Source organism: Castor canadensis, chromosome X (genome assembly GCF_047511655.1).
Source record: "Castor canadensis chromosome X, mCasCan1.hap1v2, whole genome shotgun sequence".
In the NCBI taxonomy this organism is placed as follows: Eukaryota; Metazoa; Chordata; class Mammalia; order Rodentia; family Castoridae; genus Castor; species Castor canadensis.
In genome coordinates this window covers 137,585,626-137,657,714 of record NC_133405.1, presented here as the reverse complement: position 1 = coordinate 137,657,714, position 72,089 = coordinate 137,585,626, and the positions used below count along the sequence as shown (strand labels likewise).

Genomic DNA, 72,089 nt, shown 5'->3' with positions numbered 1-72,089 from the left:
AAAGAAATTCTCAATTCAACTACAGTAAAACATTATTCTTGACTTCTAGTAGCTTTTCCCCTACATCTTAAACTTTCTATTAAACAGAAATTTTTATTCCATCTACCTTCTGTAGAAAGATGGAAGTTGTATAAAATATGGTCTATCTACTATATCTTGGAATTAGGAGTCTTTGGGGGCATTAAAATCCCAGGGAAGTCCAAATTACTGGACTTGTTTCACAGCTTCACTGAGCCCTGAAAGTTCAATTTAACATTTGAACATCACTAATTTGAACATTTTTCATGCAATTTAAGGCTTTCACTGTATAGCATAGGAATGCACTCAGGATTTGGACTTCAAGTGATAGTTAAGAAAAAACATTAAGAATAGAAGAAATAAGAGTGGCTAGGAAAATAATATGAAATATTACATAACATCTTATATTTAAGAGTAGCAGATCCTAAATATGGAGTGGAAATTTATGTAAGTAGATGGGCAGGTTTAGATAATTATTTCAGAGTTCATATTTGCATATTTATCTAATATGAATATGGAAGAGAGAGACACAGAGCATTTGTTTTCCCAACCACTTTTCTCCCCAATTATTTCTTCAAAAAACTAGATTAACGTTATAGCAACATGAAAATCCATCAAAAGGACTTAGACTTGATCCCTCAAAAACACTTAGTACTACAGTAAGTATCCTGTTTCTTTTTCCTTTTCATTTGGGACAGAAACAAACTTATAGATATATAGAACAATGTAAGCTTTCTCAAAGACACTAAAACATAAAAGGCATTCATTTCATGAATTTATCATCACCTAAATCATGAAGCAAGTAAATCTCAAGATCATTTAGATTTCCTATGCATTCTGCAAAGAGGTTTCCTAACCATATTGCAGACCTTTGGACTTGTAATAAGAGGGTGCAAGAAAAAGATGCATCCATAAAGGATTTAACTTAAGGGTTTCCTGTTGTTTCTATCAAAAAATTACCCTGACTGAATCATTACACAGTGTATATATGTATCAGAACATCATATTGTGGCCCATAAATTTGCACAATTGTTATATGTTAATTACAATTAAGTAAAGCCAAAGGGAGGGATTGAAAATACATTTAACTTCATCTTGGCATCATTAAATAGAATTAAGGTTTTGTTTAGAAAATGATATTTGTGCATGGATTTCACAGATCACTGGCTTATCAAAAATATGAAATGAAGTATCAAGTTGAATTTCATTTTGTTCAGACTTTCTCATTCACCATCATATAATTTGTGATAGAACAATAGATAATCTCTCACACATAATAATTTAAAATCCTTTTTGGAGAATAATAATCATTTTTTTAAACATCCACATTACAGAGCACTTTCACTGTGCAGTCTTTTTTGGTTAGATCCTGCACATTTAATAGAAGAGTTAATGAGAAAATTTTTTTAAATGATGAGTCAAATTATGAGATTTTTCTTGCCTTGGTAAATGCGTTTGCCTATATCAGTAAATGTGTGGAGATATTGAAAGTCCTCTTGTTTTCAGCTAATCTTCGGAGAACAGTTCAATCCAAACACTCCTTGAATAATCAGATGGCTATTTAGCACACAAGAACATCCCATTCTTAAGCCATTTAGCCTCCCAATCAGTTTAGCAGAGTTTATGTTGCATTTCCTTCTCCAAATATTCCAGAAGTCAATGGGATTTGAGAAAAACCAAGGAAATTGATGAGAAGAAAACTATTTCAAGGAGGAGAATCCATAGGGATAATTTTTTTGTTTTTTGTTCTACCACCCTACATTTCCAGGTGGTAATCTAATGATGACTCAAGATGATTCCAAATCTCTTTTCATAAATGTTGGATTTAGTTAAGAGGGAAAGGACCCATTAAATTGGTAAAGTTAGGCTTGTTTTCTTAGTTTATGTTCCCTTGAAAATCTCAACATATGCAACAATGTTCTGCACACAATGGAAACACTGGTGTGTTTATGTGTATATAGGTGTATATATGTACAAAATTAACATAAAATATTTCATATGTAAATATAAATATATTTGTATATGTTGATATAGATAGATTATTATTGATATATCATTATTTTTTCTTTTGTTTTTTTCTGTTCTTTACCTGTTTTTCTCTATTCTCTCTTTCTAACAATTAATGTTAAGATATGAGAGTTAAAAGACTTAAAACAACATGATATTTAAATGTAATCACTTTTGAAGATTTTAAGATTGCTTCAGGATTTATTGCTTTTTAATGTAATTTTGAAGAATAACTACAGATATTGTTGTTTGGTACCAATAGTTAAATTACATCAAGTCATTGTATCATTGGAAATGGAAACATTCTTACAAATTCATTTCATTCTGCAGAATTATGGATAGGAATCTGATTTTCCACCTTATAGTCTGCCTGATTTCTTCAGTATAAATGTAGAAACTATATTAAAACTTCTATCTCTGTTTTCCTCTCAAAACTCAAAGCACAAAATATTCACAGGATACTTGTCTTAAAATGCCAACAACATGTATTCATAATCAGTCCACATTACAAATATTCCTCAGTTTATGATGAGGTAATGTCCCAGTAAGCTAACATAAGTTGAAAATATCATAATTCAAAAATGCATTTGCTAATCTTAGCCGAGTCCACATCATGACTTATCAACATAACAAACTGTAGGGTTTTGGTTGTTTCCCCTCATGGTTATGTGACTGACTAAGAACTCTGTCCAGAATGGACAGAATATCATGTAACATGTCTCTAGTCTGGAAAATGATCAAAATTCCAACTACAGTTTCCACTGACTCTACTATCACTTTCACATCATCATAAAATCAAACAAACTAAGTCAAACCATCATAAACTGGGGACTATCTGTATTTGTGTGTGTGTGTGTGGTGTGTTCCTTCTAACAGGAATGTTTTGGATTTTTTAGATTATACAGCTCATCTTCAAGTATAGAAAAGTTCTCATCCCATACCAGATTTGTGTTTGGCAGGTTTTAAAGTAACCATTATCTCAGTGAAATGCATCTAATTAAACTCATATTTTATGGCTGATTAGATTAACAGTTTTCCTTCATTCTTTGTAGCTTATCTAAGAGGATGAGTACAACAAACCTGTTCAAATAATGTCCTGACTGGAAGCTCTAAAGGTCAGCTTGAGATTTGCTTTATTTTACTTTGTTTGTAAATCACTTGTGACAAACTGGGCCCTGGGCTTCTCTGGAAAGCATGCAGTAAGAAATTCTGAACTGGAAGCTATGGATTGGCCCAAATTACATCCTGTTATGAGAAGCCAAGGTGGTAGGTGTTTCAAAGAAGTATATGCGCATTTAAATATACTATAATATTACACAATGCTGGCACTTTTCAAAATGACCAAGGACTGACTCATATCATGTAGCAAAAGCCTTAGAAGAATTTTCACTGTGAAAAGCCCTGAAGATGCTAAGATCATATGCACAGAATGTTCTTCCTAAGTGTCCTGTATATGGTTATAGCATTCCAGATTGTATGAGAACCAAGTATCCTTATAATACAACATTGCTTATTGAAACATGTATAAAGAAAAACAAAATGTGGAAAAATCCTTTAAGTCATATGTAGCTAATCTGTATCCAGATGTAAGGAATACAGGTGCATCTCTGAGTTTTAAAATATTTATGCCCCAAAAGTGGAAAAAGTGAGTGTACTTATACTATAAAGATAACTGTGCATTCAAGGAATTTACATCATATTCTTAGCTACTTTTTCTTCCCTAAGTGCTAAAAAAAGCTTAGTTGAATTTTTAGAATGTAGTTTTTTCTTCACTGTTGTCGTTTTTGTTTAGCAGTGGTACTTTAAACTATTTTGAGGTCTTTAGTATACATATGGGGACTATGAAGGAAAAACAACAATATTATTTTGCCTATTTATCTGAGATACTCAAGTTCAGTAGTGAAAGGGATATTTAGCTGTAATAACATTTTACTAGGAAACATTATTACTTTATGATTGCATCAGGTGTTCATTTCTATGTCAGTAAGGAAATGTACATTCTTGCTGTGCTCTCAATTTCATTTAAATCTTATGATTTTTGTGTTTTGAACAAACACATACTTAATTTCTGGCACTTATGCTCCCCACTGGCAACTGCTGCCTGGCTACAGAGATTATTAATCTATCCAGAGATGCATCATGATTAAGTGAACTCTTAAGAATGGCTGAATGACTTATGGTACAACATTTCCCTACAACTGTTAAAACTTTTATAGACATGAATAAATAATGTTGCAAAGTGGATAATTTTTAAAATCAAAACAAGTAGTTTTTATTGCTTTAAATGTATGCACAAAACACAGCCTTTTGGAGAAACGTTTGGATTTTGCTATTTCTTCTTTTACATTATTGTGTATACCTCTGTTTAGGTTGTATTTCCATCTTTGGTTGCTTGTTTGTCTGTTTTGTGGTGTTTAGGGACTGAAAACATGGCTTCAAGCATGCTATGCAAGCATTGTACCACTGAATTCACATTCCCAGTCTAACACGAAGATTTTGACTCATTAGCAAACTCATTGGTGTAGACATGTGCTTGGAATGTGCATGAATTCTAAGAGCTTTTTGCATGTTTCACCCAATGTGTGATGGTAAGAATTGGCAGAATTATTTGATTCTAATTTTTTGATTCCTTGAGAGTCACTAACAAACATGAGTTGGTTGTACATTGATACTTATTTTTTGAAACATAGAACCAAACTGATGGAAAACAAAGGTAACAGAGGTTGATTCTGAAAGACTGTGCAGTGGGAGCTTCTTATACTAATTATAAGAATATTAATTGTTTTTATATTTTTGTGGCACTGAGGTTTGAATTCAGGCTCTCACTGAGGCTTGCTAGGCAGGAGCTCTTACCACTTGAGTCACTCCACCAGCCCATAAGCATATTAATTAATAACATGCTAATTACAAAGTTAGTAGGAAAATAAGCCAATTATGGAATTCTAGTAATATGCTATGATTACATATCCCTGAAATTTCTCCCCTGCATCCCCCAGGCTCACTAGGCTAGATTGATGCTAGCAATGCTTCTGTTAAGAACCACCATCACATTTATTCTTATGAACAAATGGGGAGACCCTTCATAGTGAAGTCAGCCTACTGCCTTTAATGTATTGTTTATAGTCACGTCAAATGCATGGTTTACAAGTCCACTGATACATGTACAATGTCACATTGGTCCTGCAATCTGGAATACAAAAGGTTGTCCTAACAGTTCCAGGTGAAATCATATTTTAAATAAATGTTTTATCCCTTTGCAGAGCTTTTATGTAAAACTTGGGGTTTGACTGAAATCTTGCCTGGGATCTTTTGTGTACTTTTCTTCCTGAGCCTTTCTTTCATCTCCAGGGACTTCCATGTAGCTATCTAAGGCTAACACTAACCATCAGTTATGCATAAGAGTGAGGAGATTTTAGGCTCTTGGGTCTTAACCGTTCAATCTCACTTATTTCCTTTTCTTTTTTTTTTCATGAGATTCTCTCCCTCTGACAGCAAGCCAAGAATTCTACTATTCAGTCTTGGGGATATCTGAGAACTTTGTGGCACACACAGCTCCGTAGCCCTACTGTCTCAGAATCACAGCTCTAAGGGAATTGCTGTTCTACTTGAAAACCAATATTGGAACTTTGCATTCGTAAGGATTCATCTTGCTGTCTGCCAAGAATGGAGCCTATCTGCTAATGTTCCTTCAGGTACCTGTTATCCAAATATCCTTTGATCATCTTTAAGCTGATGACCTTAGAGGGAGAACATATTCTCACTTTAATACATGACAAGAGAGCCAAGTCTAAGAACCTCGAGAATTCAAAGTTAAAAAGTATATTTGGGGTGTCTCAATAAAAGATATCTACTTAGTCCTACACGAACAATTGTGAATGAAGAAAGGGATTGAAACTCCTTTGAAATGCCTATGAACAAACAATTTCATTTAAAAGAATCCTTTTAAGTTCATTGGGACCCAAATATAGAGTGCCCCATTAAACGCACACACACACACACACACACACACACACACTTTAGCAATGTGACATAAACATGTATTATCAAATTAAATAAAATTAAGGTAATCATTTGATAACTATAACCTCTTTGGAGATGTTCAAAATATGTGCTCAGGAATAGCTTTTGTGTTTTTAACATTGGAAAAGTGATGTTGAAGTAATTGCATGCTCTGACATAATTTGATTAACAGAGATTTCTACAAGTCATCCACTGATAGACACAAACTTCTGTTGAGTAGTCACATGACTACATGGCCAGGAGGGCAGGACCAATGTCTTAGAGTTCCAGGAACTGGTCAGATGCCCCAGAACCTGTAATTATCAGATCCAAGAGGAGGATCAAACCCCTTGGTTTTGGATCATAAACTTTCTCCTGCATCCTCCAGCCTCCCAAGACTGTATTCTTTTTCTGGTCCTGTGTGTGAATCATTCAACCTCTCAACCCTTCTTCACCTCTTTGTTCAATGCTGTTGACATCCCTTTCAGCATGGAAATGTGATTTAAGTAGTGTTAATGCACAGAATAATTCTCAAACTTTGCAGTATATCACAGGTGAGCTGGGGATTTTTAGGAAAATTCCCCTTCCAAAGCAGCATGTCAGAAACAATGTTGGCATGTCACTGAGTAGAATCACCAAGGATTATATGCAAACAGGGACCTGTTACTTGACTCATCTTTATCTATCTTCTCACCCATGTTTCCATCCATACTGGGTTCATTCTTTATATAATAAGTCTCCATGATCAATGCATTGGTTGGAATTTTTGGAAGAATATTCAAGGGTTGAATCATTTTGTGTATTGAAATGTAGTTGAGCAAGCATCCCTTGGAAAAGACTAGAAAAATCCTTAGTGACAAGTATTGCAAGACCTTGTCTTTGGGTTCTGAACTGGGTTCAAATTTTGACTGTGTCTTTCTGCAAGGCAATCAACTATCAAATATTTTCCTTTATAGACTAATGTAAATACTTTGCCTAGTGTGTGACAATGAAGAGTAAATGTTTTTCATGGTATGTGCTCAGTGAAACAAAGTTCGTTGAAGAATCTTTATCTGTATTCTAGGTCCTACAGACTACTTGACCTTGGCAAACAAGAACATTATGACTGTGGAGATAGGGACTAAAGTTATCTTGGGCTATATTTAACTCTTTTTAATACCTTTTACTATCAACCTCTGTATCTGGACTACCATTCTCCTGACTTCAACATATAACTTTTGGAATGCATCTCTAAGCTTGAGAGACTTCTAGCTTCCACCAACCCCAAAGCCAACTATGTATCCTATGGAAGGGATTTCCCCACCTTGTAGTAGCTACCTACCTGATGCTTCTGCCAATGTAGTTGGCAAATGTATTGATTTTTGATTTTCCTTTATCTGATGACTATAAAACTTCATGTCACTCATTCCACAGTAGAACATGTCACTCAGGGTAACACGAGTCAGCAGTCCCAGTCATATTTGGCACAGAACAAACTAATTTCTTATTTCTTTAAAGCAGTATTGTTATTTTACTGTCACCATCACTATACAAATCTCCATCAGAGGGTGAAGTATATCATGGAACAACTACTGCCCTTAACAGTCTATATTTGCCAAAATAGCCACCCAGCTCTGCATTCACAAACCCATGCTTAAATATATGTGTGTACACATATCAAAAGCTGATAATCATTGATATATTTATATCTCTATTTGTACTCACATATAGCTATGTGTAAACAGTATGAATCCACATGGAAGGCTCTTGTATGAAAAAAGTTGATATTAATGATGCACCTTGACAATTATTATTATCCAGCCTTTTTATTTTAGCTCATATAGTTCTAGGTGAAAGACATGTTTTCTCTTGATTTCTTTTATACAAATGCATGGCTTCTGTGCCTCGGTAAAAATGTCAACCAAATTTGTTTGTTTGTTTTTGTGATAAATTTTTGCACAGCTGTAAAGGAACTATAGAAAATAAAAGATAACCTACTGCATGGAACAAAATTCATAAAAACCTCTAAAGCTCTTCCCTAGTATTTCTCCAAGTGCCATAAACTGCATGTTTCTGTAGAGTGCTATGCTAAGTTTATTTCTTTGATGATTTGATAGTACAAGCCACCTTCCAGTTTCATCCTGCAGATGTAGGATAGTTTAACTATTCAAATAGGTCATAAAACTTGCCAGTTATAAAGCACTTAGCGACACAGCTCCATGAAAAGAATAGCATGGTAAAGCAAAAAAAAGTCTGTCTGAAGGAGTTTAATATTTAAAGCACCACATGCAATGTTCATTTTCCAAGATCTGCCTTACAGAATTCATGACTTAACTTAGAGAACAATATCAACCTGCAGCACTTCAAAGTTTACCAAATTTAGGAGACTTCTGCTATTATATTTTAACTGATAATAGAATTAGCAACATAGCTGGCTATTTACTATTTTGTGTGGCAGTTAAACAAAGCCAATTATCAACACTGTGTGCTCAGTAAATGTGTTTGAACATACATTAGCCACTTATTCAACAGTGATGTATTAGACAGTTAATTCTGCAATTTAATAGTAAACAACAGAAGTAGCAGTTACAATTTGGAACAAGAATCTACCAGGGGAATTCTCACCCTCTGCACATCAGCATAGGTTCTGGATGATGCTTTCTTATGGGGCTATCTTGCACACTGCAGGATGCTTTGCAGCATCCCCGGGGTCTATCTGATGTATGCCAGTAATTTTTCTACTCTTTGATTCATAGTAGGACAACAAACAATATCTCAATATGTTGACAAATAACCACTGGGATACAAAATTTACCTTTTTTTTCTGTGTATCAAATGCTTATATTATTTATTTGAAAATTAAACTAGAATAGTGTTATAGCTATTTCTAATCATTATTTTTTGTTATTATCCAATGCATATTTCTTATTGTTCATCCATTTATTCAAAAATTGGCCTTTTTAAGAATCGCCATACTTTTCAATTCACTGATATTTATTTAAATAAGTGTTTTGAAGCATCCCAAGTGATTCCAATTTGTCACCAGTTTTGAAAATCAGTGGTTTTTTCCTTGCAGCTCAAAGTAGGGTCGACAAACCAAAATTAAAAAGTGGGCACCAACTTGGAGGTGGTAAGAGATGTAAACTCCAAGACTACAGAACACATCTACAGAATCAGAATCTACATTTTAACTCCAGGAAATTCCTATGCACATCAAGTTTCAGTTACACTACTGTTGTTCACACTACTTCCTCTTCTTAGAGCAGTCTCCCCACAACTCTCAGGTCCTGCTGAATGGGCAATCCAAGCAAGCTGATGATTGTCTCATGTTACCCTCACAGAAGGTAGATTGAGAAAGATACCTGACACAGTAGGTGGAGGGGCAGGAGAAGAAGCCTAACTAACTTTAGTAGAACCTAAAGTCAATCAGATTTTCTTGAGGGAGTTTGTTAATGAAAAGGACTCAAAGAGATTCTGTTGGTTCTTGTTGAAAGACAGCAACAAGTGGATACTGAAGGCAAAGATGAGTGACCTAGATGGCATAGGATAATAGAATTCCTCCTTCTCAGGTAATGGATAGCCCTGATCCCTCTTTCTCCCTTTCTTGGCTCTTAGCTCTGGTTTGCAGATTTTCCTATATTTTTCCCTTTTGTATTAGTATCATGGCACATTTTTGTCTTCAGAAAATCAGAATTTATTTGACTCAGGGTCTCCCTCTGTGGTTCAGACCGGCCTCAAATTCACTATCCTCCTCCTCCCAAGTGCTGAGATTACAGGCATGCATCACCATTCTCAGCTCAAATACAATTTTATAATCAACACTTCAGCAGTAACTGCAGTGGCTCAATCTAAATCTGTTTTGATTTTTCTTAATGTAGTCTCAATAAAAAAGCAGTGACAAAAATTATACTTTTTCCTTTAAAAATTTGGTTTTAAACAAAGCTTCCATAAAAAGTGATTTAATTAGATAAAAGTGTCAACTCTCCCTGCAATTTGAATACATCCTGAGTTTATAATTGAAGTCAGCAGGGAAAAAATGCTCAGCTAACTGAAATTTTATGTAGCAATACCCAGCATAAACGCCATCACATTCATTAATGAAAACTTCATGTGCTTGTTTGGCAACAGTTCCCATTGAGTCTGTTTTGATTTGATGTGACTTAAAGTTAAGTGCTGTCAACTGTTTGAAATCATGTTTTCAAAGCTGTTTGTACACAGCTTTGGAAACTTAAAGAATAGTTTCTTCTTCCATAACAAAAGACAGGAATATCTACTGTCCACTATAGAAGGCCCTGATTACTTAAGATCAGGATCTTTCTTCCTTAACATAACCCACTGCATGTTTATGTGCAAAACTCAGTCAATTTGCTTCATCCCTGTGGGACCTGGGGCAAGCAGAACTGAATAAAGTATGGTAAAGCTTTAGCCGATGGCTGTGCATAAACATCCTTTGTCTCTGACCCAGAAGTCTCATCCAGAATCCAGGAAGCAGTGGCAGGAATTTGTTAACTTGCAAAGAAGATAAATTCTCAAGCTCTTCACAGTTCTTCTTGTGTGTAGATATTAGCATTCCTGGGTCTATGATGCTGGCATGGCACTTATGAGAAATATTTCTTATAATTGAAATTCAGCACAGTGTCTTGTCATTATAGGGTTAAGGTTTGTCTTGCACAGATTTTCAAATCCACTCCATTCATGTTTTACGCTAGCTGAATTTTCAGCTCTAATGATCAGTGACTTTGGGGGGGTGTTAGCCCATGACACTGGGTGATTCATAAAGAACAGAAATTCATTGTCTCACAATTCCAGAGACTAAAAAGTCCAAGGTCAAGTCACCTGCAGGTTTGGTTGTCTGGTGAGGGTTGTATTCTCCAGAATAGAGGAATTCTGTGCTTTCACTTGGCAAAAGGCAGAAGGGCATGCTAGCTGAATGCTATGTGGAACATGTTTTATAAGGGCCTCAATCCCATTCATAAAAGAGGAGGATTCAATGACTAATTTCCTCTTTTTTCTCCTTTGTATTGCTTGGGATTAAACTCAGGGTTTCATGCATGCAAAGCACTCACTCTACAATGGAGTTACATCTCAAACCCCAATAACCTCTTAAAGTCCACTTCTTAAATCTAGCACAAGGGTAACACATGAACTTTGGAGGGAACATGTTAAGTTTGGATATTATATGTTCCTCAAAAAATGTTCATTAAAGGTATGAACACTGATGTGACACAATTAGGAGATCTTGTAATCATTAGAAGGTGGTGCCAAGTGGGAGGAAGTTACATCACTAGGAACATGCCTTTGAATTTCTCCCTTTCATTTGCTTATTGGCCATAATGAGCAGTTTACTCTGTCATGTTCTGTGCCATTGCCATCTGGAACTCCACCAGAGGCCTAAAAACAATGAGTCTACCTAATCATAGACTGGAAAACTCAAAACTGTGAGCCAAAATTAGTTTATTCTCTGTATAAGTTTATTCTCTCAGATATTTTCTTATAGTGACAGAAAATTGACTAATAAAAGACACGTTAAAACCATAGAAATTTCTATCCAAGAAATTATACTTGTGCACATTTGTATATGTATGTATATGTGCATATACACTTACATAAACATTTTGAAGTTTAGTATTTTGTCAAGGCAGTAGATTTCTTTTCTTTTGAATACTAATTAAAACAGTGGTTCTTAAGCTTGAATGTGCATTATCCTGGGGCAAGTGCACTTTTAAACACTTTCATTGTCTCCCTAGATTGACTACATCAAAATCTCTTATTAAATCCCCTAAAGCAATTTTAAATGTGTTGCCAAATTTGGGGGGGCATTGACCTAAACCTGCAAAGTTTAACATGTCCTGCTTTCTTGTAATGTTTAGCAGCTTGCCAGACTTTATGATGCCTGCAAATCACTTGGACACTTGCTAAAATTTGGATTCTCATTTGGTAGGTCTGAAGAAAAGCCTGGCATTCTGTATTTGCAACAAGTTTCCAGTTTAAGCCATTGCTTCTGACACAAGGTTTAAACTTTGAGTAACAATGTCATGGTTGTTATTCCTGCCAAAGAAACCTAAGCTGTAAAAGACCAAATTTAAGCAGTCATCACATGTTTCAGCTATTGCAATGCAGAACATGCTCCTAAAATGATTCTGCTCTGATCATGCTAGTGAGTTAAAGACCAAGTTCTAAGAAAAAAAGAGAAATATTACTGTCAGGAAACTGGCAAATTCTGCCTTTCCATCAAATTTGCTGATTTTTGCCACCTAACTCACCATCTGCTATGGAATAAATCCCACACAAGTAGAACTTTTTAACCAACTGAATACCTTCCCCTCAGCCAAGTCTTAACATTTCTGTAGCTGAATGGGACCATTAGTCCAAGAAATTGTTCCTTCTGTGGCAGGACCAGGTTATCACCAGCTCATATTCTGTTGGTATGCCATCCTGGAGAGAAAAATATTTCAAAGGAATTGTTTCATGATGCTCTTCCCATGTGCATCATTATAAATTGCCATGCTGTAGTTTAAAGGCAGAATAATGGAAACAGAGGAGGAAGTATGAGAATTAGAAATATTGTCCCAGTGGGCTTCCAAATGCAATGTAATTTTGAGCAGAGATGGAAATATATTGTGACTCAGATCACACACATATGAGTGTGCTTGCACACATACACACGTGCACACACACACACACACACACACAGCACACTGACATTCACACCCATTTCCCTTTCTGGCTTGAGGTGAAAATTAGGATGCTATTATCGGTTTGTGAAGACAACTCTAACTGAGAAATCATGCACCTCACCAGGAGCTCATTGCATCTACAGCCTCATTCCTATTTCACAAGCAGGCAGGATGTGTGCAATATAAAACAAAGGATGACTTGGCACCTCTCTGAAAGTTCTGACGGCAGGAGAAGAAATATTATCTCTCAGAAACAAATAATAAAATAAGTTAAAATACTGGAAATAGAGAAACAATCCTAGTTGTAGCCTTAGGTATGGGTATGCCAAAACACAAGGAATAAATGGTACAATAAGCAAATTAACACAAAAGCATTTTTTTACATGTTTTTTCACTGAGGGATGGGATTCAAGCTTAGAATTTAGTAATGACAGAAAATGTGTGGGTTCAAATGCAAATAGATGAGCTGTAAGATGATTATGTCAGACTGTACATTCACAAAGCCTAAAAATTGTATAAATCTGTGAACCTGAGATGGTAGCCACAGTGCCATCAATCAGGACTTAAAGAATTAGGAAAATGGAAAAGTCTGTTATAGAAATTTCACAAGAAAGGCTGGGAGTAGTGTCCAATAGTTTCACAATCCCCTTCAATGTCACACCCCCAATGACCTAAGGACTTCCCACTTAGCCCTAACTCTTCAAGATTCCACCATGTTCCAATAGTGTCACACTGGCAAGAAAGTCTTTACCATACTGTCTTTTGGGGGAACATTCAAGAACCAAACTAAGTAGAAAAACCTGAAGTTTCTTTTTTAATTATCAGGTGAATTTACCTATGTATCTGTACTACTTGATTAGACCAAGAATCGGTTCCTAAAAATCAAACAGTTAAATGCCATGAACAAATGTGCAAAAGAGATCTAAAATTGAACAACAAAGAAAAGTAAAATGACAGTCTCCTATACTCCTACCAAGTGAAAAATGCTATCCTTACTGATATATTCCTTCTTGCCCAGAGCTATGTTTTGTGTTGAGAATTTGTCTCCAATCTCATAGACAAAACTGAGATTTAGGAATGACTGTTCTCAGCCTCCTGGAGAGTTCAAGTTACCTTGATCACACAGCTAGAAAATGTCCAACTCTGTCCCTTGCTGCTACCTGCAAGGTTTATACCCTGACATCTTCCTTCCTCTACAGTTTGAGCTCTATGAAGCCACCTGGATAACTTTTCCTCTAGAAATCACTCCTTGCTTCCAGTCATCAACTATCAGTGGCCTTGTTTTGTCTCCATTGTCCATCCCCATTACCCATCTGCAGCTCTGCAGATGAATTCAGATGTGTGTGTTTCTCACTGGGAAACTACTACTTCCCTTGTTCCCTTAGTTGCCCTATTTGATTTCACAAGACAAAAATTGCTCTAAGACCATTCATTCATGCATCCTTTGGTCTAGTCAGAGACTTGGTCATAATAAGAGTGAGATGACCAGGCTCAACACCTCTTTATTGTCCAGCAACATGGTGCAGCTCAGAATAGTTATCCAGAAGGAAGATGCAATGCCTGTGGCAGGTTGGATTGGAAGGAACCTTTAAACAGTTTAGATGCTATCAAATGGACATTTCATAGGCCCATAAGCCACAGACCTTAGTGCACTATCCTCTGCTTGATGTACTCGTAAAATATCTTTCTATTGCTATCAAGTAGCTTTCTGCTTCATTTGTCTTTTTATCAGAATATAATATTAGATTTACTCAGAAAGTAATGTATAATTTGGTTAGCTTCTAGACAAAACATCCATGCCCAGCTTCCCCTGAACTAAGATATTGAGGCTGGTTAGAATAGAAGAATCCCCGAGTCTCTGAAAACAGAGCAAATAATCCACTATCAAGCTTGGTCCTCCATCAGATACCTTGACCTGACTATCCAATGATGCAGTCCTATTTGAGTATTATCATCAAAAGACTTTCTTCTATAGGTGTGAGAAACAACATTTAATGTCATTTGACTATTCTGGTTGATACAAATTACTTTAATATAGCTCAGTTACCAAATACAAAAAAAGGAAAGAATAAAGGTAAAATTACTTACAAATGACAAGGATGTTATTTCATGGAATGATTTTCTTTTCACGCTTGCTAAGTGAAATGTGAGTAATGAGGAGAGCATTTTCATTTTCAATGAAAGGCAACTTACTTCTATGGAAGGTAAGTTGGTTTCTTGGTGCCATCTTGAAGGAGAATATGATGTAGGTGAAATCAATATTGGAGAAAAAAAATGAAGCAGGAGGCATATCTCCTTAGTACTGGTGGACCAGAGCAACAGTAAGAAGACAGACAAGGAGAACTAATACTGTGTACACATGTATGTAAACGGAAAAATGATACCTGTTGAAACTATTCCAGGAACAGGGGTGGTACATAAAGGAGAATAATGGAGGGGTGGATTCAAGTATGATATATTTGATACATTGTAAGAACTTTTGTAAATGCCACAATGTACCCCCACCCAGCATAACAATTTAAAATATTTTTAAAAGAAAGCCGGATCCTCATTCCCAATTGAGATAGTATGAAAATGCTTTGGAAAAATTATCATATTTCTTCCTCATCTCTGCTTAGAATACAAGGTTCTCAGAGAAAACTGACTTGTAGAGGTTCCTGATGTCATGTTGTTTGGGAGGAGAGGAAAGATATTGTCTGAAGGATGTGGCTTGAGAGTTGGGAGTGGGGGTTGTAGCTCATATGAACCTTTATGTGGCATGCATCACATCTGGAACTTTATGTTTACATAAACATGGAGATATGGGGACAATGGGAAGGCTTAGGGATCCACAAGGATTAGGGTATAGAAGGGAAAACTGAATATACAAATTTGGAAACCACAGACACACAGCTGAACTTTTTGGCTCCAGGAGAGAATTTGGGTTCACATGCTCCCAGGAACATAGATTGGAAAGACCCAACCCAGTCCAGGAAACACACTACATCAGTCCCTTCATGGCATAGAAGAGTGAGTATTCCTGACATCCATATAGATCTAAGACTCCCTTCTTCCCAGCACCCTGAAGTCATGGTAGCTTTCCTACACATGTGGAGGTTTCTAGGGGAGAAGGAAAAAGTAATGGAAAAATGAAATACTGAATATTTATCCAGGACACCAAAGCATTTAAGACACTAAACAGAAAAAAAACCTTTCATACTCTGAAATTATGGTTAAATATTTCTGATTATCCCCTGCCCTTAATAATGTGAGAAATATTAGATATGCAGTACTTTTAAACACATAAAGAAGGCAGGCTTTCTTAGCACATCTGATTATAAAAAGAACATTTTCAACTGGAGACTACCAAAATGGGATACAAGTTTCCTGTCTTACTTTCTGACATTTGATGCAAAATGTGAATCCTACATTGCTTTTGCAATAAAGTCTATAAAATCACAGAGACATTGAGGTCATTTTCCATGAAAGGTTAGAGAATTTAAGTTTTAGTTCTGCACTGTTCCCTGGGGAAGAACAGTGACTCTCAAGATGTGTACAGGAATCATTTTTCCTAGACCATGTGAGTGACAAGACTTGCATTAGCTGTGTGTTCTGGTTTATTCTTTTGTCTGTAAGCTAGCTCTGGGCAATGAAACTCCAATACACTCTTTATAACAGAAACACCACAGCTCTAAGTATTAGAAAGCACCCTTAGAGTTGTATTATTAAAAAACATATTTTTGCTGGAGAGTTTTACCAAAATGAAATGTCTTATTCCTATTGGTCTTAGGAGAGATCTGGCTGACTTTAAGCATTAGCATTACAGAACTTTGGAAATGGAGCCATTTATCCACACATATCGTTGGAGTTTGTGTTCAGATTTCTTTCCCAGGGTGTCCTTTAAAAATGAATACCTGGGATAAAAAAATAATCTCTTGCAGATGTAGGCTTCTCCCAATATTTAGCTTCAACACGTGATGACTTGGGAGATGCTTTTCATTTTCCTAATGGTTTAATTGCTAGAGGAATCTGTAACAGTCTCTACATCATAATTATAACCAAAAGACCTTTATTCTTCTAGGTACAAGCTGGGAAAAGAGTCTACTTTAACCACATCCCAGCTAGAGGAGTAAACACAAGGGCCATTTGCAACTTTAAGTTTTAATAATTTTACATGAACACAGAACTGATGTAAATGCCTTAATAATATTATTCATTCATTAAAACCCAATTCTTTGGAGGAACTCCAGGTCAAGGTCACAAATTCAATTTGCAAAATTGCTTGGTGGCACCCAGAGAACATTTTTACTAAGTTAACTTGCAGAACTGGCACTTGGAAATTACTGAAGAATAAGTAAGGCATTTGTTCTTAATAGAACATGCTTTCATGTGTAGAATAAGATTGTTTCAATCATATTCACACATAAAATTGTTAAAACACAAGGTAGTCTAGCAACCCAATAAACACCACATGCAAAACAACCTACCTACATAATATCTGGGGATTTCTTGAAAGATTGGGTCCAAAGGTTATGTGACAGGTATTTTTGGATTGCAATGGAATAGAGAGTCATTCATAAAGTTTTGAGTATTGAAGTTATATGTTGTCAGTCCATAGTGAAATAAATAATTGAATAAATAAATATGTGGGGAAGAAGAGCCATAATTCTGATAATTTATGTAAGATACATCATAAGCATAGGCTTAAGTAGTAGCTTCCTTCCATTGTGTACAGAATAGAAAGAGTATGTGTGGGTGGTAATTTCTCAGTGGAGAAACCTGACAAATGCCACTTTCCAGGTGATCAATGTCAACTTCAACAGTGATGAGTCATGTTGATACTTTTTAAGTGATGTGATGAAAATGGCATTTCTCTTGTTTTCCTCCCCCAAACCTGTAATTCTTGTATAATTGTAAGAAAAACATCTGAAAAACCTAAGTTAACAGAGATTATATATCATACTTCTCCAGTACTTCTTAAAACTGCCAAGATCTGAAAAATAAGAAGAGATGGAAAACCTCTCACAACCAAAATCTGAGGTAGTGTCTCAGATGGGGCTTTAGGTAAAAATAAGAAAATCTAGATCAACTATAGACTTTAGTTAAAAATAATGTATGTACATATATGGGCTTGCTATTAGTGACATATGTTCTAAACTGCTGTAAGATATTGATAATGGGAAAAAAATTGTGTGTGAGTTATATGAAAAACCTCTGTTTCCTCTGCATATGAAACTATTCTAAAATAAAATGTTTGTTAAAAAGATAAAATTTGATAGAAGGTCAAGGTGGCAGATAGCCGTCGGACCCTGGAACCCAGAGCTTCATGATTCCAGAAGAATACTTCAGATTATGGTAGCAAGGATGGTTTAACCTGGCTTTTTTGCCAATTAAGATACCACCGATATATTGGGTGCACACTTCAATTATTTAAAATTTTATTTTTGTATAATATTCAATGTGTGGATGTGTGTGTGAGTTGAAAGACAATTATAAAATGAATGCATGTGATCTGCTACAAGATCTGTCAATGGGAACATTACCACTATGCTCACCTGGACCATCATTTTACTGCTGTGTTCCACATTGTTCTAGAAATCACTATACACTCTAAATTCTGTGTATGTCATTTACTTGATTTTTGTTAATCGTTTTATCAGATATATCGGTAAAAACCAAACAATTTGTTAGTTTCCATGCTTTTGAGCTTTTATCCGATTATGTGTGTTCTTCTATGACTTTCCTTCTGTATTTGGCAATCTTAAAATCATCTATCTTGTTCAAGTAGTGATAGCTCATTTATTTTCATTTTCTTGCTTATAAAATATCCCATCATGTACAAATATATTTTTCATCCTATTCTTATCAATAGTCATTTGGATTCTTCCATATTTTTCAGTTATAACAAATCTTGACTTAAATATTCTTTTCCACGTCTTCCACTACATGTGTGCTAGCATTTATAAAGGTGTGTTCCTGCTAGGAGTGCAATTATTAAGCCGTAAGTGTGAGACTATTTAGCTTTTCAGTTCAGAAACAAACTGTTGTTCAAAGTTGTGTCAATCTACTCCCAAACTGATCAAAAAGCACAGAAGAGTTCCTATAGAAACACCCCATTATTCAGGATTTTACCCATCTAGTGGGGTATGATTCTGAAGTATTTATATCCTTGAACTACATTTTCTTAATTATTCTAACTACCTTTTAACATATTAATGAAAATAATTTCCTGCTCTCTGAAATGTTATGATTTGCCTATTTTATCTTTTATCTTTCTCTTTTTTTTACTTTAACAAGTACTTTATATGTCTTAGATATTTAACTATCATAAATTGTTAGGATTACAGTTCGGGGGTCTTGCTCCACACTTTTTGATTTCTTTGATGAGCAGAAGTTCTTAATTTTAATGTGGTTAGATTTATGTATCTTTTTACTTATAGTTTGTGCTTTCATGCCTTTAAAAAGTATTTTCCCTGCTCAGGGAAAGATTATGGCATATTTTCTTACAAAGTCTGTTAAAGTTTTGTCTCTCACTTTTATGTCATTATTCTATAGATAATGAATTTTTAAAAAAAGATTTTAAAGGCAAAGGCCAGGGTTCATTTTTTTCTACTGATCTCAAATTGTTCAACATATTAATTGATGAGGCAATGATTCAGTTGAGTATCTGCAAAGCTGCCTTTGTAATATATTAAGCTTTTACACATGAATCAGTGTGTTTCTGGAACAATATGTTCATTCTTTTGCAATGGATAATTTGTCCATCTGTGAACTAACACTTTTAATTATCCATAAAAGTATTTAATGTTTCCTTAATGTATTTCTCTATATAATTCTGCATAGCTTTTAAATTTTTCACTTATTACTAGCGTCTCAGCCCATTTTCTGTTCCTCTAACTTATCTGACATTGGGTAATTTATGAAGAAAACAAATTTATTTCCTAAAGTTCTGTAGGCTTGAAAGTCTGCCACTTCTTTGTCAAACCATTAATTTACCCATGAGTTCAAGTCCATACATGAGGTCATAGCCTGCATGACTTAGTCATCCCCAAAAAGTCCTTCTCCAAACACCATTAATATATGACTTTGGAGTTTAATTTTCCAACTCATGCATTCTGCAGAACATTACACCACAGTGCTTAGGTTCTATTAATTTTATAATGAACAGTAATCTTAAAAATTCTGTTTCATTCTCATAAATTTAAATTCGACATAATTTTATATGGATCTTGAGATGAGCCAATTTGCTAAATTCTTATTATTTGTTCAATGATTAGTCTATAGATTATTTTGAATTTTCCACATCACAATTATCTTATCTGAAAACTGTGATATTTGCTTTTTTTGCAATCATTTTTATTTATGCATGAATTTACTTTTGTGACATAAATTATGGCATTCAGTTCAGAGTAGAATAGAAAGGTATCTTGTGCTTTCTATGAACTGTAGTTTTGTTCTTTACTAGATAAAGATATGCATGATAAGTGTGTTGAATTGAATATTTAATAAATTCATCATAAAGGGACTTAGATTTTTTTCTTTGAAACGTCAAATATTTAGCATCTTATGTATAATGATGTAAGTGTGCAGCATTAAGAGCACATTAAAGTTCTTAGGAAGACTGAAAAAGAAATTAACCTGATAGAAGAAAACGTAGGAAAAGAATTGACAATAAATTCTTATGGAATATGGTGTATTTCATAATATATCAGGACATATTATTAATGGTTAAGTACTGAATTATGTAGAATATGGTTTCTCCTTAATAGTTCAAAATACTGAAATTGATTGACTGTCAATAGTAGGATTAATATATACCATGCAGGGCTGGAGGCGTGGCTCAAGTAGTAGAGTGCCTGCCTAGAAAGCACAAACCCCTGAGTTCAAATCTCAGTATCATAAATACAGAAATATAAAAAAGATATACTCTGTATTACTGTTTCTAATACCTTGAATTCTATTGGCATTTCAGTTGGTAGAATCATGAATTGTCAAATAAATTTTCTAAAATACAATGTTACTGCAATGTTCATACAAATTACATCATTTTTCCAGGAGTCACTTGCTCCACAGTAGCCTCAAGATGTTGCTTCAGAGGAACTCAATGAAGAGTACAGAGATCAGATGTTATCCCTATACTGAAGCAGGTGGCTTTCTGTGCTTAGGATAAAATAGACTGGAAATTCAAACCAGGGAACAGACACAGTTTCTGGATGAACTGCTAGGTATTTTCTAGTTTACCTTGGGACCACTAGTTTGTATTTACTCTCTAGTAGTCCCAGTCCTGCTACCATATGCTTTAGTGACCAATGAGATATTTATACAGTCATTTCTATGGGAAAATCCCCTAGGTGACTTTCAAAAGAGAACACACACAAATCCAAATCAGATGGCCCAGCATCACTTCCCAGCACTCCCTCTGCTTGATATTGATCTCTTAACACTTAAGATGAAGGACATGGATAACTTTTGTTCTTCAGGGTGGAAATATGATATCTAAACAGGTTTGTGGTCATCAAACCCTGCAATACTCCAACTAAATGATCAGCATGTCTGTCATCAGGATATACACTCAAAATATCTATTTACCGTATATTTTAATATGTCAGTGTTTTGTTCAACTCAAAAATAGCCAAGTCTTCTCTAGAAGGATATAAGAACTTTGAATAATGACCTGTTTGTGCAATGTATCTTTACATTAATTGCTGGTGGGAACTCTCTGTTCATTTATAACAGTAAATTACTCATTTCCAAGAATTGTGTTCTTACTTTCTAAATCATGTCATCTTATTATGAGGAATGACATTTGTATTAGACAGGGGTAATATACCCAGTGTTCTCATGCCCTTTAAGATCCTGAAAGATGTTACCATAGTGTACAATTCAGGAATAAATGTTTGTGACCATTCCCCTGGGAAAGAGAAATGTCTATTTATTTTGTGTGAAAAGGAGGTTACAATGCATAGTCTGTGATATCTCTTCTTTTTGACAATTTCAGGCTTTTGTTTTATAATAAAATAGCATATTCAAGAAAAAAAGAATTGAAAAATCATTGTGAATTTTATGGGATTCTGAATTTAAAATCTACAAAATAATGGTGGTGCTATAGCTCCTTCAACTTGTCATTTATATTACACTAATTCCTTGGTATCCACAGCAGATTTGTTCCAGGACATTCCTGCCCCCATGTTCAAGTCCTTATATAAAATGATGCAATATTTACATAAAACCTACATACATCCTCCCACATGTCATCCCTCATTGTCTTAAAATACCTAATGCAATGTATTATTTCTCCTAATACTTTTGGTCTTCAGTTAATTCACTGCGTGACTATGTGGAATCTGAATATACAGAGGCCTGACTGTATATATTTTTAAAGGAAAATGCCCATTGTCAGTGAGAATGGACTCTTGCTTCTCTTCATTACTTATTTATAAAATATTAAGTCTGGCTAACACACCTTTTACTTTAATATTTTAACTTTTAATTTCCCAGTCAATTCTTAGAGGTTTGAGATTTCCTTTATCCAAAACACTTATTAATGGACATCATATATATATATATGTATATATATATATATGCGTTCATACTAAAGATTAAAATGTTATCAACTTACCCAATAAAGCTTTTTTTTAACATAGCCTAATCTTCCAGGATTGAAGAGTTCTGGACCATACATCATTAGAATTCTTCTATAAAGGACCATGGCTTTGAAAGTCAAGTGGTCCCTCTGGTGACTACCAAACCCTTCCATTGTAGCATAGAAACCATAGACAACACTTAAAAGTAGCTGTGGCCATAATTCAATAAAACTTGATACATAGCTACTGAAATTAGAATTTAATATTAAAAAGAATGACAAGGAGTGAGCCCAAGCTGCTGATCCTTGTCAAGGTCAGATCCAATACTAGTGCATTCAGCAGCTCTAGTTTATTAGGGCTTTGAAAAAAATCAGAGAAATGCATCGCATTTCCTGCTTCACATTCATCCTGTTTCACATTTGTTGTCTTGTGCATTTAGATAGTCAAGATAGTTTTGTTTTTGTTTGGGGTAGGTGCCATGGGAGTTATTTATACACATCTCAAGAACTGGTCTGGGAAAGTCAAATCCCATATGAAATAACATGGGCAGGCACACGGTATTGGATCTGAAGCTCTAATCTGGCCCTTAAGAACAGCAAAGGGACAGTTTAGGGAGCCATTAGGGTGATAATTTTTACCACAAAACTAAGAAATAGCTTAGGTTGGCTTAATGAGATGCTTATTCTGCCTTTCAAAACCCTATGTAAGCTGTCAAGAGAGTATTGTTCTTGCATACTTTCAAGCGATTAAAAATGATGATATTTGACTACAAGATGTTGAATCTCACCAGCTCCAAATGATAAAGTTCCCCACTTAACATTTATTCTGCCGCACTCAGATGTCTTCCTTCTTCTCCTAGCATTACCATGGAAATCTCAATTCTCAGCAATAACTGCCTAATCTCTACATTCAATGATCTCTGTTCTCTAAATATAGAATGGAATAATGCTTGGGATGGATTATAGAAATTATCCCTCCCAGTTTTGATAGGAAGGGCTGGTATGACATTTTAAAAATAACTGCCTCTGAGTCATCAAATTCATCATTTAATGATTGTACATAAGCCTCATTAATCTACTTAACAAACATGTATTGATTACCCATTGTGTATGTTAGACATTGGTCCTACAGAAACTAACAGTTCTCCTATTTCCTGTTGTTAAATAATTTGTATTGAAAATATGTCCTTTTTTATATGGGCTTCATAAAATAAAGTACTTGGTAAGTTCCTAAGTACAGTATTACTGTTATACTTTTAAAAATCATTAATGGTCTAAGTCTGCCGTGTTCAGAAACCACAATGAACACTTTGATTTAAATATCAAAATTTTGAAAATCTCCAAATTATATGTTCAACATTGCTTTAGTAAAATGCATTTTAAAGTTGTATTTTAACATACATATCCAAATTATGAAATATGTTAACTACACACACTTTCAATTAACCTACCACTTAAAGTGTGAATATAAAATGAAATAAATGAAGGTGATTATTTCAGTATTCATTTTTAATGTAACTCTAACTCTGCCATTTAGACCTAGGTAACAGACAATTAAAAACCAAAACATCATGACTACCACATGCATTTAAACTTTAAAATTAACTCACAGAATATAGCTGCAAATGATGATTGCATCATCTATAAATGACTATAATCCACCCTCATAAATATTGATGAGCCTGACAAGTATAAAATCATCACTGCTAGAATTTTGCTATATACAATTTGCATTTTAAAAATTGATAGTTTCCTCTGGAACATGGGAAATTTCCATTATTAAAGTGCCACAAAACAGGTCACATGAAATAACCTAACAAATAAGAAAGATTGAACTTGTGAACAGAATTCTCTGAGACACATTTAGCTTGGTCTGTCTCTCAAATATGGATGAAAATCTGTCTTTCAACAGAGCTTTCAGACACAGTTTGAAGACAGCTGCTTCCTGGGAGCACATACTCAGCCATCCAAAAGAACTCTCGGTTATATTAAAATAGAAATCTACTTATCACATGTAGAAGAATTGATCCCAACAAAATGTGTAGTGAGGGATGATTTGGCCACAAGTTCCAGAAGTTTGGGAAGCACCTGGACTTTAACATACATGGCACTTACCTCAAACCTGTTTTCATAGGCAGCAAAGCTATGTGAAGAGGGTGACATTCTTTTTGCTTGACTTTAAAGGTACATAGTGGAAGGCTATAAGGGTTTTGTTTGGCTGGTTTTATGCTCTGACATGGTTAATTTTTGTTTGTTGCACATGGACTAGAACATTTTATGAAGATCACATTTTTATGGATTTATTACAGAGCTGCAGAGCTCTCATTCAGGTGTCACTGGAGTTGGGAAATTATCACTGGATACTAACTTCACTTCTGTAAATATTGAACAATTACCACGTGTTTCCATTTTTCTTTGGAGATGTACTCAAGAAGTGTAACAGAATGCTTTTTAATAAATTTGACAAAAGACCTGAGAGATCCTTAATACAGTTCTTTGGTAGACCTCACAAATGTATCTGTGTTAGTCACACTTTTTCATAACTGACAGTTACCTGAGAGAAACAATTTTTAGGAGGAAATATTTATTTTGGCTCAGTGTTTCAGAGTTTTCAGTAAATTGTCATCTGGCTCCATTGCTTTTATGTCTGTGGCAAGGCAGAAACGTCATAATGGAAGAAAGCTGTTCATTTCATCACAGCCAGGAAGCAAAGAGTCAGTGCTAGCATGGTCCTCCTTCATCCCTTTTTACTCCACCCGAATCTCCAGTCTCCTGGATGATGCCACCCACATTCAGGCTGGAAACATTCCCATAGTCACAACAAAGGAGGTGTTTCACTAATCTCCTAGGCATTTCTCAACCCAGTCAAGTTGTCAACCAAGATTACCCATCACAGCATCCATATGCATATATAGATAAGTCATGAATTTAAACACCTCTAAAAAAGGAGATTCAGATAGATCATTTCACTTTGAACTTCAAAGTTGTTGTAGATTTTGGACAGACTTAAACAAAAACTAAACATTACCATCTAAGTTGGAGTGAGAATACATAGGTCAGTAGCTGCCAATTTGGAGCAAAACCAGAAAGAATTTTGCCCATTGAAAATTGTATCAGGAAAAACTCAATAGAGTTTAAGCCAAATGCTTGGGAGACAGAAGGTCATGCCTGACACCTTACCAATAAGAAAGAGGCCTGGGTCTGAAAAGATCCAGGTTGGGGGTATACCACCTGCTTATGTAAGCCCTCCTAATAATTTTGGATGGATTCCTGGGGTGAGAGATTGGCTAAGGTGGACCTTCTGATGACTCTGTTGGGTTGCTCCAATTGCACTTTGGAACACTGCAAACCTATATGTACTCCATCCTCAAAAGTTGCTCCAATAGGCATTGTCTGATCCATGGAGGAAGCAGATTAGAAGCACTGAGCAGATACTTTTGCCAGTAGACCTCAAACAATGAGGTTTGGCATTGGTATAATATATCCCACCTCCATGACCTTGAGGAAAACCCTGAGACACAAGATCTACAGTGTCTTGGGGATTGAGCTCCTGTTCTCTGCAAAGAGACCTATATAATATATCATTTATTGGCTTTTCTCCTTTCCCTTTCTCACCACTTGTTCTCCTCTTCCACAAATGATGAGCATCTTAAGCCTTGCCTCAGAGAGGAGATTGTGTTAGAGGGAGTTAAAAACTAAGATAGCATGCCCTCAATGGAGATAGCATGCCCTTTGTATTCAGTGTACTAGGTGAAGACATTCACCAAGTTCTAACACTAGCAATAAGTGCCTTTCAAATTAGTGAATAGCAAACATATGCATTTGATTAATGTACATCCTGGTGTCCATTAATCATTAAGCCAGTGATCCTATACAATGAATTAGAATTATTTTCTTTTTGTACTGGATTTTGTGAGTATGTGGAAGTTTTAATTCACATTTCTGCATTGTTGATTAAAACACACACACACACACACACACACACATTATCCCTTGGAGCAACAACTGTGTTATTCAGCTTCAGGTGAAAAGTGCAACAGTGTGCTATAAACTTTTGGGTGAAATACTGTGGTCAAGCAAAGGAAATCTATTTCACTGCTTGCCTGGGTATGTTTAGCTTTTGTCAGGATTGGGGAAGCATACGTGACAGTTTTTAGATGCTGTAAGCCAACTATTGGCACTGAGGGAAGGACGCCACTCAGTATTCTGAATTTCCTATATTTCAAATCCTCTAACCCTTTCATAGATCCTTTCATTTCTACAGCTTCTTGGAAGAAATGCAAATACTTTCCTGGTAAACAATAATGAAAACTCTGATGACACTATATATTGATGTTGGTATTTGAAATTGTCTAAAGCAATATTTAGGGTCATCTGGTAAATACATGAGTATTTCAATATGACATATCTGACTTGCAATCTACACAAGTGATTTTGACAACTCAGGGCACTTCATCAAAAAGACATTCTTATCCAAGAGCAGTCCCACGACACACACTCCAAGACAGAAAGCGATAAACTTTATTGAAGTTTATTATCTTCTAACGCTGTCTATTAAAAAATAGCTAACTTAAAACTGATTTTTATCAGTTATTTAGCATTCTTTGGATACTGTGATGTAGTCTAATTCCCAGGATCTCAAATATGATTGTAAAAATTGTTTCTCCTGGTGGTACTTTTTCTATACAAATGCTTTCTTATAACAATCAATTTTATAGAAAAGAAATGGTGGCTTAAGTGAATTTTAAAATGAAGCATTGGCTCTCTTTTACTATTTCTTATGACTAAGAATATTTCAGCTAATACTTAATAACTTTAACTGTCAAGACATCCTTTTTAATCTAACCTAAGCTTCTCTTGTTGGCATTTAAATACATTCATTCTTGCACTATGAAGATTAAGCAGTGTTAGCCACAGTTCTCTTTATAATAACCCTTTTACCTCCTTGATGACAATCACTGAATCACACTTCAGAGTAAATGTCTCTAATCTTCTCTCTCTTTACTCATTTCTTTTCTTATTTTTCTCATCTGTGTAATTCTAGATGTTCTTTCCTTATTTTTCTCATCTGTGTAATTCTAGATGTAGCAATGGTATAAAAGCTGGGGAGTGAATTGGCTGTGCACATTTCCTACTGGGGCTTCTGTGTTTAAAATCCTCCTTTCCACTAATCTGGAAAGGACAACTTTGAAAGCCTGGCCCCTGGTGACCACACGCAAATTGCATGACCGTATACAACTTGAAATATAAGCCAATAGATTCAAGGGCACAAATTTTATTCTAGTTGTTGGACCATTGGACTGCCGTTAGATTCTTATAGGAACTTGAACTTTGGACTTTGGACCTAACACTCAAGAGGATGAGATTTTAGAAGATGTGTTGTGCTCATGACTACTTTTGAGGAGGTTCCAAATCTTCCTCAGTGTTGGGGGTTAGTCTCTGGATTGTTCTTGCTCCTGCATTTCTTGGAATTTTAGCCCAGCTCTTAGTTAGGAAGAAACTTGATTATGCTCCTAATAAATTCCTACCTATGGCTCTCCAGAAGAAATGATTGTATGCTTTTTTGTTGTTGTGCTGGGTGGGGGTACATTGTGGCATTTACAAAAGTTTTTACAATGTATCAAATATACCATACTTGAATTCACTCCCGCCCCCCACCACTCTCCTTTATTCTCCCTACCTTCCTGGAATAGTTTCAACAGGTATCATTTTTGTATTTGCATACATGTATACACAGTATTTGTACCATAGTCACCCTCCTACACCCTTCCCTTGTCACCTCCCCCCGCCCACTGGTACCACTCCACCCTCCTGTTCTCTGATTTTGTAGAAGATAAAAGAAAAAAATGACATTTTTGCTTGTTTGAGATAAGAGTAGCTACACAGGGAGTTTCCTTGTGATATTTCCATGTATATATGTACTATAACCACAGTTGGTTCATCTCCTCTATGTTTCTTCATTCTACCTTAGTCCCTTTTTTATGGTGGTTTCAACCAGTTTAAAAATTCTATCTTCATTCTTGTATAGAGAGTATATCAAACCATATTCATCTTATTTTCCTTCTTTTACCCTACCCCTCTCTTATGTAACCTCCCCTTAGTGTGACTTGTTTTTCATACTATTGCTGTATTAGTATTAGGTCTATAGTCCACATATGAGAAAAAACATATGACTTTTGGCCTTCTGAACATGGCTAACTTCACTTAAGATGATGTTCTCCAGTTCCATTCATTTACCTGCAAATGACAAAATTTCATTTTTCTTTGTGGCTGAATAAAATTCCATTGTATATAAATACTACACTTTCTTTTTTATTATAATTTTTATTAGGATATATTCATTATATGGGGTATTCGTAGTGACAATTAAAATTAGGCTTGTATTGTATGTTGTTTATATTGCCACTATCGTCTCTCCCCCTCAGCCACCTCCCTACGCCACTTAAAGCAATTGCAAGAGGATTTTAGTTCTGTTTTCTATAAGTATATGAAGTCCATCAACCATATACTGTCACCTTAATTTCCTTCCTTCACCCTTCCACTGCCCCCACACACACTATTTTATAATCCTGGCTTTCGTTGTTAATATTTAAGTTGATGTTCAAGAGGGTGTCTCAATGCATGCCCACTGTGGGTGTGCTTTACTTTGGTCTGTTCAATCCCTTCAGATATTCTCCCTTACCCCTTTACTTCCCATTCCCCATTTTCAACATCTTTCAATATACATCCTTATATCATCTACCTTCACATCTTATGGTATGATGCTCTATCATTCTCTTTTCCTTTCCCTCTTTCCCTGAGTTCCTTAGAGTAGTTCCACTGTTACAAACTTGTTCTGCATCTGGGTTTGTATATGATCATGCTTGTTTTGTGTATATGTTTATCTTTGGATCTATCTTGCACATATGAGAGAAAAAAATGTGTCTTTTGTGTTTCTGATCCTGGCTAACTTCACTTAACATGATGTCCTCCAATTGCATCCATTTACTTTCAAACCCCATGTCATTATTCCTTGTGGCTAATATTCCATTGTGTATGTATACCACAATTTCATGATCCACTCATCAGTTGTAGGGCATCTGGGTTGTTTCCAGAGCTTAGCTATTGTGAATAGTGCTGTGATGAACATCAGTGTATAAGTGTTGCTACTGTATCCTGTCTTATGTTCTTTTAGATGGATGCCCAGGAGTGGTATCACTGGATCTTGTGGCAGTTCTACCTCATTTTTTAAGGAGTCTCCATACTGCTTTCCATTGTGGTTGTACTAATTTGCTTTCCCACAAGCAGTGTATGAGGGTTTCTGTATTGCCACATCCTCATCAGCATTTGTTGCTGTTATTACCCTTGATTATGGACATTCTAATTGGGGTGAGATGAAATATAACTTATTTTGATATGCTTTCATCTCTTTTATAACCAGGGAAGTGGAACACTTCTTTGTGTATTTACTCATCATTTGTACTTTTTCCTTTGAGAATTCCCCGTTTAATTCTTGTGCCCATTTCTTCATTGGAATGTTGATTCTTTGGGGGTTGAGTTTTTTGAGTTCCCTATAGATTCTGGATATTAGTCCCTTATTGGATGAGTAGCTGAAAAAGATTTTCTACCACTTTGTGGGCTGTCTCTTGAGTCTGGTGGCTGTTTCTTTTGCTGTACAGAAGCTCTTTAGTTTGATGCACTCTCATTTGTTTGTTGTTTCTCTTAGATGCTGAGCCTTTTGAGTTCTGTTTAGGAAGGTGTTCCTTATACATATCTGTTCCAGTGTATTTCCTGCAGCTTCTTGGAGTTGTTTCAAAGTGTCAGGCCTTATATTAAGATCTTTGATTCACTTTGAGCTGATTTTGGTACAGGGTGAAAGATAGGGATCTAGTTTCAGTCTTCTACATGTGGATATCCAGTTTTCCCAGCAGCATTTGTTGAAGAGACTGTCTTTTCTCCACTGTGTGCTTTGGGATCCTTTATTGAAGATCAGTTGGCTATAAATCCATGGGCTTATGTCTGGATCTTCTATTCTGATCCTTTGGTCTTCCTGTCTGTTTTGTGATAATACCATGCTCTTTTATTGTTATGGCTCTGTAGTATATAGTTTGAAGTCACGTATTGTGATGCCTCCAGCATTGGACTTTTGTTCAGAATTGCTTTGGCTGTTTGAGGTCTTTTGTGGTTCCATATGTATTTCACAATTATTTTTTCTATTTCTGTGCAGAATGTTGTTGGAATATTGATAGGGATTGCATTGAACATGTAGATTGCTTTTGGTAGTATGGCCATTTTCACAATGTTGATTCTACCAATCCACAAGCATGGAAGGTCTTTCCATCTTCTGATGTTGTCTTCAATTTCTCTCTTCAGTGGTTTACAGTTTTCATTTATAAAGTGTTTGGTTTCTATCATTAAATTTATTGCAAGACACTTTATTGTTTTTGAGGCTATTGTAAACAGTATTGTTTCCCTGGTTTCTTTCTCAGTCTGTGCATTGTTGGTATATAGAAAAACACCTATTTCTGTATGTTAATTTTGTATGCTGCTACTTTGCTGAGTTTATGATTTCTAGAATTTTTTTTTGGAAGAGTTTTTGGGATCTTGTAGGTATAGGATCGTGTCATCTGCAAATAGGCATAGTTTAACTTCTTCCTTCCTTATATTGAATCCCCTTTATTTATTTCTTGCTCTTGACTTTTTCTCTGGTGAGGAATTACAAAACTTTATTGAATAGGAGTGGAGAAAGCACACAGCCCTGTCTTGTTCCTGACTTTAAGGGGAAGAGTTTCATAAAATGGAGGAGGGAGAAAACTCTAATTAATAAAATCAGAGATGGAAAGGGGACATAATCACAAATGCAAGAAAATACAAAGAATCATTAGACAGTATTTTGAAAACTTATATTCAAATAAACTGGAAAATCTAGATGAAATGGATAAATTCCTAGACACATATGACCAACCAAAATTGAACCAAGTAAATATAAACCACTGGAATAGTCCTATTATGTGCAATGAAATTGAAGCAGTAATGAAGAGTCTCCCTACAAAGAAGAGCCCAGGACCTGATAGATTCATGGCCAAATTTTACCAAACCTTTAAAGAACTAAAACCAATATTCCTCAAACTTTTCCAACAAATAGAAAGAGAAGGAACACTATCAAACTCATTCTATGAAGCCAGCTCTACACGCATTCCAAGACCCAATAAAGATGTAACCAGAGAAGAGAATTGTAAACCTTAATGAATATATATGTAAAGATTCTCAACAAAATACTGACAAACAGAATTCAATAGCACAACAAAAAGATCATACACCATGACCCAGTCAGTTTCATTCCAGGGATACAAGGATGGTTCAACATATATAAATCCATGAAGGTAATACAGCATATAAACAGAAGCAAGGACAAAAACCACATGATCATCTCAATAGACCCAAAAAAAGCTTTTGACAAAATCTAACACCCTTTCATGGTAAAAGCTCTGAAGAAACTAGGAATAGAAGGAATGTTACTCAACATAATAAAGGGTATATATGACAAACCTAGAGCAAATATCATACTAAGTGAACAACTGAAACCTTCCCCTTAAATATCACATTTTTGGGGATTCCAAGATGGCGACTAGAGGGAAGAAGCAGAAAGCATGCTTCCTAAAATAAAATCTTGGAGAGACACTGAAGATACACCATACAGGAAAAACCATAGAGAAGAGGCAAAACTCCGACTCCTCCACACCCCCAGTCCACGCATAGTATCCCCACTCCATTGTAAACAGAAAACCAGGAGGGCTCCCATGCTGCCAGATGCCATTTCCTCCTGGTTCCAGAGACACAGAACACAAGGTAAGCTAAGCAGCACATGGTACTCCCACAGACAACCCTGGGCCAGATCAGCATAGCTCCCTAGACAGACTGACCCCCACCCAGGGAAAAAAGAGAAAGAAAGCAAACTGAATAATAAACAACAACAAAAAAAAGACACATAGCAAAGAGGGCAGGGCACCCTGAAGAGGAGAGGAGGGGCAATCCCCCATGGAACTGTAAATAAACAAGCTGGCCAGAGAAGGCAAGAGTGGTGGCACCCGCCTAGCAACCTTGTAGCGGGAAAGCTTCTAAAAGTGGTGGTGTGAGGAAAACTCCACTGGAGATGGGGGAAGGGACACTTCCCAAGTGAACTGTAAATAAATAAGCTGGTCGGAGAAGACAGGAGTGGTCACACCCACCCAGCAACCAGGAGCAGGAAAGCTTGTAAAAGTGGCAGTGGGAGGAAAGCTCCACTGGAGAGGGGGGAATGGACACTTCCCACGTGAACTGTAAATAAACAAGCTGGCCAGAGAAGGCAGGAGTGGTGCCACCTCCCTCACTGTGCTTAGAAAGGGGAAAGCTTGTAACAGTGGCAGTCGCACCCAGGATAACTCCAAATAAACAAAGCCTGCAGGGCTAGATGAATGTTAAGCTCACTCCTGAGATCTGCAATCAATAAAGCCTCCAGCAACAGCTGGCTGACAGTAGCGGGCAGGTGAGCCACAGCCTCAGATAGCCATTCACAGAACTGTCTCCAGACCCTTTTTTTTCTCTTTTTTCTTTTTCTTTTCCATTGATGAGACAACAACTGAACTACACCTGCATGCTGAAAGACTTACCGAAACTGTATTGCATTTGAATTTGGGATACTTTGTTGAGTTTTGGGTTTTTGTTTTGTTTTCTTTATTGTTTTTTTCCCCTTTGATAAGATGACAGAATTACTTCTGAGACACCATCTCCAGGATTGGAGGCTGAGGGACTAACACCAAAATTATTAAGACTGAAACTTTATTGCATTTGAACTTGGGGAATTTTTTTATTCTCCCTCTGTCTCTCTAATGACTGTTTAGCTTACTGTTGATTAGTACACTGTCTCTCCCTGTTTATTACTTTGACACTGCTGTTTCTTTGTTTGTTTGTTTGTTTTGTCCTTTTTTACTTGTTTGTTTATTTGTTTTTCCCTTTTCCTTTACCTTCTTTGCTTTTGCTGTACTCTCACCCTTTCATTCTAAATATCACCATTGTTATTATTACAAGCTAGAAAATACTTAATTGCACACAGTACAGGGACAGGAACAATACCAAGGGCAATGATGGGAAGACAGAAAAACAGGGAAACCAGTTTTCCCGCAGCAAAAAATTAGTACAGGAACCAGAGAGAAATGAAGAACACAGACACTCACATCCAGACTCCAACAAAACGAAAATAAACTATGCCAAAGAACCTAATGAAGCCCACAAGAACAATCTGAAAGAAGAAATCCTGCAAGTAATCAATGAGAATTTTATAGAGATGATACTGGATATTGTCAACCAAAATGTACAGGAGACACTCAAGAAATTCCAAGACAACAAAAATGGAGAATTTGAGAAAGCACAAGAAGAAATCAAAGAAACTATAGGAGCACTGTATAAACACCAAAGTGAAACAAAGAACATGATTAATAAAGAGATAAATAAATGATTAATAAAGAGATAAATTTTCAGTATGAAAATAGACAATATTAAAGAGGAAGTGACTCAGGATATGGAAAACCTCAGAAAGAAGAATGAAACAGAAATGCAAAACAAAATGGACGGGCAATCCAGCGGAATAGAACAAGCAGAAGACAGAATCTCAGAACTCAAAGATGAAATGGTAATTAAAGGAAAAACCAAAGAACTATTAGTTAAACAACTCAAAACCTGTGAAAAGAAAATGCAAGAACTCACTGACTCCATCAAAAGACTAAACCTGAGAATCATGGGCATCGAAGAATGAGAAGAAGTGCAAGCAAAGGGAATGCATAATATATTCAACAAAATAATTACAGAAAATTTCCCAAATCTAGAGAAATCTATGCCCATACAGATGCAAGAAGCCTCCAGAACACCAAACAGGCCTGACCAAAATAGAACTACCCATGGCATATTATCATTAAAACAACAAGTACAGAGACCCGAGAAAGAATATTGAAGGCTGTAAGAGAGAAAAAACAAATAACATACAAAGGCAAACCCATCAAAATCACAGCAGACATCTCAACAGAAACATTAAAAGCAAGAAGAGCTTGGGATGAGATCTTCTGGGCACTGAACAAAAATAACTTCAACCCTAGGATACTCTACCCAGCAAAACTATCATTCAAAATAGATGGAGCAATAAAAGTCTTCCATGATAAGCAGAAACTAAAACAATATGTGACCACAAAGCCACCACTACAAAAGATTCTTCAAGGGATTCTGCACACAGAAAGTGAAACCCAACATAACCATGAAAGGGCAGGCAGTACCAAACTACAGGAAAAAAGAAAGCAAGAAAGTAGATAGTAACATCAATTTAGGTACACACAATCAAACCTTCAAACAACTAAGACAACTAAATAACAAGAATCACCACATACTTATCAGTACTAACACTTAATGTTAATGGACTTAATTCCCCCATCAAAAGGCACCATTTGATGAGCTGGATTTAAAGGAAGAAACTAAAGCAGATACCTTAAAGCAACTGAGGCCAATAGGAAAAGGGGACCAGGAACTAGAGAAAAGGTTAGATCTAAAAGAATTAACCTAGAAGGTAACACCCACACACAGGAAATCAATGTGAGTCAATGCCCTGTATAGCTATCCTTATCTCAACCAGCAAAACCCCTTGTTCCTTCCTATTATTGCTTATACTCTCTCTACAACAAAATTAGAGATAAGGGCAAAATAGTTTCTGCTGGGTATTGAGGGGGGGAGCGGGAGGGGGTGGAGTGGGTGGTAAGGGAGGGGGTGGGGGCAGGGGGGAGAAATGAACCAAGCCTTGTATGCACATATGAATAATAAAAGAAAAATGAAAAAAATAAAAAATAAAAAATAAAGGAAGATCCAACAATTTGTTGTTTACAGGATACCCATCTCATTGGTAGAAAGAAGGATAGGCTTAGGATGAAAGGCTGGAAGAAGATTTACCAAGCCAACGGCCCCTGAAAACAGGCAGGAGTAACAATACTTATCTCTGACAAAGTAGACTTCAAACCTACATTGATCAAATGAGATAAAGGACATTCCATACTAATAAAAGGGGAAATAGACCAAAAGGAAATAACAATTATCAATCTATATGCACCTCAATGTCAATGCACCCAATTTCATCAAACATACCCTGAAGGACCTAAAAGCATATATTAACTCCAACACAGTCGTCGTGGGAGACTTTAACACCCCATTATTACCAATAGATAGGTCATCCAAACAAAAAATCCATAAAGAAATCCTAGATCTAAAATATAACATAGATCAAATGGACCTAGTTGTTGTCTACAGAACATTTCATCCAACTTCTACACAATATACATTCTTCTCAGCAGCCCATGGAACCTTCTCCAAAATAGATCATATCCTAGGGCAAAAAGCAAGTCTCAGCAAATATAAGAAAATAGAAATGACATCATACATCCTATCTGATCACAATGCAATAAAACTAGAGCTCAACAAAAAAACAAAGACAAAAAACATGCAAACAGCTGGAAATTGAATAACTCATTGCTTAATGAACAATGGATCATTGATGAAATAAAAGAGGAAATTAAAAAGTTCCTGGAAGTCAATGAAAATGAAAGCACAACCTACCGGAACCTATGGGACACAGCTAAGGCAGTCTTGAGAGGAAAGTTTATAACCATGAGTGCATGTATTAAAAAGACTGAAAGATCTCAAATCAATGACCTAATGATAGATCTCAAACTCCTAGAAAAACAAGAACAAACAAATCCCAAAACAAATAGAAGGAGAGAAATACTAAAAATACGAACTGAAATCAATGAACTAGAAACCAGAAAAACCATACAAAGAATTAATGAAACAAAAAGTTGGTTCTTTGAAAAAATAAACAAGATCAACAGACCCCTGGAAAACCTGACTAAAATGAGGAGAGAAAAAAGACAAATTAGTAAAATCAGTAATGCAAAAGCAGAGATAACAATAAACACCATGGAAGTCCAGGAAATCATCACAGACACCCTGGAGAACTTATATTCAAATAAATTTGAAAATCTTAAAGAAATGAACAGATTTTTAGATACATATGATCATCCAAAACTGAACCAAGAGGATATTAATCACCTGAATTGATCTATAACACAAAATGAAATTGAAGCAGCAATCAAGAGTCTCCCTAAAAAGAAAAGTCCAAGACCTGATGGATTCTCTGCTGAATTCTATCAGACTTTTAAAGAAGAACTGATAGCAACCCTGCTTAAACTGTTCCATGAAATAGAAAGGGAAAGAAAACTGCCTAACACATTTTATGAAGCCAGTATTACACTTACCCCAAAAAGGAGAACTATAGGCCAATCTCCTTAATGAACATTGATGCGAAAATCCTCAATAAAATAATGGCAAACTGAATTCAACAACACATCAAAAAGATTATTCACCATGACCAAGTAAGCTTCATCCCAGGAATGCAGGGGTGGTTCAACATACAAAAATAATAAACATGATAAACCCCATTAACAGAAGCAAAGACAAAAACCACTTGATCATCTCAATAGATACAGAAAATGCCTTTGATAAGATCCAACACCATTTCATGATAAAAGCACTAAGAAAACTAGGAATAGAAGGAAAGTACCTCAACATTATAAAAGCTATATATGACAAACCTACAGCCAGCATTATACTTAATGGAGAAAAACTGAAACCATTCCCTCTAAAATCAGGAACCAGACAAGGATGCCCACTATCACCACTTCTATTCAACATAGTACTGGAATTCCTAGCCAGAGCAATTAGGCAAGAAGAAGGAATAAAAGGAATACAAGTAGGTAAAGAAACTGTCAAAATATCCCTATTTGCAGACAACATGATCCTATACCTTAAAGACACAAAAAACTCTACTCAGAAGCTTCTAGACATCATCAATAGCTACAGCAAGGTAGCAGGATATAAAATCAACATAGAAAAATCATTAGCATTTCTATACACTAACAATGAGCAAACTGAAAAAGAATATATGAAAACAATTCCATTTACAATAGCCTCAAAAAAATCAAATACCTAGGTGTAAACCTAACAAAAGATGTGAATGACCTCTACAAGGAAAACTATAAACTTCTGAAGAAAGAGACTGAGGAAGACTATAGAAAGTGGAGAGATCTCCCATGCTTATGGATTGGTAGAATCAACATAGTAAAAATGGCTATACTCCCAAAAGTAATGTACAGGTTTAATGCAATTCCAATCAAAATACCAATGACATTCATTAAAGAGATTGAAAAATCCACCGTGAAATTTGTATGGAAACACAAGAGGCCACAAATAGCCAAGGCAATACTCAGTCAAAAGAACAATGCTGGAGGTATCACGATACCTGACTTCAAATTATATTACAAAGCAAAAATGATAAAAACAGCATGGTACTGCCACAAAAACAGACATGAAGACCAGTGGAACAGAATAGAGGACCCAGATATGAAGCCACACGACTATAACCAACTTGTCTTTGACAAAGGAGCTAAAAATATACGATGGAGAAAAAGCAGCCTCTTCAACAAAAACTGCTGGGAAAACTGGTTAGCAGTCTGCAAAAAACTGAAACTAGATCTATATATATCACCCTATACCAATATTAACTCAAAATGGATCAAGGATCTTAATATCAGACCACAAACTCTAAAGTTGATACAGGAAAGAGTAGGAAATACTCTGGAGTTAGTAGGTATAGGGAAGAACTTTCTCAACGAAACCCCAGCAGCACAGCAACTAAGAGATAGCATAGATAAATGGGATCTCATAAAACTAAAAAGCTTCTGTTCATCAAAAGAAATAGTCTCTAAATTGAAGAGAACACCCACAGAGTGGGAGAAAATATTTGCCAGCTACACATCAGACAAAGGACTGATAACCAGAATTTATAGGGAACTTAAAAAACTAAATTCTCCCAAAACTAATGAACCAATAAAGAAATGGGCAAGTGAACTAAACAGAGCTTTCTCAAAAGATGAAATTCAAATGGCCAAAAAACACATGAAAAAGTGATCACCATCTCTGACAATAAAAGAAATGCAAATTAAAACCACACTAAGATTCTACCTCACCCCTGTTAGAATAGCCATCATTAGCAACACCACTAAGAACAGGTGTTGGCGAGGATGTGGGGATAAAGGAACCCTCTTACACTGTTGGTGGGAATGCAAACTAGTGCAACCACTCTGGAAAAAAATTTGGAGGCTACTTAAAAATCTAAACATTGATCTACCATATGATCCAGCAATACCACTCTTGGGGATATACCCAAAAGACTGTGACTCAGGTTACTCCAGAGGCACCTGCACACCCATGTTTATTGCAGCATTATTCACAATAGTCAAGTTATGGAAACAGCCAAGATGCCCCACCACTGACGAATGGATTAAGAAAATGTGGTATCTATACACAATGGAATTCTATGCAGCTATGAAGAAGAATGAAATGTTATCATTCGCTGGTAAATGGATGGAATTGGAGAACATCAATCTGAGTGAGGTTAGCCTGGCCCAAAAGACCAAAAATCATATTTTTTCCCTCATTTGTGGACATTGGATCAAGGGCAAACACAACAAGGGGACTGGACTTTGAGCACATAATAAAAGCAAGAGCACAGAAGGGAGGGGTGAGAATAGGTAAGACACCTAAAAATTAGCTAGCGTTTGTTGCCCTTAACGCAGAGAAAGTAAAGCAGATACCTTAAAAGCAACTGAGGCCAATAGGAAATGGGGACCCGGAACTAGAGAAAGGGTTAGATCAAAAAGAATTAATCTAGAAGGTAACACCCACACACAGGAAATCAATGTGAGTCAATGCCCTGTATAGCTATCCTTATCTCAACTAGCAAAACCCCTTGTTCCTTCCTATTATTGCTTATACTCTCTCTTCAACAAAATTAGAGATAAGGGCAAAATAGTTTCTGCCAGGTATTGAGGGGATGGGGGGGAGAGGGAGGGGGCGGAGTGGGTGGTAAGGGAGTGGGTGGGGGCAGGGGGGAGAAATGACCCAAGCCTTGTATGCACATCTGAATAATAAAACAATTTTAAAAAAAGAGTCAATATGGGTGGGAGGGTGGGGAGAGGTGGTAGCCCTGCTTCTCCTAACCCTAACAAATAAGGGCAGGGTGGGGGAGTGAGCTTTTGCACCCCGGTGTGTGGTGTGCTGGTTTTCTCACTGCCTTTCAGCAGGTGGAAAAGCCAGGGCCTACCACAGTTCACCATCCAGTCCGCCTCAACAAAAATTGTCAGTGGCCTTAGTTAGCCAGGGCTTCTCCTGAGGGTCTGTGTGGGTGGTGGGGGGTGAGGGGGAGGCAGGCGAGGCTGCAGGGACAGGAACCAAGCTCATCCCTGTGCTGTGCATTTCCCTGATCTGTGGGAAGTACATTGGGACCATTTCTCACATGCAATTCATTTTTATTCCTGAGTAGTATTCTACTGAATGGATATACCACATTTGGTTTATCTGTGCACCAGACATTTCCACTTCTGAGCTATTTAAAATAAAACTACTATGAATATTCATGTAAAAAAAAGAAAAGAAAATGTGGTATTTATATACAATGGAATTTTATGCAGCTGTGAAGAAGAACAAAATATTATCATTCGCAGGTCAATGGATGGAATTGGAGAACATCATTCTAAGTGAGGTTAGCCTGGCCCAAAAGACCAAAAATCGTATATTCTCCCTCATATGCGGACATTAGATCAAGGGCAAACACAAGGGGATTGGACTTTGATCACATGATAAAGCAAAAGCACACAAGGGAGATATGAGGATAGGTAAGTCACCCAAAAAACTAGATAGCATTTGTTGCCCTCAATGCAGAAAAACTAATGCAGACACTTTAAAGCAACAGAGACCAATAGGAGAAGGGGACCAGGAACTAGAGAAAAGGTTAGTTCAAGAAGAATTAATTTAGAAGGTAACACACATGCACAGGAAATCAATGCGAGTCAACTCCCTGTATAGCTATCCTTATCTCAACTAGCAAAAACCCTTGGTCCTTCCTATTATTGCTTATACTCTCTCTTCAACAAAATTAGTGATAAGGGCAGAATAGTTTCTGCCTGGTAGCGAGTGGTATAGGGGGGTAAGGGAGGGAGCAGGGGGGGTGGTAAGGGAGGGGGTGGGGGAAGAGGGGAGAAATGACTCAAACATTGTATGCACATATGAGTAAAATAAAAATTAATAAAAAGTTAACCAGAAAAAAATATATATATATATCTATATCACATTTTCTTAATCCATTCATGAGTAGTGGGGCATCTTGGCTGTTTCCATAGCTTAGCTATTATGAACAATGCTGCAATAAACATGGGTGTGCAGGTGCCTTCTTTGTAACCAGACTTGCATTTCTTTGGGTATATCCCTAAGAATAGTATTGCAGTTCTATGTTTAGTTTTTTTTTGAGGAGCCTCCATACTGTTGTCCATAGTGGTTGTAGCAATTTAATTCCAACCAGCAGTGTATGAAGGTTCCTTTCTTCCCACATCCTCATCAACATTTGTTGTTGTTTGTGTTCTTTTTTTTCTTTGTACTTTTTTTTCTCTTTATTCATATATTCATATGTGCATGCATTGTTTGGGCATTTCTTCCTCTGCCCACCACTCCTCCCTCTCCCCCTGTCTGCCCTTTTCTCCAATTTTGTTGAAGAGAAAACATAAGCAATAATAAGAAAGAGAAAGCGTTTTCGCTAGTTGAGATAAGGATAGTTGTACAGAGAGATTCCTAGCATTGTTTCCATGCACAAGTGTATTACAACCCCAAATGATTCATCTCTACCTGACCTCATCACTACTTCCCAGTCACCTTCCCATACTGACCTCTGTCACTTTAAGGTTACTGTATTAGCTCCTCTGCAGTGGGGACATCAAACACTTTCAAGTTTTGGGTTTCCTACCTATTCCCATTCCTCCCGTATGTGCTATTGTTTATGTTCTTGATGGAAGGTATTCTAACAGGAATAAGGTGGACTCTTAACATGGTTTTGATTTGCATTTCCTTTATGGCCAGTGTGTTGAGCATTTCTTCATGTGTTTTTTTGGCCATTTAGACTTCTTCCTTTGAAAAGGCTCTGTTCAATTCATTTGCCCATTTCTTCATTGGGTCATTGATTTTGGCAGAGTTTAGTTTTTTGAACTCCCTGTATGATCTGGTTATCATTCCCTTGTCTGATGTATATCTGGCAAAGATTTTCTCCATTCTGTGGGTGGCCTCTTCAATTTAGAAACCATTTCTTCTGTTGTGCAGAAACTTTTTAATTTCATGTAGTCCCATTTGTCAATTCTTTTTCTTAGTTGCTGTGCCATTTGAGTTCTACTGAGGAAGTCCTTGCCTATGCCTATTGCTTCCAGTGTATTCCCTGCTCTAAATGCTTTAGCAACCCACTTGTCAATGGAAGAAAACATGTAGCATGCTGTCCAGGTTCTTGTGGAGTGATTGGATAACCACACCAAACACCTCACAATATATGCATCTCTGTTGTTCTATATTAAATCATGGAACTCTTTCACATCATTTCGTGTTATATAAGCAGTAGAGATGACCCAGTTCCAGTTTATTTAAGTCACAGTCAGCACTTTATATCTCAGATTCCACATCTATGGATTCAGTCACTGATTCAAAATATTTAGGAAAAATGCATCTGTGTTGAACATGTAGAGTCATTTTTTTCTTGCCATCATTCCCTGAACAATATATGATCATATCTGTTTTGCTGACTCATAGAGTACCCACTGAACCAGAATTGCCAGCACATAACAGGATTTACTAGTATCTCTAGAAGTTAAATATTGGATAGAAATCCAGGCAAAAAGAGTAGGAATGACATCAAAGGAGGTTTGTCTACTCACAAACATTCCCAGGGCAAGAGTGAGATGCATGTGGTGGAGGAAGTAGGCTCCACATTCTCCATAATCTCTTGCAAGTCTTCAGCTGCTTCAGCAAAACCAGCTCATTTTAGAGAAATGGGGTTGGCCAGCTACAGAAAAGTAAACATTAGAGATATCCCTATCTCAATCAATAAGCTGGGCATGGTGGTACGCTTCTACAATGCCAGCTATACAGGAGGCATAGGCAAGAGAATTGCAGTTGGAGGCCATCCCAGGCAAAAACACGAGATCTTATCCAAAAAATAACAAAAGCATAAAGGGCTGGGGACATGGCTCAAGTGGTGGAACTCTTTCCTAGCAAGTTTGAGGCCCTGAGTTCAAACCCCAGTACTGCCAAAAAAAGAAGAAGAAAAAGAAAGAATGAATGAATGCATGCCCTAGAGTGGCAGGAAGGAGTCACCTCCCCGGAGGAGAATGCTATAGAAGGCTCAGAAGCCTTGAATGAATCTTGCAGATGCCAACTAAAGAGTGATAGATGAGATTGTATAATGATTGAAAATTTAAAACAAAGCACAGATGTTAGGTTTAGATGTGCTCTACAGTTTGGATCTGGAATGTCCCTGATAGTCCCATGTGTTGAAGACTTGATCTCTAAGGTTGTACTGTTTGGAGGTGGTAGAACCTTTAGGAGATGGGAGCTGATGGGAGGTATTTAGATCATTAGGGGTGTTTTTGAAAGGTATTTTGGGTCTATTATCCTGTCCTCTTCCTCTCTCTCTTTACTTCCTCGTCATGAGGTGAGCAACTTTCTCCACTATACTCTCCCTGTCATGATGTCCTCCCAACTCAGCACATGCCCAAAGGCAATGGGCCAAACAACTTTGAGTTGAAATCAGTGAAACTATCAGTCAAAATAAACTTTTTCTCATAATAAGTTGATTGTCTCAGGTACTGATTACCTTGATGGAAAGCTGACTAACAGAGTACATATGGGTATCTCTATCCAGTATAATTGACACAGACATTTGTTGTCAAATAACTGATTTCTTCACCAACATTAACTACTAAAGGATGATTTATTGTTCTTCCTTTATAGTAAAGAGGATAAGGTTTAGGACAAAGGTCATAATTCATAAGTTTTCACTGATAAAGACAGAATTCAAATAGGAGTTAATGGTGAGTGAGGGAGAATTAGGAGTAGACTAACAAGGAGCATGGATATTTTAGAAATAAAAGTCTTTAACCTAGTCCTATTTACTCAGGCAAAATGTGTTCAGTGTAAAGAAAATAGAGTACAGGAATAAAAATAGGTATTTTATTTCTGCAACTTTGAAGAGCTAAAGATCTAGTAGAAAGATAAAAAAGTGGAGAAAGTAGAGAAGTTGCTTGGAGGAATAAAATAACAATGGAATGAGTAGATGAATGAAGATGAGGCCTCAAGAACAGGAAAATGCAGATGGAAGTGCAGAGATCCCTTGGATGTAATAATGACAGACAGGCAGATGCAAACACATGCCACTTGCATCCACTAAGAAAAAAATATCCAAATGTAAGAAGAGATCATGAGAGACAGAAAATTCCTGGTAGAGAAACTTTAGGGATATAGGTGTACAAACGGAGCTATACACGCTTGGTGTTAGTGACTATTCTGTGAGGCAGACAATGCCCCAAAAGTTAACAGTTCAGCTATGAAATCAAATAGACTATTACAGTTTGGAGATCAAATGTCTGTCCCCTTTAGGGTTTATGTGTGGACAACTTGGTCTTCTATGCAGTGGTGTTACTCAGAGGTGATTGGATCATGAGGGCTGTGATTTCACCAATGAATTAATTTATTTGTGCATCCATAATTTGACGGACTATTTCAAAGTGGTGGAAACTGTCAAAGGTGGGGATTAGTAGGAGGAAGTAAGTCACTGAGTGCATGCCCTCCACGTTAATATCTTGTCCCTAGCCTCTTCACTTTTCTCTATCCTAGTTTCCTAGACACCATAAACTGAGCAGCTTTGCTCCACCACAAGCTCTCCATCATGACCTGACCATGAATTTGGAATCAATGGAGTCAAGTGACCAGGGACTGAAACTATGAGTTAAAATAAATCTTGTCTCCTTTAAATTGTTTTTCTAAGGCATTTTTTCACAGTAATAGAAAGCTAACTAACACTTGGACCTTAGTTCAAATCGTAGTGTGTCAATTTTTGGTGACTTTGAGCAAGTTTCATTGGACTTTTTTGACTTCTATCTTCTCGTTTATAAACTGTGCATCTATTTATAGGATGTTGTTGAGTGAATGAATAATGAATGCAAAGTACTCAATTTAATAACAGGCACATTCTAACTCAGGAGACAGAATCTCAAGTGTTTTCAAGTGCAACTCAAGATAGCAAAACTGAGTGAGATTTTAGTGAATCAGAATTTGATCATGTCTCTGGAAGGGAAGTGTCTCTGAGCTCTGACTGCTGAATCCCATGGAGCAGGCACTTATGTGAATGTCAACAAAAGGTATGGCACATTCTGGTGGTTATTTCAATTTCCAAATGTTCACAACTGATTGAATTTTTGAAAACATTATTCAAGGCAAATGAATACAACCAGAGGCTTTGGACATCTCTGTGATCTCCAGATGGTCCTCTGTACTAAAAAGTATTTGCTTTAATAGTCTTTGTTTTTATGCCAGCCCACTATGATTATTAATATAATTATGATTACTTTTGCTTCTGTTGGGTGCACATTACTTTCTTTGATGCCATAAGAACTATAAGAGAGAAAATATATACCACCAGAAAACCTTTACTCTAGAAAAAAGTTAGTGTGCACAAAATAAATACAATTAAATATTCTGTAAACTACCATATTTAAAAAACTAATGTCATAGGGATTTCTTTTTCATTTAAAATATAACTTAATGTGGATGTTTTTTAAAGAGACATTCCTTCATGTTGGTCCCATTTGAAATGGATTTCAGATTAACTTAGAGAATGCTTTTAAAGAGCTTGATATATATTAGCTATTTATCAATGTCATGATTGCCATCATTATTTCACATATAATCAGAATTTGAATGGATTTGTGTATCTCAAGTCTTAAAACCTGCTTTAAATATTTCACATTTCCTCAAGGTTAATAAGCTTGACATCAAATATGCTAATTAAAATTCACAGGCATTTCAACAAATGAACAAAGATATTATGCCCAAGGAATTTGACTGCACTAAAAGAATGAAGGAAAGATATTAAATATCCCTCACTAGGGCATTTGTAAAGTGATTTCTATAAAATATAGTGCTGTTGTGAAAAAAGTAAATTATTAATAGCTACTAATTATATAGTCTTTACTATGTAGGTCACATTCTTCTATTTTATTATATATTTTGATGTGCACAATCTTAACAATTACCTTAAAAGATTAATGATATTTTGTGCCCATTTTACAAAACAGGAAACCAAAAACTAGGGAAACTAAGTAATTTACCCAAAGTTTCTCAAGTAGGAAGTTGGGAGGCTATTCTGAACTCAAGTTGTCATGATTCAGGGTCAATGCTCCTACATACTATCATAAACTGATTTTCTAGAACTTTTTATACTGGTATGTAACCCAGCTCCTCAAATAGTAGTGAAAGTTGCAAGATGAAGAATGATACCTATAGTGTAATTCAATTTATTTTTGAATAATGTGGTAAGCCTAACATATATTGCTATGGTTTGGATATATTTTGTCCCCTAAAAGTTGGAATGTTGGAAGTTTGGTCCTTAATGTCATAGTGTTAAGAGGTGGTGAAACCTTTAAGATGTGGGACTCAGTGCAAGATAGTTAGGTCACTGAGGGCCCTGCCTTCAGGAGGGTGGAATTAATGTTAATCTCACAGTGTGAGTTAGTTCCTGTTGTCACAAACAAATAAGATTGACTTCTCCCTGCTCTCTGTTATCAGATCTCACCATGTTATGCCAACCACCATGATACTGTCAACAGAAATAGAATAAATGGGGCTGCCCAATCTTGGACCTTCACCCACCAAAACTGTGAGTTAATAAACCTCTTTCTTTTATGTACTATCCAACCTTAGTTATTTTTACAGCAATAGAAAATATACTAATATACATGCTTAGCTTCATATTCTATGCCCTTGAAGGGTTCTCAATAAACTCTTAATTGTATGCATTGAATTCCAACTCTCTCACCTTTTCATGCTTAATATTCATTTCTTTTTATTCTGCTATAAGATGTTTTTAGCATGATTCATCAATTCTCAGCAGGTAACTTGCTCTTTCTGAGACTACTTGTTTGTTTGTTTCTTTTAAAAAAATTTCTTTGGTTGTCACATTTGACTTGTTTACGTTAGCGAACTATTCCCATACACGCACACACATCATGTACTGATCACACACATCCTCCCTTTATTTACCCTCCCCACCACACCTAAACTTCTCAACCATTGTTAATCACTATTTTGCATCAAGGTAGAGATTTTAGTTTCCACCTATGAGAAAGAACATGTGGTATTTGTTATTTGGAGTCTGGCTTATTTCACTTATCATAAAGTTCTCCAGTTTCATCCATTTTCCCACAGATGAAGGGATTTCATTATTCTTTATAGCAAATATGTTATGCTTTACCCAGTTATCTGTAGATGGGCACCTAAGATAGAGTCCATAGCTGAGCTATTGTGAATAGTGATGCAATAAACATGGGCATTCAGGTATCCTTTTGGTATGCTGATTTCATTCTCTTTCGATATATACTTAAGAGTGGGATAGCAAGATCATACTGTAGGCTCTCATTAGTCTAAATCCATGCAGCTTATGTTGCTTTCTAATAAAACTTCTTCTAAATTCTTATAACTCTGGAAATATGTTTCTACTGTCACTCCCATTATTTCAGCTTGGGTAGGAATTACTGCCTCTGGATATGAAGCCTTACTCCTATGGATTATACAGTCTGCTCCAATGAAATATACGTTCTTTTTGTTTACTTGCAACAGGTGATGCCTTGGTCCCTATTGGCTTAATTGACTATAGATGGTTAGAGAAGCATTTCCTTTGTTTATGATCTGGTTCTAAGCAAGGTATAAGCTGTGACCAACCTTCCCTTCTCATGTCCTGGAAGGTGTATTCCATAGTTCATTGGACATGAAGATGTCTGAGAACTATTGAGACTCACATCCACTAGGCCAACTGCCTTGTTTCTCCAAGACTCCAGTACAGAATGGAGGGCATGCAGAAGATGTCTACTAAAGAAAAGAATCTAATGGCTTTGTCCTTTGTTTCCAGGTCATATTATTCTTCTTCTAAATCACAGATATAAACTTTAACACCCACCACTGTTTCTCCCCTTAAAAACTTTTCCACCACAATCCTATGAACATCATGAGAATAAGAAAGATAAAGAATGTGGTCAGCATATATTTCTTCCATAACCTGGACACAGTATTTTTAAATAGTTACATTGTATTAAGAATATTTCATTAGACAGGTGCCAGTGGCTCACGCCTGCAGTGCTAGCTACTCTGGAGGTAGAAATCAGGAGGATCGCAGTTTGAAGTTAGCCTGGTCACATAATTCACAAGACCCTATCTTGAAAAAATCCATCACAAAAAAAGGGATGGTCAAGTGGCTCGAGGTATAGACCCTGAGTTCAAACCCCAGTATCGCAAGAAAAATCTCATCAAATGCACATATCATAATTTACTTTAGTGTTTCTACTGTTGCTGCACAGATCATATTCTGGTAATTCTCACCCTATGAATAGAATACCCTTACACAATAGTTTTTATCATGTTTTGGATTTTCCTAGTATGAATTCATACAAATATAAATTCTGAATCAAAGTATAAGGGAATTTATACATTTTGATACATATTTCCAAATCGGTTTTCCGTATACATGTACTAATTTATACTATCACAGCAGTGTTCGGTTCCTATAGCCATTAATTCCACATATTACAGCATGCAATTCTTTGTAACCTAAGTAAAAGAATTACATCTGGGGTCTTTTTACCTTTTTGACTTTGTAAAATCTTCTTTGTTCACAAAGTTTGAAAGACTCTACCTTTTTCAAAAATCTTAAATTTGTAAAAATGTATGAACAATTCTTTTACACTAAAAGCTTCTCTTATAACTTCTTTAATTCGCCTCAAGATTTTTAAGGACTTTGCCTCCCAAGGCTTTTCCAGTTTTTTTTCCCCCTGAACATTTCTCAATTATTTAGGGCATATTTATTTTCTAAAGTGTAGACAGTAGTTGATTGATTTCTCCTGGAAAATGGGTGATTCTCCAGTGCTTTTCAGAAGAGTGAAATCACTTCAAGTCTTAAAGACTGAATTTTAAAACGTGTCCTCATTTCAAGTTTAGCACAATTTTTTAATGAATTAGAAAAGCCATGTTTTGATCTAGGAGCTTTTCATCACCAGCAACTGAATTAACAACTAAAAGTGAATAAATAAAACTTTCAAAAATTGAGTGAATCTTTGATACTGTGTTTGAGTATTCTAGTCACATTTAAAGTCATCATGATGTTGAAAAAGAAAACCTATTCTGGTGACCCATGCTAATGAACGAAAATACATTCTTTTTAAAAACATTGAACAATCTTTGTTTCCTATCTAATATTTATTTACCACTTATTTTAGCTCCCAGGCAATTGAATTTCAGCTATGAGAAAGAATTTGATGTTTATTTGGACCCTTGTAAATTCTTTTTCTGAGATACCCCAGTGGATAATCACCCCCTCTCCATGTCAAGCTACTGATCCAGTATATATATGATTCCTCAACCAGAAACCCAAACTTTTGTAGAATAAGTTTCTTTTTTGTGGTATTTCCTTTATGTTTTAGTATTCTTGAAATATTTTATGACATGCATTTTTTACAAAGGAAAAGCTTATCCAAACTAGTACACAAGTCCTAAATAGAGAAGGAAGCAGTAATAAAATTGCCACTAAAAGACTACTTATAATACCATCAGTAGAATGGGCATGCCTCTGAATTCTGCTGTATTTTTTTTTTGCTACTTCAAATGATATTATGTTTCTTTGCCTTACTCCTAAAATTTTTCTTGCCCCGGAGTAAAATAATTTGTCAAATTTCTCTGTCCTAATTCCCTACACAATTAGCTTCATCCAATGCATAACTAGAGAAAGTACACGGTACATGCATAGCCCCAGAAAATTTCTTTGTGTTAAGTCTCATTTTCTGAGCCAATTCTTCAAGTGGCATAAGAAATCATATTCATGATAGTCTTAAACTTAAACCAAACTGAATACACTAAGGCAGCACTTCTTTAAAATGATTGGTGGCCCTTCATTTGAGATGAGGCATGCAATGCCAGGGTTTGAGAAACACGCATTACATTGATTTTTTAATACTCAAAGAAAAGATAAGTAAGCATTCTATCCAAAGTGTTTTTGTTTTCTTGCTTGAAAAAAACTCCAAATATGCAAACAGTCAGCTTTAAATGTTTGAGGAAGCTTGAATTTCAGATTGGTTTTGTCTACTATACCTTTAATAGAGTTTCCCTACCTTGACATTTATAGGCGTTAGAAACTGAATAACTAACTCAGTGTTGTTCTGAGCATTGGAATGTGTTGCTCAGCATCTGTGGCTTCTACACACTGGTGCTTATCAACACTTAGGTATCTCCTCTCACTGTGTAAACCAAAATGTCTTTAGACATTGCTAAATGTCCCTGAAAGGGGGTGGGGGCAAGATTACACCTGACTGAAAATCATGACTTTAGTAATACCATTTCCAAGAGCTAGCTTGGCTACCCATTGGGACCTAACAAAGTACTCTTATTTTCATATGCATATTTAGTAATTTTCTTCCTTAACACTATACAATGATGCTATTCAGTATTTAGACATGTGTTGCTATTTAAATTAGTTAAAACTAAGCACAAAAATCCGTTTCCTAGCCCCATGCAGCTACTGGTACCATATATCATATTATATCATAGCAAAGATATAATGTGTTTCCATATTGTTGACTCCTTATCATTCTCTTTTCTTGTCCTTCTCCCTCATGATTTGGAATTTAAAGTGCTAGATTTGGGAATGCAGAATAACAGCTTTAAAATTGCTTAACTCTGCAATGAAGTATCCATTCATATTTGCTCTTGTGGCTTTCAAGTAATTTGATAATATGGAATTTCCCTTAGAAACAATTAAACAAGTTAGTGAAATTTTTCAGAAGAAATTATGTGAGTTATTGGAGACCTCTATAGCTACCTTTGATTTTTAAACAAAAAGACCCATTTAAGAAACATTAGATGTATTTTATTTTAATATTAATACAATATTATAATATTTTTAATTTAATTGGCAGTAAAGAAAGTTGTAATTCTTTGATGATGAATTAATTAATAAATTTAGTTTAAACAAAAAGGAAAGTACCCAGCTCTTTCATCAAACTGATAGGTTATTGTTATGGATGTGTGTAATAATTTGCTGGCTGGATATCAAAATTCCTTTATGGATGTGGAGAGATTATTTGTTACGACTCTTAAGAGAAAGTAGAACTCTGCCTTTTGCTACCAAAGCAACAAGGTGAGATTCCAGCTCTCCCTGACCCAGTCCATCACAGAAACATGACCTAGCATTTGTCACTTGAGTATTCCCACCCAGAACAGTTTGTTTTGGAGCGACTGATACAAAGAAATGTGTCTGCACAGTTTCAAATTTTGGTCATCCACATTATGTCCCTGAATAAATCTCCTTGCTTCTTGTGCTAGCCAGTATAGATACTTATATTTTACATCCAATATTATTAACTGATAATGTATTTTTCAAAAGGTCCATCTTTAGTAGGACTTAAAAGATTACAGGCTACCTTACATGCTGATTGATTCTCTTCCTCAAATTAGTGCACGCCCATTTCAGCCTGAGATAATGACAGGAAGGCATATTGTGGTAAGAAGAACAGAAGAGGTTCTACAAATCTATTTTTTATAATCAACATCTTAAAGCTGACTTAATTTTTTCCAAAATGATAATACAGTTTTAAATTTACAATATAAATGTGTGAGAGGTCCAGTTCCTCCATATTCTCACCACAACATAGTGTTATTAGTCTATTTTAGCTACCTTGTCTGAGTATTTTACAGTGCTAGGGATTGAATTTAGGGTCTTTAGCATGCTAGGAAAGTGCTCTACTACCGAGTTATAATTTTACCCTGTGTATACTAGGTTTTTTTTGGTGCCAAAACCCAGGAAAGAACCATACATTATTTCATCAAAATCACATATGTTTTCTTCTGGATTTTGAAATTTATTACCAATCTCTTGCAATGAATTTTTATTTCAGGTATTCAATTTTTTATCTTAAGAATTTATATTCAGTTCTTTTTTTAATCTTCAATTTTCTCACGTTTACTCATGTTTTCTTTTAAATGCTTGACCATATTTACAACAGCTGTTTAAAATCTTTTTCAGCTAATTCTATCACATTTTTTAATTTCTGATTCTCTTTCTATTGACTTATTTTTGCCAGAAAAAAAAATGTATATCACATCTTCCTGATTTCAGGCATGTTTAGGAAGTTGTAAAATGTGTGCTGGACATCATGCATGCTACTTATTTTAAACTCTGAATTTATCTTCTTTTTTGGAGTTTGCAATTTAACTTGGTGAATATTTAAATTACTTCCAGGTCAGAATGGAAGCTTTCAAGTATTGTTTTGAAGATTTATTATCAGGGGATTGCTAGTATAACTGTTCTTCTAGGTATAGTTAACCTTAATACTATTAATACATGGCCCTACTGCAGTCTCTAATAGTGCCCTGGTTAAGTCTCCACTCTAGGTGATAGGAGATTTCACATTTCATCACCCTCTCTAGGCTCAGAAAATTGTTTCTGTTTACATATCCCTGGAGATTTTTGCCCAGAGTCACAGAATTTTACAGAATGTATACATGTCCTTATTTTTAGAAAACACTTTAAAAGACCTGTAGGAAAATCTTTAGAAATGTTTTTCTATGGAGTGTTTAGTGTTGTAGTGCCATCAAGTTCTTCCTTTCTTATCTAAAGTTGTCATACAAATGACTCTGTAACCCTTCACCCTGTTCATTTTCTTTTGAAATATTTCACAATATATAAAAATATCTCCTGTCCTTCTTGGTTCCACCATTTATTAGCTATTGTCCCCTTTATTTACACATAATAGGTCCTCCTTAATTTATACATAGGAGCTCTAAACAGGTTGTAATTAACCATTTGACATTTCATCACTAATTTGGGTATTGGTCATTATTAAATTTATAAGCCTAATCATACATACACACACACACACACACACACACACACACACACACACAAGCACTGTGAGGTCACCTGGGGAAGGTTTTTTCTTAGTTGTAATTATGGCAATAATTCCACATTATTTAGTTAAAAAATAACAAAATACTAAAATTGGAAAAGGTTTATGTCTCAGAAAGCATTTGCCAGATTTTATTACAATCACTGTAATCATCCCACAGATGGCCAACTGGTTTTATTCAGCAAATGTGTTATGTATTTTTGTGTGTGCATAGCACTATAGATGTGCCTCATTGAAGTGGATATGAAAATTTTAAATACATTTGTTCACTGTGAGTGAGTGATACACAAGTATACAATATTATAGGTAGGCAAAAATGCATGAGTATTGAATTATTTGTCAAACATGGAAATTGTGGTAGATTTTGAGTTATACGGAGAGAGACAACACAGACTGAGTCTAGATCATCAATGTCTTTTATTGTGTTGCTGAGAAATGTTATTTTTATTTCTTTTTTCCCTAATAAAATGGTATTTACTTAGAAGCATTCAGAATGTTAACAAAACAGGTGCAACTTTTTGCAATTGCAGAGTGGTATTCGTTTAACAGAATAACAATTATTTCGTATAAGCTGCATCTGAGACAAGTGAAGACGTAAAAACTACCGTCCCCATATAGAACTAATTTATGCTGAGCAACAACAGGAGCCTGCTTTAAATTTCCGTGCCAATTTACAACCTCCATACTGTACAGGCAGGGTTAGTAACTATTGAAAATACCACCAGAGCAGAGCTATCTAAAGACACATTCGATAGTGTGTTAACTATAAAAAAAGACACTGTACAGTTTGAAATCAAACCATACACAGTCTTACATTCCAATTTTTTTTCTTTAAAAGGCATGGGGGGGTAAATGCTTTATAGACTAGAAAAAATTGTGCTAGAACCAACTTATCCATCATCACCATCTTCTTCATCTTCATCTTCTTCATCTTCCTCCTCTTCCTTCTTTTTTCTTGCTCTTTTCACCATTAACAACTCCCCTTTTCGCTACATCAGGTTTGCCTTTACCTCGGTAGGCAGCAGTGTCTTTTTCATACTTTTCCTTCAGCTTGGCCGCAATCTTTTTCGTAAGAATGCTTGTTGTCTGCAGCGGAGTTGTTCCACTTCTCTCCAGCTTCTCTGCAACGTCACCAGCAGACAGGCTGGGATGTCCTTCGATTTGGGGTGATACTCAGAACAGAACATGAAGAAAGCGGAAGGAGGCCTCCTGGGTGCATTGGGATCCTTGAACTTCTTTTTCGTCTCCCCTTTAGGAGGGATCTAAGTTTTCATTTCTCTTTTATAACTAGCTTTGTCTGCCTTTGTCATGTCTTCAAATTTTCCTTTCTCTTTAGCAAACTTGGTCTCCCACCCGTCTGAGCACGTCTTAGAAAATGCTGAGAAGCTGACTGAAGCATCAGGATGCTTTTTCTCGTGCTCCTCCCAGCAAGTTTGCACGAAGAATGCGTATGGTGATAGCTTGCCTCTTGGCTTCTTTGGATCACCTTTGCCCATCTTTCATTTCTTCTCTCAGCGAGACACAGAGGCGCCCACTGCCAGTCGTCCTCTCACTTGTCCCAGCACTGTCTTCTGAGGAGCTCAGTGTACAACAATGGCTGTGAAAGCAGGAGCCAAACCAAGAAATGTTACTTTAAAGGCAGGGAATCTCTTGGTATTGTTAAGTAGGGAAGAGTATAATGAGAAGAATTCATTTTGGAATTGAATTAAGAATAAAGAGTGAAAAAGGGAAAATAAGCTAAGAGACTCTAATGGTAACATGCACAAGAAATAACAATGGCTTGGCGTTTCTTTGTGTTGGTAGGATAGTAATGTATAGAATAGAAAAAAATAGAGGGCCTTGGAACCCTATCATGTGTAGGGGACCAGAGGAAGGAAAGTTGTTAAATTTTGTAGCCCATGAACTTGGAAATTAATTACGTCAATAAGTGAAATAGAGAATCCACACTTCGAGGTAGTTTTCAACAAATTTTTAAGAGAGAAGTTTGGTATTGAGCATAGTAAGATGTTAATAATGGTGAAATGTTCAAGTGTAACTGTTCAGAAAACAGTTGCTGGTTCACAAGGGAATTTGATTAGGGTTAGATTGTTTGTCTCATAGAAATCCCTACATTTGAATTTGTAAGGAATTTATAACTTTTCCTGTTCTATAACATAGTAAGCCAGTCCTCAGTGGTATAGAAGAGATATGATGCAGACATTCACAACATAATACCTATAAAAAGTGAATTAAAATTTATGTGTCTGAAATTGTAGACTCACTGAACTGTATACTACCTTTTCAAACTTCCTAATCAGGGTGTTACCATTAATTTACATCCACTCCCTTTGCTTATTCATTGAAATATAGCAACATTTACCTTGTCTAGAGAGCCATTAACATGCTACATTGCCCAACAGGACATCTTATAGCAGTGACTGAACGCTTTTACTTCTGATCACGATCCTTGACATTTATTCTTATTCTTATTCCATAGCCACAGTCCCACCTCATAAAGCAGTGGGTTATCCCGAGGGCAGAGATAGAGTGGACTGTTCATCAAGATTTGATCCCAAACGTAACTGAGGTATATCCTTAAATGACTTTTAAAACCTACCTGAAGCTTATGGTCATAAGCCATATTTCTTTCCATGCAGTTCCAAATAAGAAAGCCTATACAAAATGAAAAGGAGTACTGCATTTATTTTTCAAATCCTATAACTTTAGATAGCCTATAAATTTTGGATTTAGAAAAAGCAGGGAAACAGGTTACAAAAATAAGTCTTCTGTTTAGAATTGACTTTTGAGATGCTATGCTAAGAAAATGTTATTGGTGTAATTGGTATTTCTTTTTCACGGGCATGCTGCTGTTTTAGACATATTCCCCTTTTGAAATGCAAGGAAGTCTTTTAAAAATAGACACCATACATCAGAAACACAGATACATCAAAACTTTGTGATTTTACCATTTGGGCATGGGATGGTGCCAATTAAATTTCTTTTGGGAAAATTAAACTGAGGGCAAGGAGTAGCTCTCCTCTGGTTCCTTGTATGGGTCACACTAAGTGATAAGTGAAAGGACAATCCTGTAGCCATAGACAAGAAGTCTCAAGACAAGACAAATAATGGACACAAAAGAAGGGGAACAAAGTTTCAGACTTCATTTCTTAGGAAATCTTGATGATGTGTACCCAGAACTTATACATTAGCTGATATGGTTAACCCTCAGGAACCCCCATTCGGTATTTATAGGACCAACAGTGTACCCACCCACAAGGACCCTTCCCCTTTTGCAAAAGTGAGACCCAAAATTTCTATCTTGCTTAGGTTGAGTTTTCATCCACATAACCACCATCACCATCAGCAATACTTTCTCCAGATGTCTTACATCAAAGGTGAAGGAGAACAGACTGGTCAGTTGTTCTCTATCAACATGAAAGATTAAGAAAATAATTTGAATGAAATAATTTTGTAAGTCAATCACTGGAACTAATTGGGGTGACAAAGCTGATTGTACTGACAGCAGAATTCATTTAGTTGTTTGACAAATGATTAGTGGTTTGTAGGTTTGCCAAAACAAATAATGTTCATAGTGCTGTAGTTGAAATCTTGAGTGCCTCACCTTACCCTAGGAATGTCCATGTGTTAAAGACTTGGTCTCCAGGGTGGCATTATTGGAATTAGTAGAGAGAGGTCTTAGATCATTGGTGACATGCCTTTGAATGATACTATGGCTTCTTCCTCTATTTTCTGCATCCTGGCCATGAGAAGAGCAAGTTTTGTTCCACCACACACTTCTCACCATAACATATTGCCTCACCATAGGTCCAAAGCAATGGCACCAATAGTTCATGGATTGAAATCTCAAAAATTGAGGCAAAACAAATCTTCCACCTTTATTTTATCGCCTTGGGTATTTTGTTTTAGTAATGGAAAAGTGACTAACATAGACACACACTTGAATTAAAGAAAGAAAAGGGAAGGGCTGGCAAAGTGGCTCAACTGGTAGAGTGCCCACCTGGCAAGCATGAAGCCCTGAGTTCAGACGCCAGTACTATCAACAACAAAACAGAAAAGAAAATAGAAGAAAAGAGAGATAAAAATGCGCAATTTGTGAAAATCTTTGTTAAGAATTAGCAAGTGTTACTTTTACACTATCAAGTAATGCTTCTCGATCACAGGCAGTTTTCCTTCCCAGAAACACTTGGCAATGTAGGGAGACATTTTTGATTATCACAACACTTGGGAGAAGGTTGTGACAGGCATCTAGTGAGTAGAAACCAGGAACGTGGCTAAAGAGCATATGATCCATAGGATGGCATCACAGCAAAGATGACTTAATTGAAAAAATGTCAATAATGCTAAGGTTGAGAAAATCCTGAATTCAGTAAGTCACTAGCAGAAAAACTAGTGACTAGTTTATAAATTATCATCAGTTTCTTCCAACTCTTCTCACTTTTTGTATTTGCAAATGTATAAAACTCATCAATATTCTTTTGTAGGAAATCATGATTCTTAGTTATATTTGACCACTGAAGAATAAAGGTATTTCAAGTATGCTTCGTACTTAGTCCAGAGTCTCCCTTTATTCACTTCTCAGCTTTTATAATTAATTAATTAATTAACTATAGTTATTTTGTAATCTGTTCATTCTATGTAACATGCTTTCTTGAAAGCTTTTTGAATCTTATTATATATTTCAAACCTGCAACACTTCAAGTAAGAAAATTTTTCACTGATCTCTAGTAGTAAGGCAAGTATTTATGGTTTTCATTTATTGTCATCTAAACCTGCCATAGCTCATGACCTCTGCTCCTTGGGGGAAAGCTTGGCTCATTCTCCAGCTTTCCAAAAGGCAGCCACATAATTTCTTCTTTCAAATTCTATGAAAATTCCAATTGTTCTCTCCTCTTGAACTCTGCAATGTTTTCTACTTTGTGTAACTGACACCTTGAACTGACTCACTTGCTAACTATTACATACCTCCTTAATTAGATTTTATGTATCTTCGCCATCCTTCCTTTTAACCAGTGACAGTTTCTGCCACATGTGAGTTAGGGAGCATTGAGGAAAGATACCATTTTTGTCTCTCAGAAAAACAAGTGCAACTTCAGCTGCATAGTAAGAATCTTCATCAAGGCACAATTGAGGACGAGCAAGGGCTATTTCTTCAATGGTTCATTGGGCACTATTTTACTTTATGATATTTAGGAATTTGAGGACACAAAGGGCGACATAACCTTGTAGGAGGATGGACCTCAAATCTGCACATGCTCAGGAATTATAAAGTAGACACTTCTGTTCCATGAGCCTGTGCTGCTTTAAGGGGATTCATCAAGTTTCATGTTTCCTTGTCTCTTCACTTGTCTTTCACTTCTCTCTCTCTCTCTCTCTCTGTCTCTCTCCTCTCCCTCTTTCTTTCTAGATGGACTTTTCGCTCATTTTTGTTTCTTTTGACCACAATTAACCAACTTGATGTCCTCTTGGGAGTTGTCTGGACACAGCCTATTGCCATGTCTGAGACTGAGAAAAAACAGTAATTTATTTTCTTCAGTTACAAGATAGACCTACTCCTTTACCATGAAGAGAAGCATGGTGAGTATGTTCCAAACAGAAAAGGGTCTTCAATGCCACATGGCATTGAATTATCTATATAATTCATGGTGATCTTATCTCAAAGTCAACTAATTATCAACCTTAATTTTATATGCAATTTCAATTCCCTTTTATCTTGCAATGTAACAAATTTACATTTTCTGTAGATTATGAACATTTTTGGAAAACCATTATTCTGCCTACAACAGATATTTATCTTGCCAATGTAGACATAAAGGGAAATCTTGGATTCAAGAACCATAGACTTGGAATCAGAAGAATGACCTTATGTATTGAATCCCACATTTATTAGCTATGATCCTAGACAATGATTACCCTTCTCAGTTTACTTCTTATGTGAACGGTATCCTGTAATTCACAATCATTCCATAATCTGGAACTATCTGATTTCTATAAAAAGAATTAAAAGCATGTATGAAGTTTGTCCATGATGTCATTGAAACCAGATTTTCCTTGAACATGGTTGTCTGTTTTTTAATGTGAATAATTTACTAAACTTAGTATTCCTCATTTCTACATCTGAAAAATGGGTGTAACCTCATTGAAAAAGTTGTGATAATTAAATTTAAATGAGACAATGTAAGTCAAGATTTAGAGTGTCACACCTGGTATATTGTGAATATCTAACATCAGAACTAAGAATTCCTAAGCTTATTTAATTCAGGATTTCTAAACTTTTGCACTGTTTTTTTAATTGTTTAGTGGCTGTCCAATGCATTAAAGAATGTTTACAAGTTCCTCTGGTCTCTTCCCACTAGATATTAGCAGATAATAGATACTACCTTCCCGCCTCCCAGTTGCCAAAATCAAAATATCTATCTTTGACTTGTTTAATGTTCTATAGGGAAAAGATGTTCCCCTTATTTGACAAGTACTTATTTAAATGGCCATATGTTTTGTAATATTTAATCATATTATTCATATAACTTATACATGAAAACATGAGCACTCAGGTTTACATGTTATCTTATAAAGATATAATATGTAATACATAGCAAATTCTTTCTCTCCAAAATAGGGAAAAAAGAGTAAGTGTGATTTTAACTTTATTGCTGGCAGCAAACTAATATCTGATTTGCTAAAGATGAAAGAGCTCATGTTTAACATCCTATTTAATTTGGGTTAGTCTTCTTTTTTATTTTACTTATCTACATTCATTTAAGGCAATTACCACAACACAGTGATCAGTTTAACTTAATTGAATGTGTGTACATTCTGTTTTTTTGTTAGAACACAAATCCAAAATAACAAGTGAATGGGGAAAGCTTATCTTTTTCACTAAAACTGATTACCTCTGCTATTACAGAGAAGCCTCAAGCTGTGACTATGTAAATGTAAAATACACAGGAAATCTGAAGCATACTCAATATTTTAATTAGAGCTATCCTTGGGGAATGGGTGATAATGACCCCAATTTTCACATTTGACCCGAAAGAAGAGGCAAATTTTCTATGCTAGTAGGTAAGAAAGGGAAAGCCTGGAGAGTTCCTCAATTAGATTTCAAAAAATTTTATGGATTATTGATTAGTGTGCTACATTAAACACTCCAGGAAATTTATCGTACTATCAGTTTAACACATGGAGACATATCTTCAGTATTGAGGTAGCTAGTAGTTGATAATGGAAATCTTTCCACATAAACCAAAGTCCCATGGATAAATTATAGATGTGAGAATTTAGACCTCACTAACCTATGTTTCACAATCACCAAAGTTAAAAGAATGACCAGATAACTCATGGTGTCCAATTATTGGTATGGCATTTCAGCAAAGTTAGGTTATCGACCTACCAAAAGCTTCCAGCTAGTACCAGACTCTCTGGGGGTTCTCTGAAAACTTGTGTGACAATTAGACCCACATAAAATGGTCAAAAAGCATTGAGTATTTGCTCAAAGGTCATAGAGAAAAACAGAATGGACAAAGATGAGTAGGGAGCTTCCAGAATGTCCACTCCAAGGTATAAAAGGTGACCCAACAGGCAGGTGAATTGTGGGCCTGGCCACTGAGGGACAGGTGATAATCGATAGAGCAAGCAGAGAAGCTTTGCCATTGGTAAAGGTCAAAATAACCACGTCACAACTCAAGAAAATTATGTCAGTCTTGGGAAATATGATCTGAAGCATCTGCGAAAAAGTTTGTAATAGTCATGGTTCTCCAAAGAAACAGAGCCAAAAAGATATCTATTATCCGCACCTATATGATCTATACCCATATGTACATTTTCTTGTGGTAATTGGCTTATGAAATTATGGAGGCCCAGAACTCTTACCATCTGCTGTCTGCAAGCTGGAGACCTAGGAAAGCCAAGTTCAGGTCCAAGGGTCCAAGAACTAATATCAATGGCATCCAAGTGAAGGAGAAGATGGAAGTGTCAGCTTAGAGAAAGTGAATTCATCCTTCCTCCACCTCTGCTTTATTTGGGTCCTCAATATATAAGGCAATACCCAGTTCACTGATTCAAATATTCCTTCCAGGAACACCCTCACAGACACACACAGAAATAGACTAGACCTGAGAAGGGCACGAATCAAGAAGAAGAGTAAGAAAAAACTCCAAGAGGGTCAACTGCTCTCAGACATAAGGTGAAGTCTAGTGTTGTGACTTGGCATACATGAGACTTGGATCAAAAGCTCAGAGATGGAATAGCATCCAGTAGAGAACTCTCAGCTAAGGAGTAATGGCAGACTTCCAGACTATGACTTAGGAACTGTTCTGAGTTCAGAGTCATAATATGTACAGTATGGGATAAGAAGGCTTTTTTTTGAGACAGGGTTTCACTATGTACCCCAGGATGTCTGAAACTCACTATGTAACTGAAGCTGGCCTCAAACTCACAATCTTCTTGCTCAGTTTCACAAGTGCTGGAATTACAGGTGTGTAAAGCCATGTTCTGTTTCTGAGTGTGTGTTTTGATCATAGTCCCAAGGCTTAAAAGTGAGTCTGCTAAAACAAACACTAAGCCTACCAATGGTTCTATATTTAATAAAACTTCATATATAATCACTCTATGACTGACAAATATCTCAGGAGAAGGAAACATTGTTTCCCCACTTAATGTTTAGGTGTATTTATTTTCTAAAACATATATAGCCTTGGGTAACATTCTACTTCCAGAACCATGTAGAAGAGCGATAAAGCATCCCTCTCTGTATGAATATAAAAATAGAGATAGCCATATCAGCATGGGAATTTTTTAGTCAGTTAAATTATTGCTACTATTCTCATCTCTCAAATAGGGAATTCTGAAATTATAAATAGGACAGACTCACTGTATCACAAAATACATTCTGAATGAAAATAACCTTTATTATCTTGCTATGGGAAAGTAACAATGATTTATATATGGCTATTTGTCAGGTATCTTCTGCAAAAGGTCTCCAGACCAGCCTAATAATAATAGTGTAGAAAATTAGAAATGAAGAGGTAAAATGATAATCAACAGAGGAGGAGAGCAGTGAAAATCCATTAGCTTTAAACAAAGGAAGATAACTATATGTTGTCCCAAATGCATTTATTTGGGAGGCCAACCCTGCATTTTATCCACTAAAGATTATTTTGTGACCCAATAGCTCTGAGCTTGAAACAGCAGCTGTGGCCTTTGAAGAAGAAAGAACAATGGCTTTAAATAATCAGCTTTTCTGGTGGATAAATAAAAGCATGCTGACAGTCAATGGGGAGAATTAGAAAGAAATATAGAGATACAACATTTGTAGGAGAAATAAACGAGGTCAGACTTAATGTCTAACAGACCCTTGGCAAAGTGTTAATGAGTAAATTCTTAGATGATGAAGATAGAGGTCTATGGCAGGTGTAATCCCTCCAAAGTCATCCTTGCTTACTGCCCTGGTGTCAGGGATCATATTTGCTGAAGTAGTTCCTTAAGGTTAAGTTTGTGTTTCCAGAAAGGCATTTTTTTGTAAACCTATGCATATAAGTATTACCAAAACAACAGTCTTCTTGGGCAATTGAAGACCAAGCACATTTTATGTGGATGCTCAGAAAATTGTATTGAATTCAGAGGGATCAGTAAGAGATGCTATATTTTGATCTGGAATGTCACTCAAAGGCCCAAGTATTAAAGGCTTGCTCCTAAGCCTGTGATATTATTGATATGTGAAAGAGCCTTTAAGATGTATGGCCTAGTGGGAGAACTTAGAACATTGAGGGTGTGTCCTTGAAAGGGATTATGGAATCCCAGTCTATTCCTCTCTCTCATGTACTAGCTACCATAAGGTGAGGAGCTTTCCCCATTGTACACCTCTACCATGATGTTATGTTTCACTACAAGCCCAAAAACAAGAGAATCAACCCAACATAGACTGGAATTCCAAAACTATTAGCCAAAAAACTTTTCTTCATTATAAGTTGATCACTTCAGGTATTTTGTTACAGTAATGGAAAACTGAATAACACAAGGGGAAAACCAGGGTTAGCTTGCTTGCTTCATATCTATATACAGACTGGATCAGTGATTCCCTAAGCATTGTGAAGGCATAGGGCTTTCAGTGTTGTGGGAATTTTTGTGGTACTTCTTGATCAAAAGAAGGACCTAGTATTTCTGTTTATTAAATGTTGCCCCAAACAACTTAAGATAATGTAAGTACCATCTTAGGAGATTTTTTGGAAAATCATATATATTCATTTGAAAGAAAGAAAAATGTATTTCATATTTGAGTCACCATGACTGTTTATGTCTGCTAAGCTTTGCACAGCTTTACAAACCTCTGAATCAAATTCTACACAACCCACTCCGATTTCCTGTTTCCCCATTGATTTTTCATATAGTACTTGCTTTTGTTTACCACATCAAGATTCAAAATACTCAGTTTTGCAATGGTGTGACACCATTAAAAGGAATGTAGTTTGGTTTAATTTATCAACTCTGGACCAGCTTTAGCAGGTTGTTTCCCAATGTCTATTTCTCTTTAGGCCATACATTCTCTGTGTATTCAACTATTCAATTCTGCCTTTGCATCTTAAAAATGGATGAAACAATAATACGTGAAAATGGGCAAAGCTATGTCTTTATAAAATGTTATTTTTAATACATCCAGATTTTGTTAGAAGAGGTGCTGTGATTGATTTGCTCACTCTGATATAGATGCTTTCCATCAATTATTTTATTTGAATACTTCAACAGAAATCTTCATTGTTATATTGAATTGTCATAAAATTCCACCCTCTATAATACTCGTAATATGTGTGTTTCTGATAGATGACTTGGGTTCATATATGTAACTTGCTAAAGTCAATTGTTTAGCTTGGGATGGGGCTCACACTGTGTTCAGATCAGTTTTCAACCAGCAAAGCCCCAGGTCTTTCCTCTCCATATCAAATTGGCCTCTGGAGCAGGCTTCCCAACAATTTACTCCTAAACTTTTATCAAGAACATTAACTTCCTTGGCTAATAATTTATGTGCAGCTGGACATTTCTCAATATCCCTTCTAGACACTGTCAGGGTGCAAGAATGTTATGGAACTGAAAGTCCTAGAAATGCAAGACATATCTAAAGTCTAGGTTTCCTTTACTCAAGAATTACACCTTCATTGAATCTTGCTTAGCCCACATGTTTTTGCATAGCACTGTTCATGTCCAGCAAGTTTTATAATAATGATGTTGTTAAAGGAATGAATGCTTGATGTTATTATTACTCACATCTCAAAGTTTCTTCATGGCACAGTTTACTGATTCTTTGTCATGCCTAAATTTTTCATGTGTTAAATAGCATAAATTATTCTTTTGGTTCTGTTTACCCTTCTGATTATAGCTTGGCAGATAGGAATTAAATAAATGATCATTATTTAAGATAAAACAGTTTCAGAAGATATTCCAGTTCTTTTATTGTATTCTTAGAATATTTTGTAATTGTTCAGAATCCTGGAATCATAAAATGAAAAAGTAATACCAAAAATTGTCAATTCCATAAGTAAGCCAAAAATTATATGCATAAATCCAAATAACATTTTAGTATTTTGCTTTTATAACTTAACAAACACTGGGAGACTACTATGATATTCTTCCAACTTGGAATATAGATATATTCTTGTATATATGTATGTACATGTATTTGTATATCTATACATACATATATATATATCCTAGATCTATATTTCATGCATATCTATAAAGCTGCAATGATTATAGTTAGAAGCATCTGATAGATATAATTAGGTTTTAGTTTTGTTTTCAAATGTCTGTATCTCTGCCTTACATTCATTAATGGCAACTCTTGCATTCATATCTCTTCTTAGTTCCTTTTGCAGCTCCTACCTATCACAAATGAACTTCCATATATGGCAATATTAGTACAACCATTTGCAGTTTTTCAAAATAGGAGAAAGAAGAGGATAGGGAGGAGAAAATTTTCTGCTAAAATCAAAGAACACAAGAACAAAGGAAATGCAATGGTAAATGAGTATTCAGTTTCACTTTGGCTGATTCTCATTTGATACATTGTGTTCAGCTTCTTAAACATGACTTCATTGCCTTAAAATATGAAGGACTTGTGTCTACAACCAAAACTTTTTGTAAATTAGAGTCTTCACTTGGTCATATTTCCAACACTCAAGGCATGCTAGAGTTAAGCATAACAACTAAGCCATGATGGGAATCTTCAGAGGACAATTGATCCTGACCATTACCATACACAGCACCTTTTAAAGACTGATTTTGTATAGGTCAAGGTCTGCTTAGTAATGAAAGTTTCTTGGATGCATGTCCTTTTACAGAGATGGAAATGCTTAGTACAGAGAATACAGTTTGATGTTGATGGCATCTGCCATTATGTGCTTTGGATCAAGACACCTAGGAGAAAATAGAACTTTTCCTTAACTATGCTCTCTGACAAAAAGGGAACAGATAAGTATGAATGATAAATCCCTAAATTGGCCTGAGGTTTGGTAGGAAGTTTATTAATGGCAGTCTAGAATGGAAAGTTATTTCCTCATCATGAATTAACATTTTATATATCAACTTTTTTTAGAAAATGGAGTAGCAGAACAAAGTAGAAATGCATCTCACCATCAGGAGTACAAGGACAGAACAGATATGAGCACTTGCTGTTCTATCATTTTCTAAATGTGTTCTTTGCTACTGCTCACAGATGCACATGAGAGACCAAATTCTGAGCTTCAAAGAGCTCAGTCTAGTTGGGAAACAGACAAAAATTAAACCAGTATAATACAGCCTGGGAAGGACTTTGATAAGTATTTGTACTGGGCTACTTTGTGAACATGAATGAAAGGCATAGAGAAGCAGTGTGTAGGTGATCCACAAGAAGATGCATTGGTCTGAAGTTTCAAAGAATATGATGTAGTGAGTAAAACAGAATTAAGAAAAAGTCACAGGAAACTGAAGATGTAGCTCATTTGTAGTGCACTTGCTTCACATGCAGAAGGCCCTAGGTTTATTCCCTAGTACCACTGAAAAAACAACCCACAAGATTGGGAGGAAAGATGGTCAAATGATTTCCTGACTTAATTTAATATGCCATGTTTTTGCTTGAAAAAAATTTTAAAAGAGGGAATTCATAGTAACTCTCACTGGATGTTGCATAATAATCCTTACTGTATATAACACATGGGCAACTGAAGATGGATAAGAAATGAGAAGGATAGTATAAATTAATTTTTTTAGCAACTGTCTTCAAAGAATATCCTGATGGCTGGGGAAAATAGGATATTTCTCATTAGAAAAGTGCATATTTTTCCAATTACATGCAAAATATCCTTTTCTAGATCATCTTAAGTGAAAACATGTTAATTTTAATTCTCTAATTTAGATATTTGATGGTGTTCATAAGAAACTTAGAGGGTTTACCTAGTTTCAACAGAGATTTAATAGACCTTAACACTGAATTCACTTTTAAAATATTCAGCAGTTTTCTAATGTATTGTACTTTTTAGAACAGTATGAAACTTCAGTTTGAATAATTTAACAAAATAACATTCATAAAAACAGATAAATCAAGAACAATTCTGTGGAATAAAAATAGCTCATGCTTACTTAGTTTGCTTGGAAATTCTTAATACTATAAATTTATGAGTTCTTTCACTTGTACAATGTATACATGAAATTGTTTTATCTCCACTTACTCATTTCTTGGATCCATCTTGATTTACTTAACACAGACACACACACACACACACGCACATACACACACGCACACGGCATAATGTGATATGAGTATTGTAGAAAATAAAGGAAGTTTTATGGATTTCTTTTTTTACTATTTTAGACCAGTTTTTCAGACTCCAACACATTTTTCTTTTAATCTGAATTATTTGGCTTAACATTCTGCATCACAGAATTTACTCTATGAAGATAAAATCTTTGTTTGTACAGCCATTACTAAGTGGAGTATCACAAATTGAGGAAACCAAACTCATGGAGAGAAAGAATATTAGTTCAAACTGCCCAGAGAAAAATCACAAAATATGGCAAAATATTATGTGAAGAATGGTGCACTTCACATTGTTAGTAATGGGAAATAATTTAATAAGCTCTATGTTTGCCATAAGCTAATGACTAAATAAGCTATGGAACGTTTTCTCAATTAAATGTCTTCTTTGATATTTTTCTATATGAAAATCACTATCAATCCTGCCATTTAGCTGTTTTTGTTGTTTAAGATTTGTGTGTGTGTAGCCAATTCTATGCTACTCTCTGAGTATTGCCTATTCTTCTCCCTGAATCTTTGCCACATGTACATCAGACAAGGGTTTGATAACCAGAATATACAGGGAACTCTAAAAACTAAACCCCCCAAAAATCAATGACACAATGAAGAAATGGGCAAATTAAGTGAACAGAGCTTTTTCCAAGGAAGAAGTCCAAATGGCTAAAAAACACATGAAAAAGTGCTCACCATGTCTGGCCATAAAGGAAATGCAAATCAAAACCACATTAAGATTCCACCTCACTCTTGTTAGAATGGTTACCATCAAGAACACAAACAACAACAAATGTTGGTGAGGATGTGGGAAAAAGGAACCCTCAAACACTGTTGGTGAGAATGTACATTAGTATAAGCACTATGGAAAACAGAATGGAGGCTCATAAAAACCTGGAAATAGATTTGCCTTATGATCCAGCAATACCACTCCTAGGGATATACCTGAAGGAATGTATGTCAGCTTACAATAAAGGCACCTGCACACCCATGTTTATTGCAACATTATTCACAATAGCTAAGCTATGGAAACAGCCAAGATGTCCCATTACTTATGAATGGATTAAGAAAATGTAGTAGTTATACACAATGGAATTTTACTCAGCCACAAACAAGAATTAAATTTTGTCATTTGCAAGTGAATATATGGAACTAGACAACATCATCTTAAGTGAACTTAGCCAGGCTCAGAAGGCCAAAAACCACGTGTTCTCTCTCATAGCCCTAAAACAAATGCAGCAATATTATGGGACACTGGTCACACTAAAAGGAGGTCATGCACGGGAGGTATAGGGCAAGGAAAGGAAACTAAGAACTTGAATGTGGTTGATGTGTTTTCTGTACAGGGATGAGTGTAGAAATCTTAAAAGTGGCTGGGGTCACCATGGGAAGGGGACTAGGGTAGAGTGAAGAGGTTAGAGGAGATGAACCAACTGGGGTTGTAAAGCATAAATGTATGGAACTATCACAAGGAAACTCCCCGTGTAGCCATTTTTACCTGAAACTAGCAAAAACGTCATGCTTTCTTTTTAACTTTTATCTTTTTCTTCTACAAAATTGGAGAACAGAAAGGGGGAACAGGTACTGTGTGGGGGTGACACCCGTGGGAGGGGGAGGTAGTAGGGAGAAGGGATAGGAGGATGAATACAGTGCAAAAATGTGTACACATGTATGTAAATGCAAAAATGTTGCCTGTTGAAACTGTTCCAGGAATTGAGGGAGGGGGAATAAAGGAGAGTAGTGGAGGAGGTGAATTCAAGTATGATGTATTTGATATATTGTAAGAACTTTTGTAAATGCCGCAATGTACGCCCACCCAGCACAACAATAAAGGAAGAAAAAGACAAAAAGGAAAATTGCCATCAATTTAAAAAGTGAAACATTGTTAAATAATCATGCAAATGACAGAAATGAGAAGTAGATGATGTTAAATGGAGAAAATGATAAAATTTTGCATCCCATGATTAAAAAACTCAAAATTATGCATTCAACAGTGCATATATATCAAAATAATAATGATGTTGCTCATGAATCTTTACAGATAGTTCCCAAATTTTCCAGATATTCTTTTTCTATTTTAATAATGTTTATTGAAAATAATAAAGTACATCATAGTAGAATCTATTGATATTTGCTTCAGTCATAACAGAGGCATGTAATGCCTTATCTATTCTTCTCTGACTCCCATGTCCCCTGGACAGAGAAAGCTAGTTCAGATATGTGCTTTTAAAATTTTCAGTGGTAAAAGAACTCCCCTTTTGTACTTGTCAAATTTTCAGTATATATTAATAAAGTTCATTAAAATGGAATATTAAAGTATAAAAAATCTAAAGAACATTCAAAATGTAAGCCCCTGTTTTTAATTATATATCCACCTGACCTACAATTATATTTTAGTAATCAAATTAGGATAAACATAACATAGAAAATTGTATAAAGTTCTACACATTGTGCAGTGAAATTGTTCATACAGATAGTTGACAGTGAAAGACTTGTGAATGCCTTTTGTAATTATTTGGCAGTCATAAGAAAACCCAAAGTTGTAAAGGAAATAGCAATTGTCCATGTGCAATGCCTAGACACAACCCATGAATGCCAGTCATATCAATAATACCAATACCTAAAGTCCTAATGTTCTCAATGTGTCTACTTCTGTAAATTTTGCAACTACATTCTCTAACCCAGGTTGAACTGAGGGCAATGCTACACCCAGGCAATAATGTTTACTTATTTTCTTTTGTTCTCTTAGGTAAATAAACCAGTCTCATGGAAACACTTTATGAAAATGCAAGGAGGCTTTGTAACGTAATTTCATCAAACTTAGGGTATTTTTTCTAAAAATGATACCATTGATGATGTGTTTTCAGAAGTCATTTACCATATTTCTTAAATAGCCAGCCTCAAAACTTTATTCTGCAAAGTTTTACTTAAACTTAAACTATCTTTTAAAGAAAGGTGTTCTGAATCCAGGAGATTCTTTCTTTTTCAAAGGGCTTGTGTCATTCTAAGTGTTCTATCAACTCTGTAAGGGGGTAGGGTAATTATAATACATCCAACAATGTGTAGAATCTCTGTTCTTCCAAGGTTTTAACTTTGTACTCACCAATCTTATCTGTTACTGAAAAAGAAGTTGAATTATTTCTTCCATAGAAAAGAAGTATTAATATAATTAAAAACACCAAAGATATAAAAATACAATAAATCCCCCTATCCACAAGTTATATAGCCTAAGACACCTAGTGGATGCCTGAAACTACAAATATACCAAAATCCTATATATAATGTATTTTCTTATACTTATGTGTGTATCATTATGTTTGATTTATAAATTAGGCACAAGAAAAGATTGACAACAATCACTAATAACATAAAATAGAACAATTATAGAAATATGCTGCAATAAGAGCTATTTAAAACTTATGAACTATTTGCTTCTGTAATTTTCTTTTAATATTTTCAGATCGTAGTTGACCACAGGTAGTTGAAACCATGGATAGCTAAATGACAGATAAAGGAGGACTATTCTTATCAAATCTTGTGATCCAATTCAAGATTGGAATCCTGGGAAGGTTCTGTCTTCCAGATACACCAAAAACATGGCCCCTCAAAGATTATCCTACTTGGGAATTAAAGAATGGTTGCTCGTAATCATCCGTGTTACCATAAAATAAAAGGGTAACCTCGGATATACACAGTATCTTTTGTATACTCACAATTGTTACTGTGTCATGAAAAGCACTCTGTATGAATTAAGCAAAAGTTATATTTAGAAATTTAAACTTGTGTATGCTTTTTTTCCCCTGTGGTACTGGGACTTGAAGTCAGAACTTCATCCTACAAGGCAGATGCTCTATTGCCAAGCCTTCAGTCCTATTTCGTCTTCTCATTTTAGAGATAAGGTCTTGTTTTGTCCCAAACAGCCTGATTGTCCTATTTTAAGCTCCCCATAACTGCTGGGATGCCAGGCATGTGTCACCACACCTAGCTTTTTTCTGCTGAGATGGGGTCTTGTGAACCTTTTGGCCTAGGCTGGCCTGGAACCACAATCCTCCTGATGTCAGCCTCCTAAGTAGGTAGGATTACACACAACTGCCCTGTGTGGGCTATTTTTTTGAGACAGGGTCTCACTGTGTAAGCCAGGCTGACCTTGAATTTGTAATCATCCTGCATCAGTTTTCTGAGCATTGGGATCAATTATGTGGTGTCTGGGACAAGGGATGATGTGGGATGTGGACATTATCATGCAAACTTAGGATTCAGCTGTGGTAGTAAAAGGACTGGAATTTATTCTATTAGCTCAAGTAAACACAAAAGTGGATCAAACATATAAACAAATAGTAAGCCATAAAAATAATGTGAAAATAAAAGCGAGTATTTATATATTCCTAGTATAAAGGAGAACTAAAAAGCATGAAACTAAAAGCAGAAGCCATCAAGAAACTAACTGAAAGGCTATTAAATATTCATTTAAAACAACTCTCAGTCAAAAATAATTAAAATGTTAAATAACAAATGTCAAAATGGAAGAAATACTTGGAAACTGATTCAAGTGTCAATATTCATAGTACAAAATGAGCTTTAGTAAAGTCTTACTAAAGCTATTTGTTAAAGAAATAAAATAAATGAACATAAGTCCAACTTTATGGTTGTCGAAAGTACCTGTGCATGTGTGTGTGTGTGTGTACATGCACATGTATAAGGAGAATTCATTTTATAAATAACACATAAACATAAATCTAGAAATACACCTCCAAGAATAGGAAACAAAAATATGAGTCCAATCTGGTTCTACAAATGTTATCATAGTAAATATCACATAAGTGGTAAAATCCTGGTAAATTTTCTGCCTTTTATATACTATTGACTATAAAAAGCATGTATTCATTGTGTCATTCTAAAGAGTATTTTAAAGCATTTTTATTGTGCTGATAGCATGATATTGCTCTTCTACCTCACTTCAGCTATAGAAAGAGCAAAATTATTCATAGCTGATGACCTAGTACAGGATGGGCAATGATGTGTTACTGAGTGGAGAAACAGCAGTTGGTTCCAAAGCTGTACAGACACCCAATATTTCTACCAATTATAGATGTTGGTACCAGGGTGTATAAAAGCAACTATGGATTCAGTTACCCATGGCTCATGGCATTTTACCAGTGAGAAAGTAAACTAAACACATATTAGATGTTAGAAGTTGATTTAGGCAAAAGCTGGGGAAATAGAAAGAAGTAATATCTGTGGAAATAAATGATATGGGTTGGAGGTGTGTTTGTGTGTTTCTAATTAAGGAAAACCTTACAGAAGCCATTGCATACAGTAGAATTCTGATTTAAAACATACCCTCCATTATAAAGTACTGATCAAGCATAGTCCTCTTGTATTAAAAATTAAGGTAGAATGCTAGGCATCATGGTACATGCCTGTAATAGCAGCACTTAGTCTGAGACAGGAGGATCACTGAGTTTGAGGGGAAACACAGTGAGTTCCAAGTCAGTCAGAACTACAAGGCAAGATTCTATCTCAAAAAAATAAAATAAATAAAAATTTAAGAAGAGTCAATGGGCTATCACAATAGGGGAGCATAATGATAGAGAAAGAGTAAGTAAAGGGAGGGGTTAATCTGATTAAAGCACCAGATATACATGTCTGAAATGCCAAGGAGAAACCCCCTTCAGAAAATGAAGGACTGGAGAGTAAAACAGGTCTTTTTCAGTGGTGAGTACCAGTGGGAGCAGGGAGAACATAAGGAAAGGGGGAACATTGTGAATATGGTGGATATATTTTTGTATTCATGTATAAAAATAGATGAAACCTGCAGAAATTGTTCTAAGATGGGGGAAGCAGAGAGCAAGGAGAACAATGGAGAGGGTAAATCTAACTAAGATATATTGAAAGCATATATGTAAATATCACAATGTATCCCTCTGTAAACTAGTATATGC

The 72,089-nt window shown here is 35.8% G+C and overlaps 1 pseudogene; it reads right to left on the bottom strand.

The window, feature by feature from the left end:
• Positions 1-53,016: 53,016 nt before the first annotated feature.
• On the bottom strand, positions 53,017-53,961 carry LOC109675241 (high mobility group protein B1 pseudogene; annotated as a pseudogene).
• Positions 53,962-72,089: the final 18,128 nt, after the last annotated feature.